Source organism: Papaver somniferum, chromosome 1, assembly GCF_003573695.1.
Source record: "Papaver somniferum cultivar HN1 chromosome 1, ASM357369v1, whole genome shotgun sequence".
Classification (NCBI taxonomy): domain Eukaryota; kingdom Viridiplantae; phylum Streptophyta; class Magnoliopsida; order Ranunculales; family Papaveraceae; genus Papaver; species Papaver somniferum.
Window position 1 is genome coordinate 80364051 of NC_039358.1, and position 60948 is coordinate 80424998.

The 60948-nt window shown below is 40.1% G+C and overlaps 1 protein-coding gene across 1 annotated transcript; it reads left to right on the plus strand.

Annotated features, from left to right (window-relative positions):
* The first annotated feature begins 38877 nt into the window (after positions 1-38877).
* Positions 38878-39861, plus strand: LOC113342594. The gene has a single exon (XM_026587112.1). It carries the CDS (start codon positions 38878-38880, stop codon positions 39859-39861), a length of 984 nt encoding a protein of 327 aa, XP_026442897.1.
* The last annotated feature ends 21087 nt before the right edge of the window (positions 39862-60948 follow it).

Consider the following 60948-nt stretch of genomic DNA (forward strand, 5'->3'; position numbering starts at 1 on the left):
ATGAATCGCTGAGAATCTATTGATCATGCTCGATTCAACGAAATCTAGACCTATTGTCTAATCAGTCAATAATTGACTAATTAAAACACGTTTGCCTTGCAGACTCCACGATTCGTGAGACATCAATCACGTCACAAATGGAGGGATATCACTTAGGGTTTTGGTCTGGCGGTCTACGACACGTGGATTCATCCACGACGAGAAATGTCTGTAAGTCATGCAAACGGTTGAAGGAGTTAACAAAGCAATGGGTGCACGATCAGTCAAGTATCCACACGACGTGGAACTGACTTTACCACGATCTTCCACTTTCCCACTCTTTCACTCAATAAAAAGTCACACTTACAGGGATCAGTGGTTTCACCATTCAGCAATTATAAATAAGTCTAAGTTCGAGGACAACGGAGGTAAACAATCACCAGCATTGTCATACGTCAACAACTCGATAAAACTTATTCACAGAACGCAACTTCAACAGTTCATCAATATTGCAGAAACCTTCAACACACCCACAATCTTTGATCATCACTGATCCCGTACAATTCTCAGCTTCCCTCCTACAGATCAACCCATCTCCCTCTTTACGACCGAATTGACTCTGGAACGTCCATCGACTTGGTTTAGGCCGGAGTCATACAGATTGATTTCTCGAATCTAAGAACCCCCTTTGCAGCGGTGCATCTGTGTGAGGATTAACATTTTTCCCGGGTGAGGAGTCTCGACAGCACGCTCGTCTCTTCACTTCCCAAAAAACCGACGACACATTTTTCTCCATCCACAGATTGGCGACCACAGTGAGAGATTAATCTCTCAGTTGCAATCTTACATTGTTACAAAATGGTTGATCTTAGGTCAGGTTTAGTTACAAATCCTAACACGAACATCGCTAGCACTAGAAACAATAACAATGATGGTATTCCTGAAACCATTCCGGCTTCCAACAATGGCGGTGACATTACTCCTCCTCACACCAACATCGAAGATCATCCTCTCTTCGGTCGGCGTCCCGAGGAAGTCAGAGAGAATCCGCCCACTATCGCTGATCTCATGAAAGTTCAGGAAGTTCTCACCAAGAATCAAACTGATATGGCTGCTACCCAGAAGGAGCTATGTAACTATATCAAAACTCTCACTGACAAGACGTCAGATAAAACTCAGGAGAAGGGGGAAACATCTCTAATTACAAATCCTGAAGTTATTCCAGTCCTTGACGACGATGAAACCTGCAAATCTGCAGAACTTGAACCTGTCGTCTTTATCACCCGTGAATACCTGGAACGTTTTATGGAAAATCGAGGAAATGGGCATACACCGGCTGTGCACCGTCATCAACCTCCATATCCCGCTGCTACGCAAAGAATCCCTCTCCCACAGGGCTACACTTCTCCAACGTTCACACTCTACAATGGAACGGGGAATGCTCGAGAACATGTCTCTCGGTTCCTGGAAGCATTAGGAGAGCGTGAACACAACCATGTTGTCTGTTTGAAGGAATTCTCAAAATCCCTGACGGGTCAAGAATATACTTGGTACAACAACAACGCACCAGGAAGTATAGCTAATTGGGGAGAAATGATCAATGCTTTCTACAGGAAGTACTTCTTTGTCTCTGATCAAATCACTCTTTTTAACTTGGGAAGGATGACTCAGAAGAGTGCCGAAAATCTGAACGACTGTGTGAAGAGGTTCCGGGTCCAAGCTCTGGATTGTCATGATCCCAACGTTACTGAAAAACAACTAGTAGACTTGTGCGTCAATGGGATGATCCCAGTATACCCAGATTTGCTGGAGAATCTTCGTTTTCAAACCTTCTCAGAACTTCCTGAAGCAGCCAAGCGATCAACGACTACCGCTCCCTCCTTGCTAGAAAGAACGAAAACTGTCAAAGTAAAAGAATTGAAAGACACCCAGAACAACGCTACCAGGCGTCTAATCAAAAAGAAGTACAACGTCGAAGATTCCATGAATGTTTTTAAAGGGAGCAAGAGAAAAGCTGAGGCACAACAACACAAGAATGCTCCTCCGGCATCTCAACCTCCAAAAGCACCAAGGAAGGACAACCATACTAGAAACCCACAACCACCAGTTCAGAATGATCAGGAAGTACCTGATTTACCTTTTCCCATTGAAGAAGTGATCGAACTATTAGAAGACTGGATTCAAGATGGTGCAATCAAACTACCTCCCGTCAAAAAAGAACTAACTGCGGAACAGATGGAAAATGCACGCTACTGCCATTTCCATAGGTATGTCAGTCATCCAACAAGTGATCGCAGAAATTTGAAGCACATATTAAAAGAGAAGACCGACTCAGGGGAACTGGGGACTAAAGGAGTGCACAAAAATCGTCTCCCAATCAGAACATTCGCATTCTCCGAGCAGCCGGTGAAAGAAGCAGTTCAATCCTTAATTGAACATGTCTGCGAGTTGCTGTACTTGTCAAAAGCCCAAAGAGAAGATATGTTTGCTGCACTGAACCAGATTGTGTCAGGCAAACGACTAACAATTCAGGAAACACTCCCTGAACCTCCAGCAACAGACAAAGAGATGTATGACTGGGGACTTCTCACTACGGTCTATCTCAAGGGAAATGAATTTAAGCGAGTATTGGTCGACGTTGGAAATGCTGTCAACATCATCCCTTTGAAAACCCTCAGAGCTGCTGGAATCACTCGACAGGAAGCAACTCATGCTCCCATCTCAGTCAAAGACCATGAGGGAATCTCCAGAGATGCTTACGGTTACGTCATTCTCAACATAAGAAACGATTCGACCTGGATAGAAACTAAATTCTTCATAATTAAGGAGGATCCGGGATATGACTTGATTCTTGGGCGAGCATGGATTCATAATGGAAGAATTGTTGCGGTATCTTGATCATCAGTTGCACAATTCTCCGTGGAAGAAAGTTCTGACTCGGAAGATGATCAACCTTTCAAACATTTGGAGAAAGTCCAAATCTTAGTAGGACTCACACAAAAGCCTGAGGAAAGCGCACATGAATTTATCAGGAGATTCCACACGCAGGCAAGTTTTATTCCCCCTCATAATTCCATATTAGCAACTTTCAAATATGCTACCTTTATCCGGGGACTCAATCACACTCATGACCAAGCTATCATCAAATGCTATGAGTGGGTAGTCTCGCCTCAGCAGTACTACACTAAATGGTTAGAATCTCTCCGAACTGAGGACCCCATTGGAAGATTCATTTCTGAATATCTGGCTCAGTTCCACAAGCATTATCCAACATACTCTCCTCTACGTGAGTGTCCACATGTGCCGTAAAATTGGAAAGATCCACCAACTTGGGATCCACGAAGAATAACAAACCAGCAGAAGATATTCAAGGCGCGCACCACCAATCCTAACAAATTCCAGGAAGGAGATTTAGTTCTTAAGGAAGCCAAACGTAATCTCCATTCTGCAAAGAGCTCCAATTGGGAAGGACCTTTCATGGTTGCAAGATCCATAACTGGAGGATACTACAAGCTAATCAACATGGATGGCAGTACCATGCCAATAATTCATGAGAATTGGCTCAAGAGTTTCGACGCATGAAGCATTCAATATTGTGTGTTTTATGTCTAAGGAAAACGCTCAAGACATATGGCGTTTTCTGCATCCTAGGATTTTCTTTACTTGTAATTTCAATTCCTCCAAAACGTGTGCATACTTGCACTCAGTATTTGAAAATTCAACAATTTATCAAAGTTCTTTATTTAATAAAAATCTCTATCAAATCCAAAACCCAAAAGAAAATCCTCAATCACTCAAAAATTCAAAACCTATCAAAAATCAAGACCCAAATAAAATCTCTCAGAAGTTGAATGTTCATGAGATTATGGAAAGAAAAAATAAATAAAGCCATCAAAGTATGATTTCTGTTTCTCAACATTCTCTAGGACTTGCAAGGCTGCTTTCTCCAACTCCAACTTTTCGGCCAGCTCAGCAATCTTAGTCATTTTCTCCATCACAACATTACTAGTAAAAGGGATGCTCTTCACTACTGCATCCTTGATGATGTTAATCTTCTGACGAAGCCACTTCAAGTTAAAGCCAAGTCTCTCACAACTCTCCAAGTTGTACTCCCAATCAAAGAGTACATCTTGATTCACAGTACTCTGGCCCTGGTACGAATATCATCTATAACACGCAATATTTTCTCTACTTTCCTTGTCAAGAAATAGCTATGCTCTGGATATTCCTTAACAACAATATGACCATACAAATTCCACAATTTCTCGTACATAGCGACATACCCAGTGGGAACGCTAAATCTACCAACTAATGTGTGATTTGGGAGTGTCTCACCGAATGTAAGAGCAAAATAAATCCCTGCATTGGGATATTCATGCACTATCATATGCTTCGCAGTTACTGGAGCAGCGTCAACAGTTATAGAGACGATTTCAGACGAAACAGCTTCTTCCATTCTTGATTCGGGTTCCACCATCTCAGGCACAATTGGAGTTTCCGCCACCTCCACAACATCAACAACCATCACTTCATGACCCTGAGGTTCAGGTATGGGAGTCTCATCTCCGAAATCTCCAAGATTGCACAAACCGTCATTGTTGGATCTGTGATTCCCAACTTCGACATTCAGCACCTAATGCGAAGATTACATGGGATTAGAATGATTCAAGTATGGAGACCCAATGAACCATAAAATTAATAAAGTAAGTGAACTAACATCATCTAAGTTCCTTATTATGCATCTAAGGCATACGCAAATGATGTAAAATTTATGAAACACGTTTTCAAACAAGCTCAGCTGAAGAAACTTTGCGCTTCCCTGTGTTCAATGATTAACTGGGAACAATTGGTGGGGAATCTAGATCTGGGTTATACACCGTTATCTTCGTATGGAAGTCCTCTACAACATGTCAAAATTTCATAACGATCGTATGAATGAGCAAGGAGATGTGGCCAAAACAATGGGAAACATGCAATCTGAAAAAGTTCAGAAGGTCTCCTGGAAGTTCACTATTTCTCCTTTTTCAGGCCCTAAACATGCTCAAAATTCGAAAATCTTCTATGTAAAGCTTGGAAATCTCCTGGGATTGAAAATGCATATGCAGATTGCGAAATTCCGACTTCAGACGAGGATTCTACAGCGTTTCTAATAAAATATGAAGTCTGAAATTTTCTGGTGACGTATTTCGGCAAAGTTGTTCATAGATTTACATGGCCTCTCATTCATTCATTCACAAATCAACAATTTCATACTTCTAGGAAAGAATTTTCTGGAGATGTACTTACTAGGGGAGTTTCTAAACCATTTGAAGGCTCGGCAATATTGGAATCTACGTTAGCAACTCCGTTATCTTCATTGTATGGAATTTTGGGAACTCTCCATATCTCTATGACTCAAACAAGAGTGTGCTTCATCAATATTCTGCTTGTCTATAATGATTTCCTCCTGAATACATCAACAACAATCATCACTAATTCATCCAAAGGCATGTTACAACGATTAGCGCGAAAAGGGAATACTTACGTCGACTTCCTCAGTGCTGGATCCCTGAATTATTCGACCAGGAGAAAAACGAAGACCGTCAATAACCGATGGAGAAAAATCCTGGAAAAAATTAACAATATTCTTTCAATATCCTAATTATATGGACGAGAAAGTCACAACGGAAAAGAAAGGCGCTAACAACTCACCAAAGAAGCGGCAAGGGATTGTATATTGTTCGGTATCATCCTATGAGATGTCTTGCTCCTGCCTTCTCCTCCCCTGGGACTTTCTTGGAGGTTTGGAGAGTTTACATCAATTCGAGGTCTCATAGCACGACCATCCTATCACAGGGTCAACAATATAATTAAAAGGTGATCATCATGCTTTCGTCGAAATCATAAGGAAAATAGTTACTTGTATCGCACTTGGAGAGGTATTCCTTTTATCACCGCTGGAAAGGTATCTCAGCCTGGGTCGATCAGAAATCATGTCAGAGGAAGGGAATTCTCGAACTGAGGACTTAACATCGGTCGCAAATTCATACAAACGCCCAAGTTGCTGACGCCAGAAGTCTATGTAACCCGGAGTCACTAAACTAGCACGATCAGAGCATGGGAATAAATACTCATTTCGCTCCACACGAGTGCAATCTAAATTAGTCTTTAGATACTCAACTGATGGTTTGTTCATTCGATGACTCGGGACACACTGGTCGACGCCCATTTGTCGAGCTGCCCTGTCGATGTTATATTCTTCTACTTGGAATTCTCCATGCATCGATGATATTAGGTGGCCAGGAGTGCAACTCAATATGAAAGATCTCTCTCAATCATTCAAATCAGCACCATTCCTCAGCGTGACATTTTCCTCGGCAGTATTAAAAGTGATCAGTTACGAGAAGAGATCAGGAACCGACACCCAGGGGCGAAAGTTGAACTCAGATTCGATATCTAAGACATTAGTAATACATATCTTATATTGTGGTTTCTTTCTAGATCAGCGCATGATCCTGGCGTTATTTTTCTCAAGGAAGGAGTGACGAGTGTCGACCTTGGGTCCTTGCAAAATGCTACGGGGAATTGGGTGTAACTCTCGAGATGCTCCCACATCAAGGCTTGGAGGAACATGGTATTGGCATATGTATCGACTTTCATGAAGCCATTAGAAATACTGGAGTCTATAACTAAAGAGTCTAAATTGGCGAACAATGAACCCAAGAATAGACTGCCAATGGGAATTTTCTCACCTTTGGCCATCTTTATGGCAAAGCGAATCACAAATGGATTCAACAAGTGTCCACAATCTTCAAAGATATCCCAGGAGAGCCACATGCATAAGAAAGCAGCAATTATTAAAGCGCCATCAACCGGTTCTTCAGGAATTCTATCTCTCGTCCACCAATGTGATAACCATTGAGCATAGCAGGATGCGGGTGACTCATTGAATTCGTGCATCTTGGCCTCTAATATGTTAGATATCTCCTCCTCCTCTGACGAAATCTCTTCAGGGAAATTACCAGTAATTAGAAGGTGCAACAAAAAAAAAATACATCTTCTAAATTAATGGTGAATTCTCCCCATCTGCATATAAACGTATGAGTAGGAACACACCAACGGGCGAGCAAGGCTACCATACCTGGTATATCATGGTTGATGATTAAATCTCCAGAAGCTTGAATGGCTCGTGTCACCTGGGCACTATCCAATATGGTCCTAACACGGCTATGACCTAGCATGTGTCTTGCCCATCCAGAGAAATGTGTCAGAGGCTTTCGTGAAAGCTTGAACTCCACATGAGAAGACGAAAAGTGTTTCCCTTACAAACAAAACCAAATTACTTCTTGAGGAGACACCAACTTATTCTGAGTAGTGCTCCTGGGATATATTACCAACCGAAATGAGGAGCCTAAGGGACGCTTTTCAGGTTTATATAGATACACGAAGAACTTGTCCTCAGTAGTTGGAATGTTCTTAGTCTTGGGACTTCCCTCTTTCTCCTTAGAAATCTCAGAATCACCATTTCTAGAGGAGCCGTCATCTCTGGAAGAGGCGTATGTGGAAACATCCTCTCTCGAAGAAACATCGTCTTCAGAAGCGCTACGGGACTGAACCATTTTGCAAAGTTGCTGCGACATCCGTACACGAATTTTATCAGCACAATGGAATTAAAGCAACAAGACAATTATTATGCTTGCATCAACGTCTGCAAAAATGGTAATCCTCAATCCTTACCTATTTACGATTTCACGAACTTAGTGATGACAACGTAAAACTTTGAAAAAAACTTGTTCAATTCCTCAAACCTGCAAGAGTGAGCAAATCTAAAGTCAAACGCCTGACTTTGCATGAAACTTTGAATGATTCATATAACCTTCCATATGAACATTCTCTGATTTTTACGTGTACATACACTATAAAATCACCAAACTCATACATACATTACGAGTTAACGAACTCACCAAATATTTTTTGCTTTCAACAATTTCCCATAAATCAAAGTTTGATTTTTATTTTAAATAAAAGAAAAAAAAAAATCGTGAGTAATAACTCACGTAAATCATAAAAAAAATTATTTTTTTTTGCTCAAACGAGCATTCACCTATGAAACAAGGGTCTTTCCTATTTTGTAAAGTCCGAATAAAATTTGGAAAGTTCTCAAACAAATTTTCATCATGAACTCCAGGTCTTTTCAAAATTCCTTTAACTCTAAGGATTATTATTAATTACTTTTACGAACAAACCTACGTTTCTAAAAGTATTTGCAAGGTTCATGCTTAAAAAATAAACTTGGGTTTTCATGAAACCTAATAAACAAAACTTCCGCTACTGCAACTAGACCATGTCTATTCAAAATTTTATGTGTCTCTTCCATATTAGGGATTTTTGCTCGTTCCTTCGACTAACGAACAAACGTGCATATACATACGATTTCTAAAAATCCATCATAAATCCTACGCACGCATGCAACCATGGGATTTTTGGTTTTGTGAACAACTCACCAATCACGAAACATACAGCAAAAAAAAAAATCGGATTGACCTGTCGCAGGCCGGACGTTGATCGGAGCGGGTTCTCCGGCGCTGGTACTCCGGCAAAAAATTTTTTCCTCCCTGAACTCGTGAGGTGATGAATTAGAAGAATGGTCGGTCAATCAAAACACAAAAAGAATTTTAGGGATTCTTCCCTTTTATATCAAATTTATTTCTGAAACCTAATAAAACATGGGTTTCCTTTTTTGGGCTCGGGCCCGTAAATCCTAGACCGACCATAACTAAGCTTCCGAACACCCAAATCAGCAGTGCCTCATCCCTCCATGCTCATGGGATGACACTCTATCTTACCATCAGGGTCCTCATCTATGTATTCGCTCGTACATGACATCATTGGGGTAAATCGAGGATTCTGAAACTACATTTGTAGACTGAGTTCAACCGCTAATCTCGTCGACTAAAAATCACCATTTAATTCTTACTGCGGAACATGATTGTTCCTCACTAAGCAGGGGACTTAATGTAGATGGTTGATTTTCAACAAAGGGAAAAACCGTAAAATCATGAGGCATGTTTTTGACACGGCTTTCAGGCATGTGACGATTCATATTTTACGAAGCCATGATGAATATGTTTTCGAGAAGCCTCCAGTAGATGAGCGTTCAATCCCTGGCATTTGGTCGTGACCTCTATGCAGAATAACGCATTCGGGCGGTTCTCCGTAGATTGAGAACTTAACGCCTTCAAGACGTCGGTAATACTCATTGTTCCCTGACTGCAGGAGAGAGACCCACCTTCACATAGAAGAATAGTTGGGCGGCGAACGCCATCAGGACGTCGGTGAAACTCACCGTTCCATGATTATGTGGAGAGACTGTGCATAGATTCATGCATTTCTCTGTAGATTGAGAACACTAACGCCTTTAGGTCGTAAACAACACCGTGACTCCCTGACTATGCACCATTCAGAATAAATGTGACGCTTTAACTGGCTAATATCTTTTCTGAAATAGATTAATTCTGCCGTGACATTCACCATTGAATTCCCATAATTATCTATTATTGCTCCTATTCCATGGTCGAATCCACGGCCTGATCCCATGGAATGGCAATAACAATTGTTCCTATTCCATGGTCGAATCCACTGCCTGATCCTATGGAATGGCAATAACAATTGCTCGATTCTATGATCGAATCCACGGCTTGATTTCGTAGAATGGCAATAAAACAACTGCGCTATCTCATTACTCCGATTTCATGATCGAATTTACCGATCTCATGAAATGGTAATAGATAATTTTAATTACTCCGATTCTATGGTCGAATCCGCGATCCCATAGGATGGTAATGGCTGCTTTAGTATTCTGAATTCGTAGTCGAATCCACGGCTGATCCTATGAATTAATAATGAACAACTATTCATTTTTATTACTCAGTTTCATGAATTATTCTCCACTGAATTTCATAAATTAGTAATAAATACTCAATAACCGGGCATCTGGACCATCATTGAGTAAGACCCACAAAAATGGTGCAAGTGTACTCGACAATGATGCACAACTGAGCACCAGATGCACGAACGAGCATCCAAAAACATGAAACAATGAGGAATCCTACACAAATAGGAGAGAGAAAATAATAATAAAATAATGGAGAAGCGCCCATGGGTCGGGCCCACCGGCTGGCCGGCCGTGCCCTAGCCATGGCCGGTCCCATGCTTCTACCATTATTTTGCCTTATTTTGTTGTTTTCATAAACTCATGAAGACTTCTCCATCTTAGCAAAATTCCTTATTTGTGAAAAACTCGTGAATTCTCCATGACTTGGTGAATTCACCAAATAATATTATAAAATAAGAAGAAGTGTGCGGGACCGGGCAACCTTGTCGGCCGGCCATGCCTAATCCGTGGCCGGTCCCACAGCTCACAATCCTTAGCTTTTTATATTATTCCCTAATCTCATGAAACTCCTTTGTTTCAACAAAAACTCATGGATTCTCCATATTTTCAAGGATTCTCCATAACTTCAAGGATTCAAGAAAAAATAATATTATAAAATAGGAAAATGTATACGGGACCGGGCAACATGGCCGGCCTGCCATGCCCTAGTCGTGGTCGGTCCCACACCTCGCAATCCCTAATCTTTCATAATTATTATTTTCCTCAATTCATGAAACTCCTGGGTTTGAGCAAAATTCATGATTTCTTCATATTTTCTCAAATATTGCTCAATTCACGAAAAACCAAAAGCCAACATGGTCACACGACCGGCTAGCCTCTCACGATAATTTAAATATTAAAACACTTTTATTTTAATATTTTCAAAATATTGATGAATTGAGCATACATGCTCATTCCAACAAAAATCGAGAATTCTCAGTCAAGATGAAACTCTTCTGAAAATTCATGATGTTGCTCGAACGCGCATCAGAAAATACTGAAACTCTCAGTATGGAGACACGGACACCATGGAAACACGTGCACGACTTCATGACCGACCAGAGTCATTCCTAGGGCTTGCATAAAGCTGCTCCCACACGTTTTCATAATTCTGACCTAATTTTCTCAATTGCTCATACTGGGACCCGAACTCTCTCCAACCAACTGAGGGATTCTCCAAATGACCAACAACTGGTCCCGTGACCACCAGGAGCCGGTCCCATTCCCTCTTAGTCGGTCCCCATCTCTCATACTTAGGTTTTATCACCTAATGCTAAATCCAACAATTATTCAGTAAATGATGAAACCACCATTTAATCATCATTCTTTCACCAACTCTCAAACTGAGAACCCTGGTGCGTGCTCACTCTATCACTCATGACCAATCTTCAGAAGTTCGCCAATTGATGAAGGATTGATCGAAAATTAGGGTTTCGAATAAACGCTCTACGAAACCATCATTCTGAGCAATTTCAAACACTAATAAATTTATGTTGATTTACCAATCAACATAAAAATTAATTATATAATATTCGGTAATTTACCAATATTTTAATTAGTATTTTATTGGGTCACGTCACCAGTAAATAATTCTCCGAATCGAGCAATACTTGCTCAATTTCTCGAATATTGATCAATATTCAGCAATTCGTCAGTAATTTGTCGAATTGAGCAATACTTGCTCAGTTGCACGACAGATTATCAAAAACCATTAATTTGTTGAAATGAGCAATACTTGCTCAGTCGCTCATCAATTTCTCAATATTCAGTAATTTGCATAATTGAGAAATACTTGCTCAGTCGCTCGTCAGTGATTCATCAGTGAATGTACCATATTGACATCATTTCAGAGAACTACCCATGAATCGCTGAGCATCCATCGATCATGCTCGATTCAACGAAATCTAGACCCATTGTCTCATTAGTCAAGAGTTGACTAATTAAAACACGTCTGCCTTGCAGACTCTACGATTCATGAGACATCAATCACGTCACAAATGGGGGGATATCACTTAGGGTTTTGGTATGGCGGTCTACGGCACGTGGATTCATCCACGACGAGAAATGTATGTAAGTCGTGCAAACGGTTGAAGGAGTCAGCAAAGCAGTGGGTGCACGATCAGTCAAGTATCCACACGACGTGGAACTGACTTTACCACGATCTTCCACTTTCCCACTCTTTCACTCAATAAACCGTCACACTTATAGGGATCAGTGGGTTCACCATTCATCAATTATAAATAAGTCTAAGTTCGAGGACAACGGAGGCAAGCAATCACCAGCATTGTCATACGTCAACAACTCGATAAAACTTATTCACATAACGCAACTTCAGCAGTTCATCAATATTGCAGAAACCTTCAACACACCCACAATCTTTGATCATCACTGATCCCGCACAATTCTCAGTTTCCCTCCTACAGATCAACCCATCTCCCTCTTTGCGACCGAATTGACTCTGGAACGGCCATCGACTTGGTTTAGGCCGGAGTCATACAGATTGATTTCCCGAATCTAAGCACCCTCTTTGCAGCGGTGCATCTGTGTGAGGATTAACATTTTTCCCGGCTGAGGAGTCTCGACAGCACGATCGTCTCTTCACTTCCCAAAAAACCGGCGACGCGTTTTTCCCCATCCACACTGCCCAAGGATAACTCGTATCCCATCAAAGAAGCCTTTAGGGATTACTGCCCATGGACCGCAACCCAAAAACAAAATCATAAACATGCTAACATCCATATTATCATCATCCATGACTAAAAAAAAAAAGAATCATTATATCTCGAAAAATATTGAAAATTATGCATCTAAATAACAAAAGCGGTTTGGGTTTGTGTTGCGCCTACCTCAATCGCTAGCAATAAAACACGAACCCAAAATCTCCAAACTAATCGGTGCTAAAGAACCTCCTGACTATCCTTAATGATTTATGTGATATGCCAAAAGAATCTTCGTGTCTGTTGTATTTATTTTTTTTCTTTTCTTTTTCTCTGTGATAACCTAGACGCCAAACGAAAGAAATGTTCGACCGACTAAAGAACTCTTGACATATATAGTCAAAATTAAACCCTAATTACTATTAGCTAATGATACCGTGACATTTGGCACTAAATAGTATAATCTTAAGCTAATTCTGATATAAACTCGGTCAAGGTTGAACTGTTTAGCTTAGTTTACACGCACTAAAATTTACTATGCATTAGTAACCTATAAAACGGTGACAGGTGGCATAAACATAATTCTAATCATACTAGTTCTCTAGCTGCGACCCTTGATCACGTGAGTCTAATCTCACAAAGATTCTGTTGTTGTTTAGAAACATTCAACTCTTACCGTCAATACTAAGTTGACAAGTGTCAATATTTGGTAATTAATATTATTTACACAAAATTGATTAAAAAGACCAAAATCAACAATTTCTGGGTGAAATAGACAGTTAGATTTTGATACTGTTTAAATGGACAAAAATGTAAAAATAGGAAGGATGTAACCAGTTTCATCGTGTCCATTTTCAAATATTTTTTCTTATTTTTAATTTACACATGATGTATCAAATTTCATCCTTACTATTTTTTTTTTGCCATTTCACCCAAACTATTTTTTACTCGTCCATTTGAACAGTGATTTAAAAATATTTGGACAAATGACCCATTTTCCGTATTATTTAATTCTTTTACAATACTAATCAAAATGTGTCATGCAAATAAGGTGTCCTTTACCATAATACGAAAATACCCTCTTAAGGTAAATTATAAAAATACCCTTTTGATGAAAGACGAAAATACACTTTTAAAAAAAAGGGCCGGATATTACAATATCTTTGTGGGGAGTGCGGCTGTGGAATATTGGAGGGGTTATCTTGTATCTTTAAACTTCTTGATGAATGCTATTAGCTTCTGATATATGATTGCATCTAAATTAAGTTGGTATGTATTCTTACTTTGGTCATGAAATGTCTCTTACGGAAATTTCATTATGATCCCGTTCTTGTACCTTTGTCAATTTTATTGACAAAAAGGGGGAGAATTAATATATAGTTCACACTACAAATACATATGGTTTTCGAATCATTGTGTAAGGGGCAGTGGTTTCCATGTGAGATGGAGTATTTACTAAGGGTGAGTGATACGTATCACCATAGTATTATTTTTGAAGTTGTGATACAATTGGACTTTGACACTGTGTAATAATACTATGACACTGTATAACAATGATCGAGACCGATGCTTTCTCATTGTTATAGCTACGGATCTTCAACAACGGTGATACAAAACTTACAACCTTTGGGATCATTGGAAGTGACGAAGATTTCGAGGAATGTTGAAGATTGGTCTATGGAATAGGAGCCACTAAAGTTTCTTTATCTTTTTTGTATTCCATATATATTAATAGTTTTGTCACTAAAATTGACAAAGGGGGAGATTGTTAGAGCATTGCTCGGTCGACCTCGCATGCGTTGCTATCTCAAGCATGTTTGTCAATGTTAGTGATCAAAATTATAAGTCTTGATTTCTAGTCTATTATAGCTAAGTCTCGGACTAGGATAGAAAAGTGTAGTTGAGCTCAAGGACTTCATGGCGATTCATCATACAAGAAGAAGAACTACTCAAGGAACCGGTGGAACTTCTCGACAAAAAGGTATGTGAAGACTTGAACTTATCTGTCACTCAAAAGTCTATCTACTCCATCTCCTACTCTTTGAGACAAGAAGTCGTATGTTATATATATAGACTGGATTATACACATTTGGTATTTCGATCCGAGTATACCTCGCCTATCTATATCTGGAAATATGTGTTGGTAAGCTTTTCGCTTCGATCAAGTTTATCTTTACCTAGTGACGAAAGTCATGATATGTTCAATCACTTTGAAAATTGCTCTAGCGAAAAATAGTTTGTGAATAAAAACTATATAACGTTCTCTGAGAATGTTTCAATGATTGAAATGAGAGTTTAGATTACATAACCAATGGTGGACATAAACATTGTTGTGGAAACACATTTATAAGTCCTATTCCTTGAACCAAAGTTTGCGAACTTTGTTGATCAAGAGAAACCGGAGAATGGCGTGAGCCAGGTCCGCGAACTCAGTCCGCGAACTACCGAACTTCTCATCCCGAGAAATTCTGTTGTAGTTGACGAACTAGCTGCGTCCGCGAACCGGCGGAAGGTCTTTGCCGATATTTACTGCTGGAGTTTGTGAACTCTACCGGTTTCTTAAGTCCGCGAACCTAGTCCGCGAACTTGAGAAAGGTCATATATCTGAAGATGATTTATGAACTTAAACTTATAAAGACTAAGGAATGCAGTTTGCAAACCGTGGCTATAAAAGTTCATGAACCGATTCGAGTGAATCAAATCATTTTTGCTTCAATTGTGTCTTGTGTACTACATAAGATTTCCATTCAATTGAACAACTCTCTTAACTAGTTCATTTGAGTCATTTGAACTAGTTATGGTGAAGAAGAACATGGTTGGTATGAAATGCTCATATGACTAAACTTTTGGTTGACTATTATTGAACCAACAATGCACACGTTCGGGTATGGTTAAAAAACCTAGAGGCGTGCAGTTCAAGTGTGTATAACAAGCTAAGTTTTCGATCTAACGGTTGAGAAATATTAGCTTGAATTTAAATCAGTTTTTCATCCAACGGTGAATATTGAATTCTTTGTTACTAAGCTAACATTGATTGCAAACCCTGATTTGAAAGACTATATATAAGAGACATCTAGTATTGTGCAAAACTAATCCCCACACCCTACGTGTGATACTAGTTTGCATACTAGAGTTGATTCTCCTTTAACCCTCTGGTTTTATTTTCTCAAACCGGGTTAAACGACTTAAAGACTTCATTGGGATTGTGAATCCAGACCGATACTACTTTTATCGTAGTTGTGTGATATGATCTTGCATATTCTATCATACGAGTACAATCATATTGATTGGCTTGAGATCGTGAGAGTTCACCGATATGCAAGATATAAAAAGTAATCACAAACACTTCGTCTCATCGTTTGTGATTCCACAACATCTTGTTTCGATGCCACACGATTAAGATTGTTGTGAGGTAATTGATTAATCTAGGTTTTTCTTCGGGAATATAAGACCGAATTATCAATTGGCTCCTTTTCACCTTGATTATTATCAAAAGACGGAACAAAACATTTAGGGTTTATCTGTGGGAGACAGACTGATCCTTTGATAGACTTGTCTGTGGGAGACAGATTTGTTTATTGTTAAAGCCTGCGATTTTGGATCGTAGCAACTCTTAGCTGTGGGTGAGATCAGCTAACAGAATCAAGTGCGCAGTATCCTGCTGGGATCAGAGGCGTAGGAGCATAACTGTACCTTGGATCAGTGGGAGATTGATTGGGGTTCAACTACAGTCCAGTCCGAAGTTAGCTTGGAGTAGGCTAGTGTCTATAGAGGCTTAATACAGTGTGTGTTCAATCTGGACTAGGTCCCGGGGTTTTTCTGCATTTGCGGTTTCCTCGTTAACAAAATTTCTGGTGTTTGTGTTATTTCAATTTCCGCATTATATTGTTTTATCTTTATAACTGAAATAACACAGGTTGTGCTTTTGAATCATTCAATTGGAAATCCGACCTTTGGTTGTTGATTGATATTGATTGATCCTTGGATATTGGTCGTTGGTACCATCCAAGTTATTCCTTGTATTTGATTAGAACTCGCAGTCTTGCTTGTGTAAATCAAATCAAGAGATAGATATAAACTCGTTGATGTACTTTTAATTGATTGAGTCTTGTTGATTCTCTTAAAAGTATATTCGAGTTTGTCCATACAGATTGCTAAGCGAAATATTGGGTGGTGATGTTAGACCCCCGCTTTTTCATAACCATTGATGGATATAAGCATTGTTGTGGAAACACATACATGTATAAGTCCTTATTCCTTGAACCGAAATTTGCGAACTTTGTTGATCAAGAGAACCGGAACAAGAACTGTGAACCCAGTCCACGAACTGGCGGAAGTTCGTGACCCGAGAAAATATGCTGGAGTTTGTGAACTCCTTCTGGGAACTTAAGTCCGCGAACCCAGTCCGCGAACTTGAGTTGGTTATATCTAAAAACGATTGTTTGTGAACTCATGTTTATATAAACTAAGAAATGCTTTTGCAAACCGTGGCTATAAAGTTCATGAACCGATTCGAGTGAATCAAATCGTTTTTGCTTCAATTGTGTCTTGTGTAGTACATAAGATTTCCTTGCAATTGAACAACTCTCTAACTAGTTCATTTGAGTCATTTGAACTAGTTATGGTGAAGAAGAAGATGGTTGATATGAAAGTGCTCATGTGGCTAACCATTTGGTTAACTATTGTTGAACCAACAAATGTACATGTTTGGTATGGTTATACAAACCTAGAAACGTGCATTTTATTTGTGTGTAACAAGCTAAGTTTTCGATCTAACGGTTGAAATATATTAGCTTGAATCTATTCAGGTTTTCATCTAACAGTGAATATTGAATGCTTTGTTACCAAGCTAACATTGATTGCAAACTCTAATTTGAAAGACTATATAAGGGATAACTCTAGCAATTGGGAAAACTAATCCCCACACCTTACTTGTGATACTAGTTGTAAGCGAGAGTCGATTATCCTTTAACCTCTGGTTTTCTTTTCTCAAACCAGGTTAACGACTTAAAGACTTCATTGGGATTGTGAAGCCAGAACAATACTACTTTCTCGTAGTTGTGTGATCTGATATTGTTTTTTCTATCGTACGAGTACAATCGTAACGATTGGCTTGAGATTGATATCTCTGATAGGCAAGATATAAAAGTAGTCACAACATATTCGTCTCATCGTTTGTGATTCCACAATATCTTCTTTCGCCGCGTCGATTAAGGTTATTGTGAGGTGATTGATAATTCTAGGATGTTCTTCGGGAATATAAGTCCGGGTTATCGATTGGTTTATGTTCACCTTGATTTATCAAAAGACGGAACAAAAACTCTTGGGTATTTCTGTGGGAGACAGATTTATTCAATTTATAGACTTTTCTATGTGATACAAATTTGTTTATTAAAGTCTTCGACTTCGGGTCGTAGCAACTCTTGGTTGTGGGTGAGATCATCTAAGGGAATCAAGTGCGTAGTATCCAGCTGAGATCAGAGACGTAAGGAGCGCAACTGTACCTTGGATCAGTGTGAGATTGATTGGGGTTCAACTACAGTCCAGACTGAAGTTAGTTTGTAGTAGGCTAGTCTCTGTAGCGACTTAATACAGTGTGTGTTCAATCTGGACTAGGTCCCGGGTTTTTTCTTTCCTCGTTAACAAAATTCTGGTGTCTGTGTTATTTCTATTTCCGCATTATATTGTTTATCTTTATAATTGAAATATCACAGGTTGTGCGTTAGAATCAATCAATTGTAAATCCGACCTTTGGTTGTTGTTGAAATTTATTGATACTTGGATATTGGTCTTTGGTACCATCCAAGTTATCTCTCTAGTATTTGATAAAGATTCGCAGATTTCTATTCGCTTGAGTATAGATCAAATCGAGAAATGGAGATATTAACTCCTTTGATATACTTTTATCTAGATTGAGTTTGACTGTCGAGTTGATTCTCATGAAAGTATACTGGAGTTAGTCCATACAGATTGCTAAGCGAAATATTGGGTGTGATTATTATACCCCCGCTTTTTCAACATTTGCACAAAAAAAAAGTTGAATGAATTGAGTTGGCGTGTCAAATTATGTGTTAAACTAACAGTTTAACCTCCTTTTATTTTGAATAACGCCCTTTATGTCTAATAATTTTAGTGCGACATGCAAAGAAATATTATCTAAGGCTCTCTTTTTACTATCTCACTTGGTAAAATTTCATGTTATCATGATGATAATTTCATGAAAATTGTGACTTTACATACATACAGCTGATAAATGCACATTCGTTGTTCATGCATACGAGTCTGTGGTACAGCGACATAGAGTCTGGCACCAGCCCCAGAGAGATGCCAGTCATGGACTTGACAGTTTTATTGAAGATGTTTCTTGCGATAATCGGAGAATAGCGTAAGAGCTAAAGCTAATGCTAAAACTAAAGACGGGGTTGTAGAAATTACGGATGCTGGTTGGCCTCCTGAAGGTTGGTATCATCCTGATCATGTTGGTTCTTTTGCTTCACCAAAGTAGTCAGGCTCAATGGTTTTTTGACGGAAAAATGACATTTTAAGCAATTTCATCAGCCACTGAGGAAGCAAAGTCAAAGCTTAGCCTTATTGGAGGTTTGTCTTCTTGAAATTGATTAGAATAAATTCTGAAGGGATTTAGTGAAGGTGTTCATTATAGGCCAGTGGTTGTGCCCCAAACAATACCATTTCAAACGAGATTTAGATAGATAGTGTAATTCAATGGGTTATCTTTACAAAAATAGGGAACACATTAGTTTTATATTTATCATATTGTATAGTTATATTTATCTTACTTTTGATGGTGGTTTTTAGCCTAGGGTTAAAATCGTAAAACCGCACCTCTGACATGACGTCATCATGACCATTAGCACATTTATTGAATCAATTAGATGCTTAGTAAGAATTACCAGGGTACCTTTTTTTTATATGTCATGTTCCACGGCAGAGCCCTTAAACATCGACTGACATCATCTATGCCAAACCCGAAATTCTCATGCTATCGCGCCAAGGCATGCCAACCACGCCAGCCACATCTCCGCGCCAAGGCATGCCAACCATGCCAGACGCACCACTATGCCAATGGCAAACCATTCCAGCCACATCTCCGCGCCAAGGTATGCCAACCATGCCAGCCGCACCACTGTGCCAATGGAAAACCATGCCATCCACATCTCCGCGCCAAGGCATGCCAACCATGCTATCTGCACCATGTTCCAAACGGCATGTCAAGCCCTTGGCCCCGCCATGCCAAGACAAACGCACCTAGCTATGCTAGCCGCACCATGTTCCAAAAGGCATGCCAAGCCCTTGGCCCCGCCATGCTAAGCCAAACGCACCTAGCCATGCTAGCCGCATCATGTTCCAAACGGCATGCCAAGCCCTTGTCCCCGCCATGCCAAGCCAAACGCACCTAGCCATGCTAGCCGCACCATGTGCCAAACGGCATGTCAAGACCTTGGCCCCGCCATGCCAAGCCAAACGCACCTAGCCATGCTAGCCGTACCATGTGCCAAACGACATGCCAAGACCTTGGCCCCGCCATGCCAATCCAAACGCACCTAGCCATGCTAGCCGCACCATGTGTAAAACGGCATGCCGAGCCCTTGTCCCCTCCATGCCAAGCCAAACGCACCTAGCCATGCTAGCCGCACCATGTGCCAAACGGCATGCCAAGCCAAACGCACCTTTCCATGTACCAAACGGCATGCCAAGCTCTTGGCCCCACCATGCCAAATGCACCTTGCCAACCTAGCTGCGCCACCATGCCGGCGTTCCCTGTGCGGCTACTAAAACGAAGGCGTGCGAAAATCAACGGTCTCCCTCCAATCCCAGGAGAAAATCCTAGCCATCCAAGGTTACCATACAACACATGGTAACCTTTGGCCCGAAACCCTAGTTTGGCCACGCCAAACCGTGCCAAGGCATGCAATGTTAATGGCATGCCAACCTAGCCGCGCCACCATGCAGGCCTTCCTTATGCAGATACTAAAACGAAGGTGTGCGACAATCAACGGTCGCCCTTCAAGCCCAGGAGCAAATCCTAGCCATCCAAGGTTACCAGACAACGCATGGTAACCTTTGGTCTGAAACCCTAGTTTGCCAACGCTAAACCGCGCCAAAGCATGTCATGCCAATGGCATGCCAACCTAGCCGCGCCACCGTGCTGGCCTTCCCTATGCATCTACTAAAACGAAGGCGTGGGACAATCAACGGTCTCCCTTCAATCCCAGGAGCAAATCCTATCCATCCAAGGTTACCAGACAACACATGGGAACCTTTGGACCAAAACCATAGTTTGACTACGGAAAACTGCGCCAAGGCTTGCCGCGCCACCATGCTGGTCTTCCCTATGCGGCCACCAAAAAACGAAAGAGTGCGACGATCAACGGCTACCTTTTCTCTTAAGATGCAAAATCTTGACCGTCAAAGGTCACCAAGCCAGCAAGTCTCCCAAGCTCGACTTACCAGGAAACGACAATATGCTACATGTTTTACACGAAAACATTCGAGACATCAACACATATCACAAACTGGGGGATCCTCTTTGGGTATTGGTTTGGCGGTTTACAGCGTGCAGGGTACACTACTCCCGTAATAAGGAAGTGTCATAAGGGTGAGGCGGTTAGTAAATACAGGGAGTATAGTGAAACACTCTTTTTTATGGAACATCAATTCCATGCGTTAACGGTTACCACCTCCTTCCATTTACTCACTAATGTAGTTTTTCGAGTGATAAGTAAAAGTTCGTTCAAAGACTTGTAGAGATTGGTTTAAGATTTAAAAACAAAATAAAGAAAATATATACAAAGATTGTCACAATATCGAGAGATACTGAGACTCGGGATTCCACCATAAACTCATTCATGCAATTCATATATTTATTCCAAACAATTATAGCTCAAATAATATTGACTCTAATTCTTGCCAAGGTAGATTTTTAAAATATTGACTGTAAATCACTAGCATGACGTATCAAAAGCACTTAGACCAAGCATACATCATCATACGACATCACAATCAATTAAGAAAAATCATAAAACGATGATAATAGTGCAAGTAGTCATAAAAGAATTAAATATAGTTACCACATGCATGAGATATAGCTTCCTCCGTCATCCCAGCGTTGGGGTTTAGCTCTTCATAGTGAAAACACACTCCAAAGATATAAACATGGCTCAAAAGGTGTTTTATTGAAGGAATATAATCAAAACAGAGATTCACAACGCGTTCTGGATGTTACAGATTCCACTGTTACAAAGGAATAGCTGCTAAATATGAAAATGGTGGATAAAAGCCTTTATCAAGCAATACGGAAAAGAAAGGGTTTTTTTTTTTGCAACTGAGTTATGACTGTTCAACTTCTTCTTCTTCTTCTCCGGCAGCAGCAGATAACTTCTCTGCAACTCCTCCTGCAGCTCCACCAAACCTCCGTTAGGTCCCTAAGACTCCCGACTCCTCCTCTGTGACTCGTACCAGCCCTTATATCCTCCACAGGCCAATAAAACTCTAGAAATACTCGAACTATCTTCTCCCTTTTCTTTCACGCGAAGTCACGGGAATATCTCCCCTTTCTTTTCTCCTACGCGTTTTTGAATGTCTTCCCTGGCTTCCCAAACACTTCCTTAGATATATTCGAATCTGTGATAAGATATTCTTTCCCTTTTCTGTCACGTAACTTCTGTATCTGACTCCAAAATCCCGAGAAACTTTCCTCTTTCCCTGTTTCGATGTAAGTCCGGTGAGATTCCATTTTTATCTAATCCAACTTCAATACCTTCCCTGTTTCGATGCACTGGATCATCCCCAGTCCATATCCAACAGAAATTCCACTAAATTATCGTCCAAGCCTCTTCCCAAATCTTCCAACGTAGTACCGAGTATATGGCTTCACTGTTTACTTCGAGAATGACTATAACTCCCCCTCTTTTAAGAACTGCAACACCTCATCACCTATGACTTAACGTAACAGGCCCAGAGAATTGCAAATCCATGAACAAATCCACGATAATATCGACCCAAAATTCATCCACAAAGTTCGCATATATCTTTAACCCCTGTTCCGCTTCCCAATTGATATCCAGCCGGTTCTAGTCGGAGTAAAGGCCCATACTAGCCCTGTTTAGCATTAATAGGCCTAAATAAATCAAACTCGGTAATCTAATCTCTCCACCACAACTTCAAAACTCGAATCCAAATCTGCCAGGAGCATGTAATAATTTCCCACCAAAAATTCCGTTTAAATGTTGAAGATGGGTTACCCCCTAACCAGAGCAGGGGTGTAAATAGCACTTGGGGTGTCCTAGGGTGTAAATAACGAGTAGGTGCCCCTTAGTAATTGAGTTCCCCTTATCCAAACTGAGAGTCTGAATAGTAATTTTCTCCTACAAGCGCAAATACCACTTTTCGAGCCAATTTCGCTGCAAAAGCTTATTTCTCCAAAAACACCTACAAAGACATAAAAAGCCAGAATAAATACAAAATCGAGTACTAACATTACAGAGAATTGAGACTAATATAGACACATAAATGCGTCTATCAAATACCCCCAAACTTATTATTTGCTAGTCCTCGAACAAATCAAATCTACAAAATAAAATCCTAACTCACTGTCACAGGCATCATCGGTTGCATTTAGCGTATGCAACAAGCCTTTAAACCCCTAGGTGGCCCTAGTGGCCGAGTTATAGTCTCGGGAGGGCTTACCAGAGATATACCCACAAAACCTTTAGACCCTAGTTATCTACGCAAAACCTCGGAAGGCACTAAAGAATCTCCTTGGTTGGCATACTTATTGAATACAGGAGGAAATACCCTGATGCGAAATTCCAACTGTTGTACACGAGTTTGCACTCAAGCATACTAAAATTCATATAAAGTGACAGAGCTCTACTCAGATAGTCACACTATGGACATCAATATCCGGAGTTAAACTTATCACATGAATAGATCAAGAAGATGGATATAGAGAAAAACATAGATGGTTTTCGACGTTGACTAAGGTGAATGGTGTTTCTCATATCTGTCTGAAGGCCACTGCTAAAATAAACCTATCCTAATGGACTGAGATACTGGTCTAACTAATATCAACACAACTGGCATATACAAGAGAACCAGTGGTCGATAATCCCAACTCTAGGTCAACACAACTGGCATATACAAGGGTTCCAGTGGTCGACTTTATTGAATTTATTCCGGTTGGTCTGGTGGTCTGGTCTCTTTTTTTCAACTCTTTTTTTTCACCTCTTTTTTTTCAACTTTTTTTTTTCAACTTTTTTTTTTCAACTTTTTTTTTTGTTTTTTTTTTGTGGTATCTCAATCACTCTATTTCACCCTATCATTGGTAACAACTTGAATCGTGAGCCCTACCAAATCACTTAGAAACATATTTAAAAAGAAAAATAAAAACAGAAGTGAAAAGGACTCAACGAAATATGGCACTACCATGTTATTTCTAACACCTGAGCTCTGTGCTCTTATGAATAGACTCTTTAGATGTTTCCATCTAATCATATTGGTTCCTCAACTCCTACAACCAAAATTCTTCCATCCACTTAGATTTGTTAGTGCAATCCTTAATAGGCATAAATTTCTAGGCTCTGGAGTTTATTTATTGCAACTAAAAAGTTTCTCCCATACCCCCAAACTTAAATCTAACATTGTCCTTAATGTTCTAAAGATAAAATTAAAAGCATGAACAAGGAGAAACTGTTACCATTTGAAGCAAAAGAGATAAAGAAAGATATTACCGTGTTGCATGAGATTGGGTTACCTCCCAAGAAGTGCTAAGTTTAACGTCTTCAGCCAGACATAAGAAAGGATTAATCACCTCGTATCATAAAGTAATAGCCGAAATATCCGTGGGTCATCAAAACCAAATAGAGCTATCACATGTAAAAGGAATCTGCAACATGCCAAGAAAATTAACAAATAAAGCGCACCCTTGTCTAGTTTCCTGTTTAAGACAACTACATCTAGTTGTGGTTCAGGTTCAGGATCTATGAAAGGGTCTAGATAAAATATTTTCATGCGCTGGAATTCCTCAAAGCTAAGGTCCGGTTTAGGTATTAGAGTCTGGAAAAACTCAAGTAAAAACTTAGAAGCACATAATAATAAACTGAATAATTGTGGATCCTTAAAGTCAGTCAGTTTTGACTCACACAACTGACCACAATGAGAGTGGTGGTCTTCCTTAAACAAATGTGTCGACCCTAATATCCTAAAGTAATTAGGTTTAGTCTCAAAACTTAATAATTGACACATATGAAACTTATACGTGCCCACAATTGGTCGAAAAATATTTGGTGGGAAAACAAAGTCAATCTGGGTATTATCGCCTGGGAAAACCACATCAACCAGAGGATGGGTTTCTAACAACTGAACTTCTTCCTGGACATTATTAGGTTCTGGAGAGCTAGTATGAAGGTGATCTGGCACAATGTTTGAGGCACATATATCAAGTCCCAAGTGAGGGATCTCTACAAGAGTCAAAGGTGAAGTACGAGGAGAATGATAATCACCCCCAAACTTAGAGTTTTGGGTGTCTCTAGATAGACTAGCTACAATTTCCCTAATTTCTAGGTCTTCGGATTCCTGAAAATGGTCAATTGCTTCTTCTAGGTTATACTCGGGTGAAACATCCTCACTAATATTTGAACTCTCTACGAGTCTATCTTCTTTATCTAAGACTAATGTTTCTAAATCGCTAGACTCGAAAATAATATTCTCAGAATAAACTCGTTCCTCACAACTATCATCGGCTTCGTAATCAAAAGGAAATTCTACATCGTCTAAAACGGGGGTATCTCTAGTCAAATCCTCTTCCTTTTGAATAGGTGAATAATTATTAAAATTATTTGGATTTGAACTAGAAATGTTATCATTGTAAAGCTCAATAGGAGTAACAAATTCCTGATCACTATGCCTACATATTTCAGATTCTTCATCAGCACTATCCTCATCATAATCGTCATAATAACATGAAAATGGTTAAACCTCATCTAAACAAGTAGTGTTACCAAGTTTGTCCTCGTCATCTTGATTATGCAAATAACTATCCTCATTTTCAAGGGTATTACTGGAAACACTGTATTGGAAATTAAGATTATTTTGAGCAGTTCTTTCCTGGGCCTCGAACAACATTTTCTGAGTCGACTCACATGACTTCCTGATTTTATCTAGGAAAGAAGGTTCACATGTTGCATTGCTTTCGTCCATAACTAAGTTATTCATCTCAGTTGAACTACGTGTCGACTCAAGTAACTTTTGTGCCGACTCAGCTAACTTACGTGCAGACTCTAGTAGAGAGGAATTTTGTTCGTATGACCGGTGGGTGTATGGATAGTAATTAGGCTCACCATGGTATGGACCATAACCTTCAAAAGGCTGATGGTCCCAACCATTATTCACATTATGGTCAAAGTAGTAACGTCCATTTTGAAACTCGGTCGGATATTCGTTGTATTGGTTATTGTAATACCAGTTCGACATTCTATTGCAGGGGTGTGAGTTGTCACACAAAATAAAACCCACTGACATGGGATTCGTGGGTGGATAGAGTCTTACCTCCCGTACCATACGGGCGATGAACCGTTGAAGTCGACTCAGTCCACCGACTCCGATGTCAGTGTACGAACCCAAGGGTCCGAGACAGTATCGTAACTGTCGTCCTTCCCTGCAAACATTTTATATATAATTTTTAACCCTTCCTTAGGGTTTAAAAAAATAATGTCCAAGTCCAAAAAGTCCAAAAATAAAAATGTCCAAAAAGGAAAAGAAAAATTACAAAAATAACACCCTATTTACAGTTTCTAAAAATAAAACAAAATAACTATATACAAAATCTTTTTCTTCACTCCTTTCGGATTCCTTTTTTCTTTCCTTCTTTGGGGATGCTTTCCTTTTATAACACTTTTTCTTCCCTTGTAGATTCGCTCCAAATCTGAAAAGAATCGAAAAATACCAAAACGCGTAAAAAAGAACAAAAAATAATAAAAATAAACCTAAAACAAATCTAAATACAAGTCCGCGTCGGCGACGCCAAAAATTAATGTAGTTTTTCGAGTGATAAGTAAAAGTTTGTTCAAAGACTTGTAGAGATTGGTTTAAGATTTAAAAACAAAATAAAGAAAATATATACAAAGATTTGTCACAATATCGAGAGATACTGAGACTCGGTATTCCACCATAAACTCATTCATGCAATTCATATATTTATTCCAAACAATTATAGCTCAAATAATATTGACTATAATTCTTGCCAAGGTAGATTTTAAAAGATTGACTGTAAATTACTAGCATGACGCATCAAAAGCACTTAGACCAAGCATACATCATCATACGACATCACAATCAATTAAGAAAAATCATAGAACGATGATAATAGTGCAAGTAGTCATAAAAGAATTAAATATAGTTACCACGTGCATGAGATATAGGTTCCTCCGTCGTCCCAGCGTTGGGGTTTAGCTCTTCATAGTGAAAACACGCTCCAAAGATATAAACATTACTCAAAAGGTGTTTTATTAAAGGAATATAATCAAAGCAGAGATTCACAACGCGTTCTGGATGTTACAGATTCCACTGTTACAAAGGAATAGCTGCTAAATATGAAAATGGTGGCTAAAAGCCTTTATCAAGCAATACGGAGAAGAAAGGGTTTTTTTTTTTTTGCAACTGAGTTATGACTGTTTAACTTCTTCTTCTTCTTCTCCGGAAGCAGCAGATAGCTTCTCTGCAACTCCTTCAGCAGCTCCACCAAACCTATGTTAGGTCCCCAAGACTCCCGACTCCTCCTCTGTGACTCGTACCAGCCCTTATATCCTCCACAGGAAAATGAAACTCGAGAAATACTCGAACTATCTTCTCCCTTTTCTTTCACGCGAAGTCACGGGAATATCTCCCCTTTCTTTTCTCCTACACGTTTCTGAATGTCTTCCCTGGCTTCCCAAACACTTCCTAAGATATATTTGAATCTGTGATAAGATATTATTTCCCTTTTCTGTCACGTAACTTCTGTATCTAACTCCAAAATCCCGAGAAACTTTCCTCTTTCCCTGTTTCGATGTAAGTCCGGTGAGATTCCATTTTTATCTAATCCAAATTCAATGCCTTCCCTGTTTCGATGCACTGGATCATCCCCAGTCCATATCCAACAGAAATTCCACTAAATTCTCGTCCAAGCCTCTTCCCAAATCTTCCATTGTAGTACCGAGTATATGGCTTCACTGTTTACTTCGAGAATGACTATAACTCCCCCTCTTTTACGAACTGCAACACCTCATCACCTCTGACTTAACCTAACAGTCCCAGAGAATTGCAAATCCATGAAAAAATCCACGATAATATCGACCCAAAATTCATCCACAAAGTTCGCTTATGTATCTAACCCCTGTTCCGCTTCCCAATTGATATCCAGCCGGTTCTAGTCGGAGTAAAGGCCCATACTAGCCCTGTTTAGCATTAACAGGCCTAAAGAAATCAAAATTGGTAGTTTAATCTCTCCACCACAGCTTCAAAACTCGAATCCAAATCTGCCAGGAGCATGTAATAACTTCCCACCAAAAATTCCATTTAAATGTTGAAGATGGGTTACCCCCTAACCAGAGTAGGGGTATAAATAGCACTTGGGGTGTCCTGGGGTGTAGATAACGAGTAGGTGCCCCTTAGTAATTGAGTTCCCCTTATCCAAACTGAGAGTCCGAATAGTAATTTTCTCCTACGAGCGCAAATACCACTTTTCGAGCCAATTTCGCTGCAAAAGCTTATTTCTCCAAAAACTCCTACAAAGACATAAAAAGCCAAAATAAATACAAAATCGAGTACTAACATTACAGAGAATTGAAACTAATATAGACACATAAATGCGTCTATCACTCACCCATTTTTCCATTCCTTAATGAGACCATAGTACGTTACACCTCGACTTGTATAAATATGTCTTACCTATTTTCCACCGAACAACAAGTTTAGTTAGGAGCATACTATACTCAGAAAACATTTGCTAGCTTTCCATCTGCTAGCTTTCCACTTTCTGGTACAAGTCGTAGAAAACAACTACTCTTCCAGAACTATTTTGGTCTCAACACTTTATTTGCTTCCATCCCCAAAACCAACCCATTCTCCTTCACTTTGTGACCTAAGCAAGTATGGAACGACTATTTCTTGGTTTAGGACGGACTTGTACAGATTGATCTCTCGAATCTAAAATACTCCCTAGCAGTACATTGTTTAGGGTTTAAATTCGTTTCTCACCCACACACCCGAAATTACCGAAATCAGCAGAAATCATTTTCACCCACAAACAATTGGCGACCACAGTGGGAGATTGATATTTCGGTTACAATGTCAATTTTCGACCGTCGATTTCATGCTTCGACCCAGACATTAAGACGGTAGAAGCAGGCGATCCGCTCAGGGATCAACGACTCAGTTACCAGACGACCCGATTATCAGTCTTGACACGACAAGGGGCGACTGGGGACTTTCCAGAGGTTAAAAGCAAACGATCCACTCAGGGATCGACGACACGATCATCAAGTGACTCAGGGACGACTGGGGACTTTCCACAATCACGGTGTTTCCCACGAAAGTCGGACTTGCACCTGACTCGTTTTTCGTTTGCAGATCCAAAAACCGAGTAAGTCTTACCTAGACAAAATACATGGTTTACTATTTCAAGTTTTCACAGGAATGATAAAACCGATATCCATGTTATGTTTCATCCCATGTCATCTACCAACATGCAACGTTCATCTTTCCATATCTTCCCTAGGATGTTTGTGTTACTTACAATCATAACAAAAAACAATTCATTCCAAAAGAATAATCCAAAATCCTCAAGGTAACATTTGTCTATTAACTCGAAAATCTAGGAAATTTGAACCACAAACTAGGCGTATCGTTCGCCTTTCAAAAAAAAAACCTAAAAAATAACAAATTCAGAAGACAGAAATGCATTCAGGGAAAGTTTTCTAATAATGGCTTGCTTTTCTTTTCAAGAGCCTCTTTCATGCTTTGGAGAGCCGCCCTCTTCAACTTCAGCTTCTTGGACAACTTTTCGACTTCCGCTTCCTGTTTCTTCACCGTATCTGCAGAAGGACTTTCGACTGTTTGGGCCAACAACTTTTCAACCTCGGAGAAACCTTCGACGAACCAAGGAGCATTGAAATCGAACTTTATGCACATATCCCGATGGAACCTCCAGCTTGAGATTACATCCTCAGAAACGGTGTGACCAGTCACGTTGCGCATGTCGTCGATTGAAGACAAGGCATCCTCCACACGCTTGACCAGCGCGTATTGACTAGTAATTTTCTTAGTCGTGGAAATATGACCGTAGCTTTCCCATATCTTGGTGTATAACGCCGCATGTTTAGCTGGCACGCTAAATCCCCCAATCAACACATGATCTGGATAAGAAACCAGGTATGGAGGAACAAAGGTAGCGCTTGCGACTGCAGCAGTCACTGGCAAAGGATTCCTAACAACAATTGCGCCAACGTTCACGTGAGCAATCTCCGTTGTCTGAGTCACCACAACGTTTCCATCTTGATCGGCCTCTAATTCAAAACTACCATGCTTGGCTGACACGGCGGGAGACGAAGCTGTGTCTCCACCAGTCTCCGTCTCAAGTTCATCTTCAGGACCGGCTTCGCTCTGTAATATCACGGCTTAGACACTCTTCAAAAAAAAAGAAGGAAGAAAGAATGAAGAAGAAGAACATGGAGAAGACTTACTGATTTGCTTTCAGACCGACCAGAAGAGGATTCAGCGCTACTATTGGAAGAACTACAATCGCCATCACTGAACTCTGATATTTCATCCTTCCCAGCTTCCCCATCTCCAAGAACAGGCTCAGCACCACCACCCTCCGTCTCGGGAAGGGACGTTTTCTGACTACTTGCAAGCTTGGTGAAGGCGTTCACGCTGCTGAGACCCTATACGAGATGCAAAGACGGATACTCATAAAGGAAACCAGGATATGCACGACCTAACTAAAGTTAAAAGGAAAATCATACGTACTCGCATGTTGGATGAGCTAAAAGTCGGTAGAGCTGTGGAATCTGACTGGAAGCCGCCTGCACGATTTTTAGACCGTCGCTCCTTCACTTGGGGACTGTCCGCGTCCGGACCCGACGGATTTTCTTTTGGTTGAAGAAGTATCCCTCAACAACGGATGCTTTGCCAAAATCGCGGCAGAAGGCCTACTGCGGGTGTTCTCCACTACAACTTTCACAAATTCCTGGATGACAAGGAACTCACCCTGCCAGAATGTGTTATACTTGGAGGTAGTCGAAGGATTTCGTTCCGAAAGCAAGAAAGGGAGACTTTTTCCCGGCACAAGAACACTAGCATCAAGAACAACCGGTAATGAATCCTCTGGAGCTACCATATGACGAACAAGAGGGACCCCTTGGTCGAAGCCCATATGCCGAGCCGCCTGATCAATATTGTAAGAGACTGCATGACACGATCCTCGAAAGAAAGACGGGTATATAACCAGGCGTGCAACTTCGCATGAATACAACCTCGCCGACACCCAGGTTCCCTTCATCAGAAAGCAAATACATTTTTGGAGCGGAAGCAAAAGTATTGACCTGGACTATGGATGTACACACTGGGGCCCATGGATGAAAATTAACGGCGCACGAATTATCGAGGAAATCAGCAAGGTTTGAGCCAACTCTTGGGTGCCTATTCGACCAGCGAAGTATTCTCGAACCACCACAAGACTCGGGAAGTGAAACCAACGGTTTAGGAGAGTATTTTTCGAAATGTTCCCATAGCCACGCGTGGAGAAAAGCAACATGAACATACGAGTCCACTTTCATGTAACCATTTGAAGCGCGCATGTCCACAGCCATATGATCCAAGTGTGTGTACATAGAACCGAGAAACAAGCCGCCAATGGGAAGAACGACTCCCTTCTCCAATATTATAGCAAGTTTGATGAGTTCCAGCCTCATCTCATTCTTACCAGATCCATTATCGAAAATATCCCAGGATAACCAAAGAGACAAGAACGCCGCGACGTGGAGTGTACTATTCTTTAGATTCGGTGCCAACTCATCAATAAACCATTGAGACACCCACCAGCTGTAGAAACACTTCGTCTAGTTTTTTTTTCGAACAAACCCCTTCGACTTCATAACCAGGGCGGTACGCATTTTTTCTTCATTATATGACAACTTGATGTTGAGGTTTCCTGTTATGGGAAGATTCAGCAGAATGTCCACACTCTCTAAAGATATAGTCATTTCTCCCCACCTGCATATGGCTGTATGAGTATCTGGACACCACCTGGAGATGAAAGCAACCAAACCCGGGATGTCTTTCCTAATTTGAAGTGATGCAGAAACCGCGACAGCATCAATGATTTGCGCCTTGGTCAAACTAGATCTTACACAATCTTGACTTATCGTAAATCGCATCCATTTATCAAAGGAACGCAATGGACTCACGGAGATTTTGAAATCAATAAGAGAGGCGGAATACTCTTTCTTCTGAAGACAAAACCGTATTACATTTTCGGGCGGAACCGACCGATCCCCTCCCTCACTCTCCAGAACCGATCCCTCCCTCACTCTCCAGACCGGTCAGAAGAATCTGCACATGCTTAAGATGACTTCTCCTGGCAGAAACTATCGTGAAGAATTCATCAGCCACGTTTGGCTTGGAATTTCCAACATCCTTCGGTACGGCGGATTTTGTTGACATCATAACGAAAATTCTCTTACGCTGTTTTCACCTTCGAGATAACTACAATAGAACAATACGAAGAGAAATTACTATGGAAAGTGCCTGGAAATTATTTTATCAAACGCAGGAGAGCCATCCTGGACGCAAGCCAATTGATTTCAAAGTCATTTTGTGCATATGCGAAGAAATGAGGACTGACAGACTCTGCATCACCACTTCATGCAGCGGTAAATTTGCGCCCAGACGAATAGGCGCGCCCCACCAAAGGGAACCATACACACGGCCACACCAGGAAAAAGGAGAATCCCTAAAAGCTAGTTTTTTCACGGGAAAGGAATGATAATGCTCGTGCACACCTACTTCGCGCGATAATTGAGGCGGCCGACATCACTACGACATTTGCGCCTAAGATTTACTACAAGTTCATGCAAAGCATACCTATGGCTAGGATTCATACCAATTTAGAAAAAAAGTATCTCTACAAGTTCACGAAAAAGTACGCCTACAGCTAGAGTTTGCACCAACACAAAAAAAGGAGAAAAGCAAGGGAAAGAGGAAGTGTTGGAAGATATACCAGGGATTCGCTTGTCCGCTTTGCTCTACTGATTATCACACGGCCGAAATAAAATAAATAGGCGTGAAATAAAGGAGAGGTCAGCCCTACTTTTGTATGCATGGTACTTGGGAGTTTGAACAAGGAAAGAATTTCCTGTTTGAGCCAAGTAAGGAAAAGAGGCAACCGGTCCCGCGGAGACAAAGTTACCAAGCCAAGACCATACGCGCCATTTCCTTGTCCCCACATGCCAAGCCATCCGCGCATGCCTTCCCCTTCCAAGCCGTTTGTGCCATTGCCTTGGCCCCACATGCCAAGCCATCCGCGCATGCTTTGCCTCTCCAACACATCCGCGCATACTTTCCCTCTCCAAGACCGTCCGCGCATACTTTGCCTCTCCAACACTGTCCGCGTCGTGACTTTCCAATACCACAAATTCTCCAAGTCAGCGTCATGATGTGCCCTAACCCATCCAAGGAGATACATAGCCAGATCAGGCCAACAGTTTTCATCTCGCCACATCATGGTCTTCATCACTAGTACAATTTATGCAAGGCCGCCAACATGGGAAGCACAAACTTTCTTTACCTCTCGAAAAAGGTTAGTCAGACTTTTCCTGACCATCTTATCACGACTTGTTGTTTTAATTTCTTGTCCTAGCCTGGCACCATCTTATGCTTACCTCGCAACGATGCTCCCGTTCCGAGTTAAGCAGGGGACTTAATGTTGATGGTGGTTTTTAGCCTAGGGATAAAATCGTAAAACCGCATCTCTGACATGACGTCATCATGACCATTAGCACATTTATTGAATCAATCAGCATGTTTACGTAAGAATTACCAGTGTACCTTTTTTTTATGTGTCATGTTCCACGGCAGAACCCTTATACATCGACTGACATCATCTATGCCAAACCCTAAATTCTCATGCTATCGCGCCAAGGCATACCAACCATGCCAGCTGCGCCACTGTGCCAATGGCAAACCATGCCAGCCACATCTCCGCGCCAAGGCATGCCAACCATGCCAGCCACATCTCCGCTCCAAGGCATGCCAACCATGCCAGCCGCACCACTGTGCCAATGGCAAACCATGCCAGCCACATCTCCGCGCCAAGGAATGTCAACCATGCCAGCCGCACCACTGTGCCAATGGAAAACCATGCCAGCCACATCTCCGCGCCAAGGCATGCCAACCATGCTATCCGCACCATGTGCCAAACGGCATGCCAAGCCCTTGGCCCCGCCATGCCAAGCCAAACACACCTAGCCATGCTAGCCGCACCATGTGACAAACGGCATGCCAGTCCCTTGGCCCCGCCATTCCAAGCCAAATGCACCTAGCCATGCTAACCGCACCATGTGCCAAACGTCATGCCAAGCCCTAAGCCCCACCATGCCAAGCCAAACGCACTTAGCCATGCTAGCCGCACCATGTGCCAAACGGCATGCCAAGCCCTTGGCCCCGCTATGTCAAGCCAAACGCACCTAACCATGCTAGCCACACCATGTGCCAAATGGCATGCCAATCCCTTGGCCCTGCCATGCCAAGCCAAAATCACCTAGCCATGCTAGCCGCACCATGTTCCAAACGGCATGCCAAGCCCTTGGCCCCGCCATGCCAATCCAAACGCACCTAGCCATGCTAGCCGCACCATGTGCCAAACGACATGTCAAGCCCTTGGCCCCGCCATACCAAGCCAAACGCACCTAGCCATGCTAGCCGCACCATGTGCCTAACGGCATGACAAGCCCTTGGCCCCGCCATGCCAAGCCAAACGCACCTAGCCATGCTAGCCGCACCATGTGCCAAACGGCATGCCAAGCCCTTGGCCCCGCCATGCCAATCCAAACGCACCTATCCATGCTAGCCGCACCATGTGCCAAATGGCATGCCAATCCTTTGGCCCCACCATGCCAAACACACCTTGCCAATGGCATGCCAACCTAGTCGCGCCACCATGTTGGCCTTCCCTATGCGGCTACTAAAACGAAGGTGTGCGACAATCAACGGTGGCCCTTCAATCCCACGAGCAAATCCTAGCCATCCAAGGTTACCAGACAACACATGGTAACCTTTGGCCCGAAACCCTAGTTTGGCGACGCCAAACCGCGCGAAGGCATGCCATGCCAATGGCATGCCAACCTAGCCGCGCCACCATGCTGGCCTTCCCTATGCGGCTACTAAAACGAAGGCGTGCGACAATCAACGGTCGCCCTTCAATCCCAGGAGCAAATCCTAGCCATCCAAGGTTACCAGACAACGCATGGTAACCTTTGGCCCGAAACCCTAGTTTGGCCACGCCAAACCGCACCAAGGCATGCCATGCCAATGGCATACCAACCTAGCCCCGCCACCATGCTGGCCTTCCCTATGCGGCTACTAAAACTAAGGCGTGCGACAATCAATGGTCACCCTTCAATCCCAGGAGAAAATCCTAGCCATCCAAGGTTATCAGACTACGCATGGTAACCTTTGGACCGAAACCCTAGTTTGGCCACGCCAAACCGCGCCAAGGAATGCCATGCCAATGGCAGGCCAATCTAGACGCGCCACCATGATGTCCTTACCTATGCGGCTACTAAAACGAAGGCGTGCGACAATCAACGGTTTTCCTTCAATCCCAGAAGCAAATCCTAGCCATCCAAGGTTACCAGACAACGCATGGTAACCTTTGGACCGAAACCCTAGTTTGGTAACGCCAAACTGCTCCAAGGAATGCCAACCTAGCCGCGCCACCATGTTATACTTCCCTATGCGGCTACTAAAACGAAGGCGTGCGACAATCAACGGTCTCCCTTCAATCCCAGGAGCAAATCCTATCCATCCAAGGTTACCAGACAACGCATGGTAACCTTTGGCCCGAAACCATAGTTTGGCTACGACAAACTGCGCCAAGGCATGCCAACCTTGCCGCGCCACCATGCTGGTATTCCCTTTGCGGCCACCAAAAAATGTAAGCGTGCGACGATCAACGGCTACCTTTCCTCTTAAAATGCAAAATATCGACCGCCGAAGGTCACCAAGCCAGCAAGTCTCCCAAGCTCTACATACCAGGAAACGACAATATGCTACATGTTTTCCACGAAAACATTCGAGACATCAACACATATCACAAACTGGGGGATCCTCTTTGGGTATTGGTTTGGCGGTTTACAGTGTGCGACGTACACTACGCCCGTAATAAGGAAGTTTCATAAGGATGAGGCGGTTAGTAAATACAGGGAGTAATGGTGAAACGCTCTTTTTTATGGAACATCAATTCCATGCGTTAACGATTACCACCTCCTCCCATTTACTCACCTATTTTTCCATTCCTTAATGAGACCAGAGTAAGTTACACCTCGACTTGTATAAATAGGTCTTACCTATTTTCTATCGAACAACAAGTTCAGTCAGGAGCATACAACACTCAGAAAACATTTGATAGCTTTCCATCTGCTAGCTTCCCACTTTCTGGTACAAGTCGTAGAAAACAACTACTCTTCCAGAACTATTCTGGTCTCAACACTTTCTTTGCTTCCCTCCCCAAAACCAACCCATTCTCCTTCACTTTATGATTGAAGAAAGTTTGGAACGACCATTTATTGGTTTAGGCCGGACTTGTACAGATTGATATCTCGAATCTAAAGTACTCCCTTGCAGTACATTGTTTAGGGTTTAAATTCGTTTCTCACTCACACACCCGAAATTACCGAAATCAGCAGAAACCATTTTCACCCACAAACACTTACAAAAAAAAAGTATAGCAAGAATTAGTTTTATTTATCAGGCTGTATGCTTCGGAAAATTTGAGCCGACCAACAAAACATCAGGGTTGCTGGCTCCGACTAACTTATAGCTCAACCTTTAAGTTGCTGCCAAACCACAACTATTTTAATTTTAATGTGAGACTACGTTGGACCCTAAATTTTCTCATCCAAGACTCCGGCTAATTTAACCCGACCAACAAATCACTAGGACCGTACTAGGTTGTTCGTACGGTCTCAACTACCTATACGCGATATTTTTTAATTCGAATATCGGGTCTGTTAGTCCTGACTAACTTACAATGTTGACTAAAATATTTTTGGAGGCTACAAACTCGCGGAACCAGGTTTCCGTTTTAATGTGGACTAAAAAGAAGATTAATGTACCAGATGGACTAAAATCCACTAAAATATTGTTGGAGGCTACAAACTCGCGGAACCAGGTTTCCGTTTTAGTGTGGACTAAAAAGAAGATTAATGTATCAGATGGACTAAAATCCGAAAAATTAAGAAATAAGAGGAGCAGCATATAAAGTTTAGAGGATTAAAGGTCAAATACAAATAAAAATAAGGGCTAATTTAGGATTCTTGGAATTCTGGGGGGGGGGGGGTAGAGAGGTCTAGCTCGTCTGTGGTTCCGTCACTGTTCCTGTCTTTTTTGTGTGTTGTTGAATGATTTTCGGATTTATGTATATGATATACTCTTTGGAGAACTACTTAAAATTATAAATAATATATACAATGTATATGTGTCTCCATTACTTTCATGCTACTTAGATTTAAAACAATGAGATTTTTACATATTACAGATAATGAACCAACTGTTGTAGTGACATGTGTCTGACCACTACCTACATGTGTCATAGTGCATGCACATGCCTCCTTCATGCATAACACTTGTTGTCTTTTCTCTTATACTAATTACACATGTAATGGGTGTCTCTACCTTCTCTTACTTTCCTACATGTATTTAATGAGAAGCACAATGAATGAGAAATATGTCTGATTCTCTTTGTCTTTTGTCTCCTTTATGTTTTACTCTTTTGTCTCCTCCATGCAACAAACTTAAATACGTTATCAACACTTTTTTCTTTGTTTCCACTTGAGCATTAATCCTTCACAAACAAAAGTTGTTGATTCTACCATTAATATCAAGTAGGATTTTCAAAAAGAAGGTATTCCTCAAACTTCCTTTCTATATTTCCCTTAAAATAAAATACTCATAATAGCAGTAATTATTTTGATTTGCATGCATGTTTATTCTTCTTCTTCTTCTTTTGATTTAAATGCATGTTTGTCCTTCTTCTTCATCACATGATAATTGTTGATAATAGTACTTTACTCTATTTTCTTATCACTTGCTTGTATACTCTCTTGATAGTTATAAATTTCTTTTTACATGTGATAGGAAATATAATAATCCATGTTGCATGTTTATCTCCCTTATTTATCTAGAGATTTTAAATATGTGATAAAATAATTTTATTTGTACTTGTTTGAAGAACAAGAAGAAGAAAATCGTATTTCTTTTATGCATGCATGCTTGTCCTCTTGAAAGAGATATTTGGTTTATCACCTACTATTAAATATCTCCCCTAAAGTAATAAATGTTTGTCCTTTCACCCCTAATAAATTAACTCATGTGATAGACAAAAGCATCTCTGATTTGTTTTAAACTTTACCATATAAAGTTGAACCATTATGATATTATAATATAATATTGTCTTTTACCTTTGACTTACCTTTTGAAAAACAAGATGCATGTAAATTAATAAAAAGAAAAAATTATGAAAATCAAGAAGAAAGAAGATAATATTGTGATTTTGTATTACTTGTTAGAAATAGTAGTGAACTACAAATTATTACCATCAAATATTGTCCTGATTACAACTAAAGTCATAAAATAATATGTATTTTTTAACACTCATTTGTGTATATATATATATATATATATATATATATATATATATATATATATATATATTATTGATTTTCATACACTTGCAAAGGAATGACAACTTGAATCCTTATGAAATATGTGCATGTAAATATTAAATATTTTTGTATTCTATTTTTTCAAGCAAACCTATTTTTGGTTCATCAATTTGTTAACCATAAAGAAATTTGGTTAGTCATTTTTGTTGACGGGTTATGACCATAAATTGGACTATGACATATCTGTATTACCTATATAACCATAAAGAAACTTGGTTTATATATGGCCATAAAGAAATTTGGTCATAAGAAATGGTATCGAAATTTGTCATGTTTATGGACTCAAAAGGATTTGAGCACCATATTAATGTCTTTTACTTTGTCTATGTAGATGGACCCAATTCGACCAGAATTCGAACTTTTGGACTCAGCAGGACTTGAATACCACCGTTGGGTCGCTGATGTGGAAACTACCTTCGTTGCAAAGGATTTCACCTCCACTATTAAGCCATCTGCCAACGTTGCTCCGACAACTGAGAAAGACAAATCTAATGCTCTTATGTTCCTCAAGAGGCATATCGATCCTAACCTACGTTGGGGTTATCATCACTTGAAGACACCAAAAGAGCTATGGGATGCTCTTGATAGCCGGTTTGGGAACATTCATGATTCCTTAATACCACAATTGAACGTCTTGTGGAACGAAATCCGGTTTCTCGATTATGTAAAAGTGAATGATTTCCAAAAAGACATGTTGCGAATTCAGGCACGTATGGACTTTTGTGGAAAGAAACTTACTGATGAGAAAATGATTCAAAAAATCCTATCGACCTTTCCTACCTCTTCCATGATACTAGAAAACCAGTATCGTTTAGAGGTAGATAACAAAAGAATCACCACATTCAGTAGGTTGATAAACTTACTGCAAGTGGCCCAAAGGAACAATGAGATTCTTGTCAACAACAATTCCAGAGCTGTCGGGAAAAAGAAAGTTCCCGAAGCTAACCACGGCAAGGTCAATAAAGGGAAGGGGCCCAAAGGAAAGAGGGATCGACATTATGATTCAGATCCATACCCACATGGAGATAACACCTCTCATGGAAGAGGACGTAAGGGACATAATCGAGGTCGAGGGCGAAATAGTTATTATAATATTTGGCACAGAGAAGGAACTTCTGGCCATAGTGGTAGTGATCCTAAGTTCGACAAAACCCCTACGAATCCCGTCACTAAAGAGGCTGCAGATGGAAGTGCGCCTTGTTTTAGGTGTGGATTCACCGGACATTGGTTCAAGCATTGCAAGGCTAGCGACAATCTAGCTGCGAGCTACAAAAAGTATCGGGAAGCTATCGAACAAGAGGCTAACTACGCATAACAAAATACTGTTACCTCTGACGCTAACCTCACAATCTCATATTTTCTGGGAAACGAGGACTTTGCCCCAACAATGGATGTGCCTGACTTTTCCTGGGCCTAAACATTTAGTTTCTTGTTTCATGGCTTGCTAGACTCCGTTGTTTTAATAGGTTGTTAGTTGCTTTGAGGTACTTTATGTTTTCTTAGTCTACCGTTTGTTTAATGGTTTGAGTAGGTGGTGTTGTTGCTAAACATGTTCTTAGCATCTTTATGTTTTGTGTGTGGATTATCTATGAGTATTTGTTTTTCTATCATGTTCTATAGAATTTTACTTTGTTTATGATAATCTATTGTTTAGCATGTACATTAGAATGGTAAGGATGCCATTCTAGTAGAACAGGTTTCTCTAAAGAAAATGAGATAAACTGTTCATTTTTATAACTTTCCTACCTAATGTACTTGTAGGAATGTCTCAAGGAGAAATTGAATGTCTAGCTGATAGTGCAAACACCCACACTATCCTACGAAATAGACAACTATTTATTAGTTTTACTCCTTATAATACATCTGTGACTACGATGATTGGATCATCACAAGTAATCATTGGGCGAGGTACTTCCCAATTCTTGTTGCCAAACGACACAGTGATTAAAGTCACAGAGGCTCTATATGCACCAAGAGGTAACCGAACTTTGTTGAGTTTCAAGGATATCCGTGCAAATGGTTATCACTTGGAAACTCACTGTGAAAATGGAATTAAGTACATATACATGACCTCTAATGAATACGGAAGGAAGCACATCTTAGAGAAACTAATTAGTCAATCTAGTGGATTGTATATCAATACTATTAGGATTATTGAATCTCATGTTCTTAACAACGATGAGTTTTTGTGTAGTGACTTATATAAGCTTTGGTACGATCGACTAGGGCACCTAGGTCGTGATATGATGATCCGTGTCTTGAAGAACTCACACGGACATCCTTTCTTTCGAATGAAAAATAAAATGGGTAAAACGATTGTTACAATGCAGAGTAACAATGTGCTTTCTAAAGTAAATGATGCACAATCTATGCCTTCTAAATAAAGAGAAGTGCAACCTTCGTCTTCCAAAGTAATCGATCGCACCCCGTGTCCCATTCTTCTTCGATATTCTTATCGAAGACACATCGCTCATTCTGCAAAGCTTGTTCTTTGGCAAAGACAGGATCGAGACCATCCTATGCTAAAGATACCAAACAAAATATTCCATTTTTACAAAGAATACAAGGTGATATTTGTGGACCTATACATACAGAATGCGGACCATTCTGGTTGATGCTTCGACCCGTTGGTCACACGTTCCATTGTTGTCCACAAGAAATGATGCATTTGCAAAGCTTCTAGCACAAATTATACGACTTAGGGCTCACCACCCTGATCATCCAATCAAGTCTATCAGACTTGATAATGCTGGAGAATTTACATCTAAAGGATTTGATGATTTCTGTATGTCTAATGGAATTGACGTAGAGTATCTCGTACCCCATGTACACACTCAAAATGGTCTCGCAGAAGCTACCATCAAAAGGTTACAGATGATAGCTAGGGCATTGGTTATGCGTTCCAACCTGTCTATTACTTCCTAGGGGTACTCCATATTGCATGTAACATTACTTATTCACTTTAGACCCACTTCTAGCAACCATTTTCTGCGTACCAGTTGGTAACTGGATATGAGCCTGATATTTCACATTTACGCATATTTGGTTGTGCCGTATACGTGCCTATTACACCCCCACAGCGTACTAAGATCGGTCCACAAAGACGACTAGGTATTTACGTTGGATATGAATCCCCAACAATTATCTGCTACTTAGAACCTTTGACAGGCGATCTCTTTACCGCTAGATTTGTGGATTGTCACTTTGATGAGACAACATTCCCGTCGTTGGAGGGGGGGTATGGAAAAGGACTTCCAAAGGGAACGACAGGAATTGTCGTGGTGTGTTCCCACATTGTCTCATCTTGATCCCCGCACTCCACAATGCAAAAGTGAAGTGAAAAGAATTATCGATCTTCAGAATGTGGAAAATTCAATGCTTGGTGCATTTACTGATATCGCTAAAGTGACGAGATCACATATACTAGCTGCAAACGTGCCTGCAAGGTTGGAAATTCCCGACAAGGGAATAGGTACAGTAGATATAGGTACCAAGGCTGCACTTGGTGGAATTGTAGCTGAGGCTGTGGCCCCCAAAAGGAAGAGGGGTAGACCACTTGGTTCAATCGATACTCATCCAAGGAAGAAAAGAGCGAGTAAGGAACAAAACGATCCATATATCATCAATACAGATAATCCATCTCATGAGATTGTATCTGATTACAGTTATGTCCATGAATCATTACTGGGGGACGCCCCGAAGTTTGAATTGATTCCAGAGAACAAAGAAATCTCTATGGATTGTGAAAGTTCATACGTGTTGATGGAAAGATCCTCCACGCATATTGATGATATATTTGCATATATTGTTTCTCGGGAGATTATAGAGCACAATGATATCAAACCACGCTCTATTGCAGAATTCCAAAAGAGAGAAGATTGTCCTCAATGGAGAGATGCAATCCGTGCTGAATTAAATTCACTGGAAAAAATACAGGTATTTGGTGCGGTAGTGCCAATCCCACCAGGTGTAAAGCCTGTAGGACATAAATGGGTATTTGTCAGAAAACGTAATGAGAAGAACGAAGTCTTGAGGTATAAGGCTTGACTTGTGGCGCAAGGTTTCTCACAACGCCCTGGGATTGATTACGAAGGAACGTACTCTCCTGTAATGGACGTCATCACGTTCTGTTACTTAGTCAGCTTAGTAGTTTCAGAAGGACTTGAAATGCAACTTATGGACGTGGTTACCGCATATCTCTATGAGGATCTTGATACAGAGATATTCATGAAAGTTCCAGATGGACTTTCATTGCCTGAATCAAGTAACTCTAAACCACGGAGTGCGTTTGCAATACAGTTGAAACGCTCACTTTACGGATTAAATCAATCCAGGCGGATCTGGTATGCCCGTCTAAGTGATTACTTGATTGGGTAGGGATATACAAATAATGAATTGTTCCCCTGCGTGTTTAAAAAGAAAACAAGTTCCGTATTTGCAATTATAAATGTCTATGTCGACGATATGAACATAGTAGGTACTCTTGATGAAAGAGAAACCGCAAGCTATTTGAAATCCGAATTTGAGATGAAAGATCTTGGGAAAACTCGGATGTGTCTAGGACTTGAACTAGAATATCGAGCTTTTGGAATATTAATCCACCAGTCTGCATATGTCCAAAAGATACTCAGGCAATTTAATATGGACAAATTGCACCCTGCTAGCACTCCCATGGTTGGTCGAACTTTAGATGTACATAAGGACCCATTTCGTCCAAAGGAAGATGGTGAAGATATATTAGGAGCTGAATATCCCTATCTAAGTGCAATAGCGCATTATTGTACTTAGCACAATGTACTCGACCAGATATCTCATTTTCAGTGAACTTGTTAGCTAGATATAGCTCAGTGCCAACGCAGCGTCATTGAAATGGTATAAATAATATCTTTAGATACCTAAAGGGAACCATTGACTTGGGTTTGTTTTATCCCTACGAAGACGAAAGGAGAGATGCTAATGTAATTGCAAATCCTTACACCAAGACCCCAAATAATGTTTTGGTTGGTTTTGCTGATGTTGGGTACCTCTCAGACCCACACAAAGGTCGATCAAAAACTGGATATGTGTTCACTATCGGGAATACAACGATATCCTGGAGATCGACCAAGAAAACCCTTGTGGCTACCTCCAAGAACCACTCTGAGATCATTGCTCTACATGAGGCGGTTCGTGAGTGTATATGGTTAAGGTCTATCATTACACATATTCGATGGACATGTGGTTTGAGTTCTACCACTGAAGATCCAACTTGCATTTACGAAGATAATACAGCTTGCATCGAACATATGAAGAAAGGGTATATCAAGGGTGATAATACTAAACATATATAACCCAAGTTCTTCTACAATCAGCAACAACAATATCTTCTAAACATTCAGGTCAGTAAAGTAAAATCTGACGAAAATGTGGAAGACTTGTTTACTAAGTTATTACCTAAGGTCACATTTGAAAAACATGTGAGAAGTATAGGACTAAAGAGATTGTCCGAACTTCCCATGACCCCATAGGACTAAAGGAACTGTCCACTCCCATGAATGTATTAGACTAAAGAAATTGTCTTGCATCAAGGGGGAGCACCTGATGGTATGTTGAACTTTTTTCCTTCACCGAGGTCACTTTTTCCCACTGGGTTTTACTACTCGGAAAGGTTTTTAATGAGACAACAATAATACCATAATACAAATCTTGGATAGATGTCGATATCAGGGGGAGCATCTAACGATGTGATGTTGACGTAAAAGTGTGTTGCACTCTTTTCCTTCACCGAGGTTATTTTTCCCACAGGGTTTTATTATCCGGAAAGGTTTTTAATGAGACAACAATATCACCAGAAATATAACTTCTCGGTTGAGATTATTCTTATCCTTGTATGTGTTCGGGTTTTTCTACCAAATGTTTTTCCTGACACAGTTCTACAAATAAGAAAAGTCTTGAAAGTTGACTCCATTCTAGAAGCTCCAATATCGTCTTTCTCCTTCGACTAGTTTTTACCTCGAAGAATTTTTCTGGCAAGGTTTTGACAATACAATGAGTCTGTAACGGTGGTCATCCAAGGGGGACTGTTGTAGTGACATGTGTCTGACCACTACCTACATGTGTCATAGTGCATGCACATGCCTCCTTCATGCATAACATCTGTTGTCTTTTCTCTTCTACTAATTGCACATGTAATGGGAGTCTCTACTTTCTCTTACTTTCCTACATGTATTTAATAAGAAGCACAATGAATGAGAAATATGTCTGATTCTCTTTCTCTTTTGTCTCCTTTATGTTTTACTCTTTTGTCTCCTCCATGCAACAAACTTAAATACCAACATATTTATGAATCTTTGGTTCTTTCTGTATACATGCAAAAACTCCATATTTGGGTCTTCTATTTACAATTTACAAATTCATGTATGGATTCTCATGATCATGTGTCGCAAGCATGCATATTCATTTACATTGTAGTCATTATTTGTGGACAAAGGTTAATTGTAGATCAGGTTTGAATTAAACATTAAAAAGTTAATAAAATATCAAAGAAAATCATATATGAACGCGCAACAGTCCCAAAAAATTGTAAGCAATCAAACTGGTTTATTATACCCAATTAATTAAATCATAAGAAAAACCACAGTTTAGGAATTTTTGGATTGGTAGACATACATTCGAGATCTATAAATGTTAATTTGATGACCGTTACACGTTTTAATCATCGCTCATATATCTTTTCAACCATAATTATGAACTCGAATTAGCCAAATTTCAGACATCTATAATACCAAAATGCTTCGGATTGTCTTGATTGAATAACCCATGTTTTCAGGTTTAAAATAGATCGATTGATATAATAAATCAAAGAGGAAAATTTTTGGGTAAAGTTGTTGCATTGCATATGTGTACACGATTGAATTCCAAATTTTTTTATTATCCCTATATGATTTTTAGGTTTTAATTCTTTGAATAATTTTGGATAAATCTTAATGGTTGCACAGATTCACATTTTATCTGTGTTAAATCTTTAAATGAAAAAAATTAATTCACTTCTTTTCATGTGGTACATACTATTATTTATGGTTTTCATTTTATTTTTTTGGAACGCCCAAACGAGCATTTTCGTATTTTTTGGGATTTAGAAAACTTTTAGAAAAAGTTTTGATAAATATACGCTCTACATCTATCAACATTTGATGACCATTACACATTTTAACCATCACCCACATATCTTTCCGATGATGATTACGAACTCGAATTGGCCAAAATTTTAGACATCTACAATATCAAAATGCTTCAAACTGTCCTGATTGATAACCCATTATTCTCAAGTTCAAGAAAGATCGTTTGAGAGTGATAGTGAGGTAGTTGTCAAGTCAATCAATGAACATTTCTTTTATGTTCATTGGATGAACCAACATTCTATTCTAGATATTCAGTTTTTACTTGGTAGCATTAGGCACAGAAGTGTATCTCAGTTAGAAGAGATGCTAATGGTGTTGCAGACAAGCTAGCTAAAAGAGATAGAGTCACTAAGACTCGGTTTAGTTTTCAGTCTGTTTTTCCACCTGACATAAAAGGCTGGATTGATCAGGATACCAATGTAACGCATTAACCTCTTAATGAAATAATTCTTGCATCAAAAACAAAAAAAACATCGTTTGATGCCATAAATCAACGAAAAAAATTCTTTGGATAAAGTTGTTGTATTGTATATGTGTACACAGTTGAATTCCAAAAATGTTTATTACCCGCATATGATTTTTTTCCATTTTAATTCTTGAAAATTTTTTAAAAAAAAAAAATTAATGGTTTCACAACTTCACAATTTATTTTTGCTAAATTGATAGGTGAAAACACTGAACCAGTTCTTTTTCAAACACGAAAAAAAAAATGGTACATGGTCCATGTGGTTGTAGAAACCGAATCTCCATGTATGGAAAAGGAAAAATGTATTAAAGATTAACTGAAGATACATATTGATCGTATATTTATGAAGTGGATATCCAACTTATCGTCAACCCACTTTGGAACGCGATTGTACCTTGATCAGTATGAGATTGATTAGGGCTTAACTACATTCCAGTCTTAAGTTAGCTTGTAGTAGGCTAGTGTCCGTAGCGGCTTAGTACAGTGTGATATTCAAATTTGGACCAGGTCCCGCGGTTTTTCTGCATTTTCGGTTTCCTCTTTAACAAAATTTCTAGATTATGTGTTATTTCTTTTCCGCATTATATTTGTTTGTATAATAGAAATATCATAGGTTGTAAGTTAAGATCAATCAGTTCTTGTACCCGGCCTTTGGGTTGTTGAGTGAATTGATTGACATTTGAAAATTCGTCTTTGGTACTGTTCAAGTTATTTCTCTATATTCAATCAGGCTTGCAAATTCCTTTTTTATTTTATTGCAGATTGAATTAAGAAATTGAGATATAAACTCTTTGATATATTTTTATTAAGATTGACTCTAACTGTCTAGTTGATTCTCTTGAAAGTATATCAGAGTTTGTCCATACAGATTGCTAAGCGAAATATTGGGTGAGGTTGTTAGACCCCCTCTTTTTCACATTTACTATCAGATATGGAATATATGATACCCGTAGCACTTCAGTGCGAATAACTTCCTTCATATTAGGATTCGTACGTCTCTGCATTTCTCTTGAAGTTTTGGCACCCTCTTCTAGATAGATGTGGTGCATACAATCAACATGATAAATACCTTTCAAATCTGCTATAGTCTACCTAATTGGGGTCTTGTGTTCTCTGAGAACACTAACTAGTCTACTTTTATGATCGGTCTCTAAGTCAGAGTCAATCATGGAAGGAAGAGTATTCTCGTTACCAAGAAATACATATTTCATTGTATCTAGTAGCGGGTTCAATTCAAGTGTTGGGGCCTTAATTGATGACAGGACGGGTTTATCCATGGTCGGCGGAAGAGATTCTGGTTTACGCAGTTATTTCATTACTGGCACAAAATCTAACAAAGCACTAACTTATTCAAAATGATTATCCTCATCATAGCAGGCTCCAAAGTGGACCACGTACACCTCTAAAGGATCACTAACACTATTAATTTTAAAGGTATTCTCAATTATAGAATCAATCATGCATATAGACTCATATTTTTCAGGGTATGTTGGGTCCGATTTCCAAAGGAAATTCTACTAGGCCAGTTTGACAATGTATGAATGCATTTACAGTGGCTAGAAACGAAATACCTAGTATGGTTGGGATATTGATATCTTGACTAGAGACAGGTTGAGTGTCTAAAATCACAAAGTCAACTGGATAGATAAAGTTTTATGCCTAAACCAAAACGTCTTCAGTAATTCCATGTGGGATTTTGACTGACCTATCGGCTAAACATAGCGTTATCCTAGTTGGTTTCCTCTCACCTAGTTCAAGTTTTTCATATACCGAGAACGGTAAAAGATTCACACTAGCCCAAAGATCTAAAAGAGCATTCTCTATCGTTTGTTTTCCTATGACACATGTGAAAGTAATACAACCGGTATCTTTAAATTTGACTGGGTACTTTTGTGAGATTATGGAACTAACTTGTTGGGTCAAAAATTCCTTCGTATGGACACTCAAGTCTCTCTTGACGGTACACATCTCTTTTAGGAACTTGGTTATAGCCGGACATGTTTTATTGCATCTAAAAAGGGCAGGTTGATCTTAACTTGCGTAAAGATGTCTAGGATTTCAGCATATGTACTAGGATTTTTCTTAGCGAGACTCTGAGGAAATGGTGCAGGTGGTATGTACACTCTCTCAGGGATATTTTCCTCACTTGGACTCTTAGCACTCTCAGGCCCATTAGGATGTTAAACGAAGTTTGGTCAACCTCAGTCTCCTTTTCAGTTGCGCTTTTGTCTTTAGGTAGTTCTACCGAGTTCTCTAGAGTTTTACCAATCCTAAGGGTGATAACTGCTTTGATATGTCCATTGTGGTTAGAACTACCTGATCTATTAACCTAGTTAAATCCTTTCGGATTTGGAGTCGTTTGGCTAGGAAATGTCATGTTCAATTATCCCTATCGTTTAACCGGTTCGAAAGTTAACTTATTTGAGTCTCTAAGTTATCAAATAGTATCTAAGTTCTAGATAATTTACTTATGGGTGAAAAAAATGTCGCACTTACGTAACTCGAAAAAAATAAAATAAATTTATATGAAACTAAAACTTGTTTCAACATGAAAAATTATTATATCACCAACAAGATTGGTTTTGTCAACATAAACTCGGAAAAAAAATGAAAGAATATTAGATGAAACCAAAAATGGTTTCAACAAAAACCATTATCATATCACCAACAAGATTAGCTTCGTCGACATACACTCGAAAAAAATGAAACAAAGTAGATGAAACCAAAACTGGTTTCAATTGAAAAAAATCATCATATCACCATCAAGATTGATATCGTCGATAAAAACTAATAAAAGCTAGTAAAAATTAGATGAAACCAAAATTAGTTTTAACAAAATGAAACACTAACACAAAATGAAGCATAATCATATTGGGGCAACTGTTTTAACAACAGCAATAACAGAAGCATACAGTTTACGCATCACAAACATTTAGTTCCTTTACAGTTTTTCACATTGTAAACAAAAGCCAACCTTTCTTGTGGCCTTTACTTCCTTTACTGTTTGCACAACAACATCCTTTTTGTTGTCTTTATCTCCTACAACTTACACATAAATGATCCATATGTTAATATTATCGGTATCACTTTGCAGTATAACCAACAAGATTGGTTTAATCAACATAAACTCGAAAACATGAAATGAATATCCGATTAAACCAAAACTGGTTTCAGCAAAAATAAAATAAAATCATATTACCAAAAATACGGGAAATAGCAACGTGTACATTGTTTCCTCTAACACCTTTATCAAAGACAAAAATAATGATAGATATCAATCTCTAACACCTAATCACAATGACCTAAACTTCTAATAGTACAGAAAAGGTACACAAGTTTACTTTAACAACACATTTGTTTTTAAATAGCAAAAATATCAACTTTAACTACTGTCTGAAATTAATGAAGTAAAGACCAATTCTGATAGTAGCACCAAATAGAGTCATCAAAAGATTGAAGTAAACCCTGACACCAAATAAGGCTCATAAACAAAATGTGAGTAAGAATGACAAAAAATATACTCTTCACTTCTTCCTTGGTGTGAAACTAATAGGCATTATGCGAGTTAGCCGAGAGTGTTTAAAGTTAAAATTGAAATCCATAACTTCTTTCAGAACGATGTGTTGGTTCAACTATCATTTATATAAATGGAAAATTATGCTACATGTCAATTGTTTGACTTTGTAAGAGGATTTAATAGGTTATGTAGATGATAATTACGCATTATGGTGCATTATATGTAGATATAAAAATATCCACGTCATCAAAATTCCAATGTTTATGATATTAACCTCTCGAATTATGTGACCTTTGATTTATTGTGAAGAGCTCTATCTTTGGCGTCATCTAGTGACATTAAATTCCCAATTTGTGTTTACTCTCTCGTAGTCGTCGCATCAGTACCTTATCCTGCAACATAAATCTTCACGCTAAGTGTTTGTACCATATTCAAATAGCGTACGTGCGTGTCACACAAAGCTTATTATGGAAACCTAAATCCGGTATATTATGGAAACCCATAAGACTTATTATGGAATCCTAAATACGGTTTATTATGGAAACCCACAAGGATTATTATGGAAGCCTAAATCCGGTTTATTATGGAAACCGGTGGGTTTGTTGAGGAAACCCACAAGGCTTATTATGGAAGTCTGGATTTGGTTTATTATGGAAACCGGTGGGTTTATTATGGAAACCCACTTGGATTAATATGGAAGCCAATTCGGTTTATTATAGAAACCCACTTCGCTTATTATTGAAGCCCAAAAGTCCATGGATAATAAGATCCTGATAAAAAGAGATTAAGATTTCCATGGGATAATTATTATAGATAATTATTAATGTTATATGAGATATTTGCGAAATCCTAACAGAAAGAGGATAATTATCTTAAGTGGTTATGATTATTATCCAAGATAATAATTATTTAAGATAAATAAGAATTATGATAAGTATTAGATAGAATAACAAATTTTATCATGAATCTGGTTGTTATTTGGGATTTATACAGATGGGGAAAGTTATTTGGATAGCTATTAAACCCTAAAGCTACATCTACTTTCTGCCTATATATAGAGGCTAAATCTCAACTCAAAAGGTACAGAGTTCTATTCTTTTCACCACAATACACTTGCATAAAACATCCGCTGACTTTAGCATCGGAGTGTTTTTGCAGGTACCCCCACCTCTTTTCATCAATTCTTTGGATATTCTTCATCAACGACAACGATTGGATCAATTATCACGTATCTCGAAGATTGTTGGGGTGATTGATTTTTGCACCAACATATTGTATCATTTATTTTATACACGGAAGCCCATAATCAAGCCCGTCTAGCCAGCCCATGACGGAAGATTCTAGAAGTTTCCAGAAGGCTTTTTGCCCAAGTTGCTTGCACATGAAGTTTACATCAAAATTAGGGTTACATAAACTCTATAAATACATGTATCCTAAACCCTAAGAGGATATGGAATTTTAGGTTAGCTAACCCGAAGAAAACTCTTGTATCATACAATCAATAAAATAATTCTTTGTTCCTCCGTGAATGTAGGCAACACTTGCCGAACCACGTTAAATATGTCTCTTTGTTCATCTTTAGTTCGTTTTCTAACCCTAATATCCATTATCATCATCAAAACTCATCGTGTTTTGTGCCTATAATTTATTTTGGATACAAACATTGGCGCCGACTAAGGGGATTCGAGTGAAAGAATCGTGTTTTATCATTGGGAGAGGTGCGGAAGAAATATGCACGAAATTCCATGCAAAAATCAGCAGCAAAAAAAAAGAAAAAAATATATATTAGGGTTCTTACGTAACTATTGCGAATTTAAGGAAACTGTTACAAACAGATGCATAAACTGTTGCGAAAGTTGCAGAAACGGTAGCAGAAGCGTTACACAACAGTAACAAATATATTTGTTACAGAAGGCGTTGCCAAAGCTTCTCCCATATATAACCACACAGGTCCAGCCTCGCGTACAGCTTCGACTCCAACCAATTTGATCCGTCAGATTCACCGTATCAGATCCGTATGATTCGTCCAGCCTCCGGTCAAGCTTCTGGTTCACCAATCGGTTCAGCAACAAATCCGGTTCATTCAGAAACGGTCCACCCGGTTCAGGACGTTCGGGTCGAACCAGTGACCACATCATCTGGAAACGTCATCTGCCAACTCAACAACTACCGCCAATCAGATGCTGACACATCATTAGCGGAAACGCCACATCAGCAAGGTGGTCCAGTCAGCAACCCGCCAGATTTTGAGTAGTACGAGACTGCCACGTCAACATCCTGTTCCAGTCAGCAATGCCACGTCAGCAAATTTGTGACACGTCGACATGGTCCTACGTCATCATCTTGTGTCGCCACGTCAGCGCCACCATCCTAGTCAGGATTGCTACGTCAGCACTTGCCCTGCCTCGTCAGCAGCATCGGTCCAATCATTAACTGCCATGTTAGCATTCAGATCCAGTCAGGATAGTGCCTTGGTAGTTCAAGAAAAATAAGTTAAGGAGGGAGGAATAGATCTCATGACATGTAAGTTGCACCTTCCATCCTTCAACCATCTGTGCTGCCAATTCTTTTGTGCAACAAAACATGACTCAGTAACATAAGTCTGTTCAGCGTGCATATCATTCACATCTTGTTTCGCCAATAATTTCTTCGTTTTAAGTCTGATTTGGGTGATTTTTGGCTCGTTGGAATCGTCTTTCAATTCCCTACAACATGGAAGAAAAAATTCCAGTGTTCAAGAAACTTTTATACGCACTTGGGGCAGCAACATGATCGAGTTTGAGGTTCGTAGATAGCGACATGATCGAGTTCGAGGTTCGTGGATAGAGAAATGATCGAGATGGAGACGGGTATTTCTTAGACCCTTCAATATTTAGCCTTGAATAACATCGGAAGCACCTAAAGCCTCACCTTGCACGTGAGCACTTAAGTCTTGCTTTCGCAAGCATAAAATCTCGTCTTGCACGCGAGTATGAAAGACTTGCATCTTGGAAAGCATAAAGTCTTGTCTCAACCACGAGCCCAACGCCCGATGTTGGTCCAAAGACTCGTACTCAACACAAGCAATACAGCCAGCCTGCCCGAGCAGCGAGCGCTACAGCCTTGTTACGTTGCGAGCAAAAAGCCTTGCCCCAGCCGCAAGCACATTAAATTTCACTCAATACTCGACTAGCTCTCGAGTATCACAAGTCCACCACGTGGAAAAAAGTCTCGCCTAGCACGTGAGCAATATTATTATTTTATTTATTTTTACAGTTGGGGGCGTCTTCGCAATATCTCTACTCACGCTTGGGGGCGAGTTTCGTCATCAACGGTCGACGCAGAAGGATAAAGGAATTTCTTAACCCCCAACAAGTTGGAGGTTAAGAGGGGGAGATGTTTGTACCGTTTATTTTATACACGGAAGCCCGTAATCAAGCCCGTCTAGCCAGCCCATGACGGAAGATTCTAGAAGTTTTCAGAAGGCTTGTTGCCCAAGTTGCTTGCACATGAAGTTTACATCAAAATTAGGGTTACATAAACTCTATAAATACATGTATCATAAACCCTAAGAGGATATGGAATTTTAGGTTAGGTAACCCGGAGAAAACTCTTGTATCATGCAATCAATAAAATAATTCTCTGTTCCTCCGTGAATGTAGGCAACACTTGCCGAACCACGTTAAATCTGTCTCTTTGTTCATATTTAGTTCGTTTTCTAACCCTAATATCCATTATCATCATCAAAAATCATCGTGTTTTGTGCCTAGAATTTATTTTGGGTACAAACACTAAAGAAGACAAAAATAACTTGAAAGCTACCCAAACACATCAAATTACCTAATGTTTCAATGTTCTATTATACTAAGCTAACCACATAAAGCTATCATCCCCAATTTTGTCCGCACTTAAGATAACCTAAACACATCAAAATCTCAAGAACCAAAACTAACAAAATTTCTAACATAACGAGATCCAGTATCCAATTCAATTAAAAAACTAGTGAAGTGATATGATTTTTTTTAGTACTTAAAAACTACAAATTACCATTCTAAAAATCAACGTTTCTCCCAACACAAGCAGATGATCTTGAATCCCCTTAGTCGTTGATGGTTTGTTTCTTCCATGAGATCAATCAAGAGAAAGGAGTTTTCGGTAAAGGATCAGGACATGATAGGGGATTTGGTGTTGTTGTTTGAGTAAAAAGATGAGGTACTTCTAATGATGATGGTGGGGGAGAAGAAAGAGACGAATTTTTTTTTGACATCAGACATGAACATCGTACTGGGTTTGGTGGCGGCGGAGGTGATGTTGGTGGCGATATGAAATGGGAAAAAAAAAACAAAAGAGGTGTTGGTGAGGAATGAGCAAGAAGAGGCAGGGGTATCCATGGAAGATCCGTAAATGGCAGTGGTTTAGTGGTGGTGCGGTAGTAGGAGTTGCAGTTGGTGGTAGGGAAGAAGAAAAAAGACACGAAATTATGAAACGTTGGGAGATTAAAGATATATAAGGATATATACAATGAAGGGAAGGATTAAGATTATAAAAATTAATAAAAACTAAATTTAAATATTTTAAATAGGAGTTGGGGTTTTTGGTAGGGGAGAAGAAGAAAGATATGAAATTATAAAACGATGGGAGAAGAAAGATTATAAGGATGTATACGGTGAAGGGCAGGATTGAAATTATAAAATTAATAAAAACTAAATTTAAAGATTTTAAATAGAAATAGAGTTTCTGTTTCAATTTTTACGGAATACAATTTTTATGTGTACCAAATAATAAAAAAAAAAATTTGATGGAAAAAGGATTTTCATTAACTAGCAAAGATAGCAAAAAAGATTTACAAGTTCAGATTTGTCAAAAACATTAGAAAGATGCTAGTTTTTTGAATTTTTGGATTCAATTGAGAAGACATGTGCTGAAGGTTTTTAATCATTGCTTCCTTGGAAATGTAGTCGGTTGAAGAATTGTACCTTCTAGCAACATATTTACCTGAGCTTAAGGGAGTTCCGTTAAGATTTTTCCGGCTTCCTGTATAGTGTTTCAGCTTCCCAAGAACAGTCATTGCTTACCTTGTTGATGTTGTCAACCAGAGCTTTGTAGTCGGTGACGATCGAGATGCTTGATAAAATATTATCTTTTAACCAAGTAACAACTTTAGGTAAGGATTTTGCTTCCGCTTGAAAAGTCGAAGCAGCCCAATCCGATCCTGCTGATAGTTGCATGAAGGACTCATCGTACACCGAATATAAGATGAAAACATATCCCATCGTCGAATCTTCTTTCTTGAAGGAGGCATCAATAAAGATAATCCAATCTGTGTTGAGCTTTGGCCATTTTTGGTTGCTTGGGGTAGTTTTTTGGGTCGGTAAATTTTTTCGGGGGTATGTTGACGATGTAAAATTTAGGAAACTAATGATTTCTTCTATTAGCTTTGTCGTATCCGGATTTATTTTCTCAAAAACCATAGCATATCTATATATCAATATGAACCAGTAGACGGTTGAGATTTTTCTTTTAAGACAATCCAGATTGGGATCCGATTTAACCCAAGTTGTTATTGGGTCTGCACTGTAACTAGAGCTTATGTTTCCGAGAGAAAGGCAAAACCAAATTTCTCTTGCAAGTGGAAAATCCCTAAATAAATGTTGTTCTGTCTCTTGAACTTGATGATTACACATTTCACATCTCGTCTTTATCTCTGGGTTGTGGTCTCCCAATCAGGTAGATGTCGGAAGGATTTTTTGCATCAGTTTCCATATGAAGAGTTTTGTTCTTGGAATGGCTGGAATTTTCCAAATCTTATCCCAAGGAAAATCTAACTGATTGATATTGTCCTGATCTTTCTTAGCTAGGAAATTATAAATATTCTTAGCCGAAAATCTTCCCGAGTGATGGTGCCTCAATCTGATGATGTCTTTTTCATGGCTTTTTGGGATTATAGCTTGAATTTTTGTCTTATCCTCTGGGTAGAAAAATTGATCTAATTTTTCCTGATCCCAGCCATTTTGATCAGTTATCAACTCTTGAACCATTTTTGGAGCTGGGTCTTGTGGATTCGGTAATTTTATGTATAATCTAAGAGTTAAGAATCCAACTTTCTTCCCAAATCTTTACCGATTTCCCGTTTTTCAATTTCCAAACATAATTTCCCTTAATTAGTTCTAGACCTTTTTTAATGCTTGTCCAAATCCAGGATAAATTCGAAGTTCTAGATTCTTCTAAAGCATGAGAGTTTGGAAAATATTTGGCTTTAAGAAGTTGGACCCAAAGTTGATATTATTTAGTTACTAATCTGCTAGCTAGTTTTGGGAGGAGGGTAATATTGAATTGGTCAGGGTTTTTGATTCCTAGTGTTTGTAGGTGAAAATCGTTTCTGCTGATTTCGGTAATTTCGTGTGAGTGCGGGTGAGAAACGAATCTAAACCCAAAACAATGTACTGCACGGGAGTACTTTTGATTCGAGATATCAGTCTATACAACCCTAGCCTAAACCAAGAAATGGTCGTTCCAGGTTTTCTTCGGTCACAAAGCGAAGGAGAAGGGTTGGTCTTAGGGAGGGAAGCGAAGAAAGTGTTGAGGCCAAAATAATTGATTCTGGAAGTGTGGCTATTTTGCGACTTGTATCCGAAAGTTGAACTGGCGAGCTGAATAGAAAGATACCAGGTAATTTTTGGATGTGTATTGTTCTCATGACCAAAAAGATTGTCCTTTGGTGGAAATAGATGAAACCTATTTATACAAGTCATAATGAAACGTACCCTGGCCTCGTAAGAAGTGGAAATGGTTGAGTAATGGAAGAAAGTGGTAATGGGTAACGCCTGGAATTGATGTTTCCATAATGAAGAAAACGTTTCACCATTACTTCTTGTATTTACTAACCGCCTCACTCTTATGACACTTCCTTGTAACGGGCGTACTGCACGCCGAACGCTGTAAACCGCCAGACCAATACCCTGATGAGTATCCCCCAGTTTGTGACATGTTTTGATGTCTCGAATGTTTTCTTGGAAAGCGTGTAGAAAGTTTCTACGTGTGGCATGGTGGCATGCCAGTGGCCGTGGCATAGCGAAGTGCTAGTAGATGTGGCATGGTGGCATGCCAGTAGCCGTGGCATAGCGACGTGCTAGCAGCTGTAGCGTGGTGGCATGCCAGTAGCCGTGGCATAGCGACGTGCTAGCGGCTGTGGCGTGGTGGCATGCTAGTATCCTTGGCATAGCGACGTGCTAGCAGCTGTGGCATGGTAGCATGCCAGTAACCGTGGCATAGCGACGTGCTAGTAGTTGTGGCATGGTGGCATGCCAGTAGTCGTAGCATAGCGACGTGCTAGCAGCTGTGGCATGGTGGAATGCCAGTAGCCTTGGCATAGGGACGTGCTAGTAGTTGTGGCATAACGACGTGCTATTAGCTATGGCATGGTGGCATGCCAGTAGCTGCGGTATAGCGACGTGCTAGCAGCTGTGGCATGGTGGCATGCCAGTAGCCGCAACATAGCGACGTGCTAGCAGCTGTGGCATGGAGGCATGGCCAACATGCTCGCGCATTTTTTAGGCGCGGCTTAATTAGCGGTTTTGGTATAAACCATGGAATTTTGTGTTGTAGACAATTTAGGGTTTGGCGGCACAAACCAAGGGATTTGGCGTTGTGGCCAAAAGTAGCCACAACTCTTGCGGTTTGGTAGCGAGTTCGTACGACTAAGATTTGCATCTCAAGAGAAAAGATGGCCATTGATCGTGGCCGCATCTTGTTTGCATAGCGATATTGGCAACGTGTTGGTGGTATGCTAGTGACCACGGCATAGCAGTATGCTAGTTGCGGCGTGGCCAAAGTATCGAGAACGAGTTTGGTTGCAACTTGCTCAAATTAGGGTTTGGTGTGTTGAAACCCTAATTAATGCGTGTAGTATGCATGTGGTGCATTTTGGAAGCTAGCACGTTTGGGAAGCTAGCACGTTTGAGAAACTAGCAAGTTTTGGGAAGCTAGCATGTTTGGGAAGCTAGCACGTTTGGGAAGCTAGCACGTTTGGGAAGCTAGCACGTTTTGGGAAGCTAGCATGTTTTGGGAAGCTAGCTTAGTATATCGACTTCTTTTGAGACCGTGGCAGGTTTGGAGCAACCTGATTGGTCGTCGGAAAGTGGGGCCAGCATGTTAGGGGTGTGGCTACGCTTCCAACGCGCGGTTGAGGTTTTGAAGTGACCTGATTGGTCAATGGGGAGAGGGCCGGCATATTAGGGCGCGGCTGCACTTTTAGCGCGCTGCGGCGAATTTGGTTGCCTAGCTTGGCTAGGCATGGTTTCGACCAACGGGGTCTAGTATATGACGCGAGGTGCAAAACCCTAATTTGCAATTTAGTTGGGTTTATGAGTTTTTTGCAAGTTATCACAATGATTATATGGATTTTCGTATGTTGTCACAAAATCTTTACCTACAGAATGCAGTATGCTTTCTGTCTGAGCCTTTTGTACAATGGCCTTAATTTCGGTACTTGGAGGTTTCATGATACTCAGCTGCGAGTGAACATAAATACGTCATGCCATACCGATTTAAGGGTTCCGCTGAGGAACATAGCAAAAGAAAGTACTCAGCGAGTCTAGTATTGGCAAGGCGCCAAAATTTAAAGTATATTGAGTGGTTCAATAAATGCGTCGGTGGAGAGGTTAGTACTCGCAACACCGTTTCCTTGTAGAGTGACGTCACATCTGATGCAAGGTTTTACGATTTTAACCCTAAGCTAAAAACCACCATCAACATTAAGTCCCCTGCTTAGCACGCAACAGTTGCATTGTTGCGAGGTAAGCATGAGATGGTGACATGCGAGAGTAAAATCGAGAGAGCAAGACGTGACGAGATTGCGAGAAAATTCAACTAACCTTTAGTGGAAGGTATTAGAAACCTGTGATCCTTGTGCTGGCGGATTTTGGATAGATTTACTTTGATCATGGGATGTTGGCACCGTTAGCTTGCAGTAGCTGATGGGCGACTTGGGCGCGATTTGGACGCAAATTGGCTTGGCGCGGCTTGGGCGCGACTTGGACGCGGCTTGGCGCGGGCGCGACTTGGGCGCGGCTTGAGTGCGACTTGGGTTGGCGCGGCTTGGCTTGGTATGGCTTGGCTTGGTTTAGACGCGACTTGGCTTGGCGTGGCTTGGCTCATTCGTGGATATGATGGCGCTGTCTTGGAACGCACGCTTGGGATGCGGAATGGCGCAGGCTAAGTCGCAGAATGACTTGGATACCAAACCTTAATTGTTCCGTATAAACAAATATCTAATCCAGCTGGTATCACGCGTGTGAAGCCTTAATTCACGGCTGGCAAAGAGATTTTCCGCTGAATATAAGAGGTGATCTTGAATCCTTCGCTCTTACAAATCATCATAAAAATCGCATCCATCTTCCCTACACGTATTGCATCGTGTTTCTTCCCCTAGTTCCATTTTATCTTTTTCATCATGTAGACTGCCGGTACAAACGTGGTAAAACTCTTCTTTTTTTTGTAGCACATAATGGGATCTTCCAGTGATGACCGTACCTTTTCGGAGAGAAATTCTGAAACCGACGAAAACCAGTTTTCTTCTCATGAGGAGGTTTTAGACAGAATTGATTCTATGTCCGTGAAGCTGACGAGATTATGCAAGGCATGTCTATCGACCATTTGTGCAGAGTGCGGATGTGTGTTCAGACTTTCTTGGATTCAGTGGACATGGAGGAAAGGTGCAGGAACGATGAAGAATCTTGGATTGTCGGGAGATCTCGGAGCAATGAAGTTTTTCTACATCCCAGTGCTAAGGCGGAACAATTTTCCTCTCGGTTGAAGCGGCGAAAGACTGAGTCCATGGAACTTGTAGGTGAGGACCAGTTTAATTACCATGTCCATGATGGTATCATAATCCTTGACTTTGATGCGGACGAACCGGGATATCCTCAAGAAGCAGCTGGAAAGTCTCATGGGGAAGGTGTCGACACGGTCTTCAAAACTGAAGCAGCTTCTGGAGTGGACGCCAAAACTGCTGTCAGGGGTGTTGACGCAAACACTGAGGATGTCGTCAAGGTGGACGAGGAGACGGAGGAGATGTATGCTGGGGAAATTGGGGAGGCTACGGAAACACACACTGGGTTTGCTGTTGAATCAGACGTTGGACATGAAGTGAAAGCTACTGCTATGGTGGCTTCTGGATAGAACGCCAAAGTTGTTGCTGCCGAGGCGGCGTCTGGATGGAGCGTTTGCTGTCAGAAAGCGTGCTGGGGAAAGTGCTGGAAGAAGCTCTGACGAAGGCGTTATTGATCCCGGCGTCTACCGTTAAAGACCAATTTTCACTTTTTCTTATTTCTTCTTAGCGTGTATCCCCTTTGACATTCCAAAAGTTTGCTTTTACTTTCTTGCTTTCATGGTGGAGTTAGGGTTTCTAGAGTAACATTCTATCATTCAGTTTTTATGGTTTCACATCTTTGAATGAATCAATAAAGCCTTCATACTGTTTCTGAGATTCAGAGCCGAAAATTCTTGAAGAAGACATTTGTTTTGCTGCCTAACGATCGTCTTCTTTGCATATTTCCTTCTTCAATATTTTGAATAGGTATTTTTTTGGTGGTTTGATTTCTCTGGTTTTCAATTGACGGATAATGACTCTGTGAGATTTTAGGTTTACTTGGTATTTTTCCTTTAAGATGGTTCAGGAAAACTTTTCAAGGAAAGATGTTCTTTAATTGAAATTGAAAATTTTACTCATGAATACAAGCGGTGCAATCATTTTAGAGAAGTTACAAACATTGCATGAAAAGTAAAATGCTGAAGGAGAACACTGGAGGTGAAGGTAGCACAACGATTTATGTATTGAAGGGTTTGAGCCATCGCGAGTGAATCGTGACACCTTCAAAATTGTCAGTATTGATGAGCTTGCAGTAACCGCCCAAGATAACATCGGCCACCAGATATGGCTCGTCTTCCTTTTCTTTAGGAGGACCGGGTCGAGTTTCCACCTTTACTATTATGCTCCCAACTTGAAACGAGGTCATCTTGACTACTACATCCCCAACTTGAAACGGGTTGGAGAGCTGCGCAACCATTTGATTTTTGAATTCGTCATGTTTGGCTGTGACAGCTTCCAAATTTTTGGCAAAGTACTTGAAAGGAGTAGCATTCCATTCACACCTCTTAATGACGTCTGGGTTGGTAATCGGACCGAGTCCCCATGCCTGGCCGAGAGGAGAGGTGACTGGGTGCAGAAAGGCTTGTTTGAACAGACTTACTTGTGTTCGGAATCTGCAAATGAACCTAGAT

Bases quoted from the DNA above. Each gene is read 5' to 3' on its own strand.
- LOC113342594 (XM_026587112.1), top strand. From the start codon at position 38,878: ATGGACCCAATTCGACCAGAATTCGAACTTTTGGACTCAGCAGGACTT.